At 39.3% G+C, this 72,089-nt stretch overlaps 3 protein-coding genes and 1 long non-coding RNA gene across 11 annotated transcripts; 3 read left to right on the top strand and 1 right to left on the bottom strand.

Moving 5' to 3' along the window:
* Nucleotides 1-11,456: 11,456 nt before the first annotated feature.
* LOC126625110 (uncharacterized) lies at nt 11,457-31,258 on the top strand. The gene is made up of 3 exons (XR_007624328.1): nt 11,457-11,657; nt 30,666-30,944; nt 31,031-31,258. It is a non-coding gene; the product is annotated as an uncharacterized LOC126625110 (long non-coding RNA).
* Nucleotides 31,259-50,280: 19,022 nt separating this feature from the next.
* Nucleotides 50,281-52,095, top strand: LOC126626963 (uncharacterized). 2 transcript variants are annotated; one of them, XM_050296371.1, is made up of 3 exons: nt 50,281-50,415; nt 50,700-50,775; nt 50,859-52,095. In XM_050296371.1, exons 1-3 carry the CDS (start codon nt 50,407-50,409, stop codon nt 51,446-51,448), a joined length of 675 nt encoding a protein of 224 aa, XP_050152328.1. In that variant the 5' UTR covers nt 50,281-50,406; the 3' UTR covers nt 51,449-52,095. The 2 variants fall into 2 exon arrangements, with proteins under 2 accessions (XP_050152328.1, XP_050152329.1); XM_050296372.1 differs by having other exon boundaries at nt 50,281-50,632.
* Nucleotides 52,096-53,907: 1,812 nt separating this feature from the next.
* Nucleotides 53,908-67,731, top strand: LOC126626047 (uncharacterized). 3 transcript variants are annotated; one of them, XM_050295225.1, is made up of 12 exons: nt 53,910-54,259; nt 55,248-55,366; nt 55,458-55,564; nt 55,648-55,735; nt 62,973-64,056; nt 64,208-64,262; nt 64,356-64,437; nt 64,620-64,664; nt 66,380-66,484; nt 66,569-66,618; nt 66,854-66,974; nt 67,304-67,731. In XM_050295225.1, the coding sequence occupies exons 1-12, from the start codon at nt 54,043-54,045 to the stop codon at nt 67,385-67,387; spliced, it is 2,157 nt and encodes a 718-aa protein (XP_050151182.1). In that variant the 5' UTR covers nt 53,910-54,042; the 3' UTR covers nt 67,388-67,731. The 3 variants fall into 3 exon arrangements, with proteins under 3 accessions (XP_050151183.1, XP_050151182.1, XP_050151181.1); XM_050295224.1 differs by having other exon boundaries at nt 53,912-54,259; nt 64,584-64,664; XM_050295226.1 differs by lacking the exons at nt 66,569-66,618; nt 67,304-67,731 and having other exon boundaries at nt 53,908-54,259; nt 64,584-64,664.
* Nucleotides 57,441-60,216, bottom strand: LOC126626048 (uncharacterized). 5 transcript variants are annotated; one of them, XM_050295228.1, is made up of 2 exons: nt 59,164-60,216; nt 57,441-58,945 (listed from the first exon to the last, which is right to left on the bottom strand). In XM_050295228.1, the coding sequence occupies exon 2, from the start codon at nt 58,206-58,208 to the stop codon at nt 57,534-57,536; it is 675 nt and encodes a 224-aa protein (XP_050151185.1). In that variant the 5' UTR covers nt 58,209-58,945; nt 59,164-60,216; the 3' UTR covers nt 57,441-57,533. The 5 variants fall into 5 exon arrangements, with proteins under 5 accessions (XP_050151185.1, XP_050151184.1, XP_050151186.1 ...); XM_050295227.1 differs by having other exon boundaries at nt 57,441-58,987; nt 59,206-60,216; XM_050295229.1 differs by having other exon boundaries at nt 57,441-59,205; nt 59,903-60,216.
* Nucleotides 67,732-72,089: the final 4,358 nt, after the last annotated feature.

Below are 72,089 nucleotides of genomic sequence, written 5' to 3'. Positions count from 1 at the left end.
TCTCTGTATAGGCCTATGGATTTGACACTGTAGACAACCCTTTGCGTACTCAATACAATCCTTCATAATACTCGGCTAGAAATAGCAGTGCTGCCGAAGTAGCCAACGTATTTGTAAACACGAAAGTTTCCTGAAACAAACGAGACAAGAACACGTGTACAAAATAATATTTTGTATTAATGATTTTAGGGGTTACAATCTCTCTCAAATTTGATCCTCTGATTCGATCTCCGTAAGGTGTTGATTTGTGGATTGTGATGCTGATCCAAGGGCCGTCGAGGCTTGATCTTGGATGAACGGTTAAAAGTTTTCTTCAAGGGCCGTTGGGGCTTAATCTTGAAGGTTGAGGGAAGTTTCTTCAAGGGCCTTTGGGGCTTGATCTTCAAGGCTTTTGGGTTTTATCTTGAAGAACTGTTGATGAATAGATCTTCAAAGGCTTTTGGGCTTTATCTTGAAGAATGGTTGGATATGTAGATTTGTTGATGTTGTTGATCCAAAAGGCCGTTGGGGCTTGATCTTAGGATGAACGAATGATGAACGATGAACGCTTTATTCAAGGGTCGTCGGGGCTTGATCTTGAATTGGTGGAAGTTCCGTTAAAGGGCCGTTAGGGCTTGATCTTGAAGGTTGGGTTGATGAAGAACGAAGAGCTTTCTTGATCCTTCGGGATTTGCTTGGGAGCTTTGGAGTTTCAAAGCTTCAAGGTTTTGGTGTGATCTCAATTGGTTATCAATTGGTCCATTTAAAATGAATGAAATGGCTTCTATTTATAGAATTTTCCAAAGCCTAATTTTGAATATATTATTCAGATGAAATAAATCGTTTCTGCCAGGTGTTAACATATGTCTTGTTTGATGACTTTTCTGATTTATTTTGATTTTTCATTTAGTCACACGCTACATGTAAAATTTATATAACACGTGAGCATTTAAATTGTAACTATTGGTCAACATTTATTTCACTAAAATTTCGATGTCTACAAATGCCCCCACTTCAAGGCGCGTCGTATATATGTGCTTGTTGCATGTAGGAGATGCGTTTTGAAGTCCTTTAATGTAGATGTCGATCCAAGGGCCGTTGAGGCTTGATCTTGAATTGGGCTTGAGATTTCTTCAAGGGCCGTTGAGGCTTGATCTTGAATTGGGCTGAAAATTTCTTTAAGGGTCGTCGAGGCTTGATCTTGAAGGTTGAAATTGGACCACAAGGAGCTTCATGTGGTAGATGATCTTTGGCTTTGGTAATGGATGAATTGGGTTTGATTCAAGGGTGGTAGACACTTGATCTTGAATCAGACTTGTGATTTCCTCAAGGGTCGTTGAGGCTTGATCTTGAATTTGGCTGGAAGCTTCTTCAAGGGCCGTTGAGGCTTGATTCTTGAAGGTTGACTCGAACACATAGCAAGCAGGCACGAGGTGAAGGTGACGACTTGTTGCTTTGTTCAATCTTTTTAATTCACACTTGAGTAGTTTGGTCAACGGTATGATCTTTAAGATTGATGGGCTCTTCTTCCAGTTGGTGACTTGATCTTTAACGATTTTATTCAAGGGTGGTGAATCGGCACGTGCAGCCCACAACGCCTAGCGAGTCGACCCAAGAATTTAAGGGTCAAAACGAGTGCTCCACCCAGAGTGATTGCAACCCTGATGATATGAGATACTTTTGATTTTGAAGAAGTAGCAGATGAATCTGCACGTGCTTTGTTGTGCTTGTCTCCACATGCTTCAATGTATCATTTTCCCTTGCCTTATCTATTCTTCAGGAAAATGTGGCATCTTCTCGAGTTCCTCAACTTAGACTCATTCTGCTGAGTTGACTGTGCAGGCTGCATTCTTTTCTGCTTGTTTCTTCTGCACATTGTCTCCACATGCTAAAAGGCATCATTTTCACTTGCCTTATCTGTTCTCCAGGCATATGTGGTAGCTTATTTGGAAGTACAACAACAGTGGAAGAAGAGTACTCGAAAGCAATACCATGTAAGCAACCAGGCAAAGGTTCCAGGTAGTTGATTCCTTACCCGAGTTTGAGTAGAGGTTCCGACATATTTCTTTCTTTATCCTTGTCTTTGCAGGTAAGAACAAGGACAAAGGAAATGACAGGGAGAAAACATGATATGAGATACTCTTGCTTTCAACCTTGGTGATATGAGATACTTTTGCTTTGGTGTCATTTGTTTGCAGGTACCCCAAGGAATAAGGAACATTGAGTGACTTGAGAGGCTTTGTTGGGAAGGCATTCTTGGAGATGAAGAAAGGTTCTGTATGTCTGCCTTGCTATGGAGGGTGAAGGTTGACATTTATATGGATTAATAACCGGTACTGTTCTTTCACTCTTGTTGGCAACCGTTGGATGATTGAACAGTAAACTTCACGTGCTTTCTACTTCACCAAAAATCTTCGACAAATTGCCCGTGATTTGTGCAAAACTAAGTGTGCATGTGACAGATGCTGACACGTCTGGAAAAGCAGATGCCTTTTCGAGATCTGAAATCGACGCTCAGACAAATTACCCGTGATTTACGCAAAGCTGAGTGTGCATGTGACTGATGTTGACACGTCTGAAAAAGTAGATGCCTCTCCGATTTCTGAGCTTGCCTCTTCGAGTTCTGAGCTCCGTCGAGTGTAGAGGTTGCATGTGACAAGTACGGACAAATCTGGAAAAAAGGATGGCCCGTGGTTTCTGAGCATGCCTTGCTTTTGAGAAAGCTAGCATCTTTTTTATTTTTGAATTGGCCTTTTTGAATTCTGAGCTTGCCTCTTTGATCTCTGAAATCCCGTCGAGTGCTGATTTTTATAGAGGCACGCAGTTCGTTTCAAAGCACACTTGAATTTTCGCTTGTAGAAACTCCTTTCTTGCACTTCTAAGATCTTGATTTGTCCGATTTCTTCTTTCTTTCAACATCTTTGAAAATGTCTGGCCCCTCCGACCGTTGTTTTGACTTGAACCTTGGTGAAGAGGTAGTCCCGCCTTTTCTAGATAACATATGGCGCCCATCCTTCATATCCCTTACTGGTATTCTTACCGTTGGGGATTCAGTGATGAAGAATGATATGACAGCTATGGTGGTGGCCCGGAACCTTATCACTCCCAAAGATAACAGACTGCTTTCCAAACGGTCTGATGAGTTGGCTGTTAAGGATTTTCTGGCTCTCAATGTGCAGTGTACAAGTTCTGTGTCTAATATGGCCCAACGCCTATTTGGTCGAACCCGTCAAGTTGAATCATTGGCGGCTGAAGTGATGAGTCTCAAACAGGAGATTAGAGGGCTCAAGCATGAGAATAAACAGTTGCACAGGCTCGCACATAACTATGCTACAAACATGAAGAGGAAGATTGACTAGATGCAGGAATCTGATGGTTAGATTTTACTTGATCATCAGAGGTTTGTGGGTTTGTTCCAACAGCATTTGCCTTCGTCTTCTCGGGCTGTACCGCGTAATAAAGCTCCAAATGATCAACCTCCGGCTCCTCTTCTTTCTGGAGTTCTGCCAAGTGATGAGGCGCCACCTGATCGTCCTTGAAGATCCCCTCCTGTAAATTTGATTTGACCTTTTTTTTGTTTTTCTCTAAATGCATTTGTTTTTTTTTGTTTTGTTTTTTTTTTTGCTGTATACATACATATATTATGCACACACACACACACACACATATATATATATAATTATTTTTTCACGTGCATTGATCCACCATTCCAAAACATTTTTCCCTTTTTTTTGCATAGTGCTAGCCACCAAGGATCCACCTTCTTCTTTATATTTTTTTTTCTTCTTTTCCGTCTTCTTTCGGTGCCACATGCACCCCCCTTTTTTTTCACGTGGTGCCAGCACCACTTTGCTCCACTATCCCATTTTTTATTATATTTTTTTGTATAAATTTTGATGATGGGTGAGGAATTTGCAGGGAAGGACGAAGATGGACGGAGAGCTGCAGTCGAGGCTTCATGACTGGCTAGTCGTTTGACGGCGGTTATTGAAGTTCTTCACCATTGCTGTTTGCCACAGACGGAGAGCTACAACCGAGGCTTTATGACCGGCTAGTCGTTTGACGGCGGTCATTGAAGTTCTTCGTTGTTGATGTTTACCATTGCCACTACACAACCATTGCACCGCCACCGTATTCTTGTTGCCTTGCACCGCCGCCATTGCACAACCACTGCATTTTTTGCTGCCTTGTAGAGGAAAAGACGGGCGGGGAGCTGTAGGAGGCAAGAGATGGAGGAGATATGGACAGACGGTGCCAACGCTTAGGAGCTTGGTTCTTCGCTGGGCTTAGGAGTTGCACAACGAAGAGGGTGCTCAGATGATGCACTGCAGCACCATCGCTTACACCATGAAGCTGCCGTTGCAGGTGAAGTTGGTCCAGAGGGGGAGGAAGATGAGCCTGATGAGGCAGCAGAAGCCATGGAGTAGGAGTGTTCTGTGTTTGGAGGAGTTGATAGAGGCAAGGATTCTTAACAGCCTTCATGAAGTAAAAGCTTTACCTCCGCTCCAGAATCGCAACCTTAAAGTACCATCATTCATATAATTTCTGGCTCGTTCCATTGAAATGGTACCCGCTGTGAAGAGTTTGAAGGTCTTGTTTCCAAGGGGTGAGGACGTAGATGAAGCTTGCAGCCGCTTTGTCTTGTCGAGTTGTGGAGCGGTTGTGGTGACGTTACTGCTATGATGATGGCCACCCTTTGCTCGCTGCTGTGGAGGAAGTCTGAGCGTTGCATGCTGCAAGGGATGATGGTTGCTCCCCGCTTGTTGCGACGTTGTTTGGATTTGCAACTGGGTGTGCAATGGTGTTGAGGATGGCGGAGAAGCATGATGAAGCTTGAGGTAGTTGGTGGATGCTGAGGAAGAGGGCCGAGCTCTTAGGATCGAATAACCTTTCACTGTTGTAAGTGACAACAACACCAGGAAGTCGCCGACAGTTTTCACGCTTGAGGACCGACAAGATTCGCATCTCGAGCTTGGAGTGGATAGAGATGATGTGGGTTGAGCTGGAGCGGAGGCTGCACTTCGCTCACTTTTTACTGCTTTGTTGCTGCATAGAAGCCACTGCACGCTACTGCATGAGATGAAAGGTGGAGGAGAAGATGAACTTGGAGAGGGATCCTTCAGTTGCTGGTTGCTGCATAATCTCACGAATTGATAAAATAGGTTCTTCTCAATTCCTCAACGCAGTTGAAAGATGTCATCATTCTTCCAATTCTTCACCGCCGATTCTGTACCCAATGAGATTGATTGGGTAGATTAAGCAGCGAGGGAGGCAGATCTTCCTCTTGGTTGTGAGAAAGATAGAGAAAGAAAAGAGGTTGGTGCAACAACGTCACAACCAGTCAGACGACTGGAAGCTTTGTGGCGGTGTGAATGGTGACCTACAGAAAAAGCTTGAAAATCACTTCCGGTCAGCGCTGTTTGATGTCTCGAGAATGAAAATGCTCGAGAAAAATGAACTTGGGTCATGGGTCACTCGAATGACAGGTTGGGGTCCGACTAGATCCCCCCGTTTCGTCTAACTTCGCAATGTCCACTTGTTGGGTGCTGCTCGAGGAGAGAGAAGCGGTGGAGAGAGCAACGCAGGTGGTGAGGAAGAGAGAGATGAAGATGACGGTTGGTTGGGTCCAACAACCTCTTTATGTTCAAATAATTCGCAACCAGGATAAGATCAAAAAGCGTGGCTTGGTTGACTTTGATGAATTCGGTGTGTTTGCGCGGCCCATGGCATCAACCGGTCTCTGGGCTTTGACTCTTTTTCTGTCGGTGTAGAAGAGGGGGCGGCCCAATTTTTTTTTTTTTTTTTTGTAAATACATAACATATGTATTCCATTTTTTTTCGAAGAAATTGTGATTTAATTTTGTACAAAGAAAATTGCAATTTTTTTAACAAAATAAATTTGTAATAAAATTGACCTTCTTTAATAAAACATTTATTCTTTTATTTTGATGTGACTGAACTCGAAATTGAATGCTCGAGCTGCCTACGTACCCCTCCAAAGAAGAGATCAAGTCATAATGTAGTTCAAATACATTTTTTTTTTTTGTATTTTCTTTTGGTGCCATTTGCAGTTTCAACTCGTGCAGGCAATGAGCGTTTGATGTCGTGATGCAGTTTCAACCCGTGCAGGCAAGGAGCATGTTGTGTCGCCTTTTAAACTCATGCGGACCAAGAGTGTTGGTGTTGCCTTTTATGCTCGTGCAGACCAGGAGTGTAGTGCCATGCAGTTTAGGCTCGTGTAGGCGAGGAGCCTTGGTGTCGCCTTTTATGTTCGTGCGGACAAGGAGCGTTGATGTTGCCTTTTATGCTCGTGCAGACCAGGAGCTTTGTGCCATGCAGTTTAGACTCGTGCAGGCGAGGAGAATTTGGTGGATTTGTCAAGCAATTTTGGAGAGGCGTTCCTCGTAATCTTCATAGCAAGGAGTCTTGACCGAATGATTGAATAAGTCTTTAGGGAAGAAATCGAGCATTGTGATGGGGATGCAACGTAGGTTTCATGTGCAATTTCTTCGGAGCAACATGAGTCCATCCTTCAACTTCACTTGACTTGGAGCATGCCCCTAGCGGTTGAGGTGAAAACTTTGAGTCGGAAGCCAGAAGTGATGGTGGTATAGTTTGACTTCACCACATCGTCAAGATCTAGCTCAATGATTCCTTTCTGAGCCAGCTTCATGATGAGATCTTTCAGTACAAAGCACTTTTCCGTTGGATGACTTATGAAACGGTGGAATTTATAGTACCTTAGACTGTCAGTACGATTCATCTCTTCCGGCCGTCTGCACTCAGGTAAGTCGATCACCTTTTTGTCAAGCAAGTCTTTTAACATGGCAACTACATCAGAGTCGGGGAATGGATAAGTCTTCTCCTCGAGCTCCTTTAAAGTGCGTCTACGCATCTCTTGATCACGAAAAGCTTCGGCTTGAATCGCCTTGCCTCCTGTAGAGATTTTGACAGGAGCTGTGTTGACCGTCATTGCTTCCTTGGTGGGTTTCCATGCAGCCTTCTCCACCTTTGTCCCAAGAACTTTGTCGCTCTTGTAGTTGACGATCGGTTCTTTCTTCCCATAATGGGCGATGCTCAACTCCATGTCATGGGCGCGGGTGGCTAACTCCTCAAAGGTCCGTGGTTTGATGCCTTGAAAAATGTAGTGTAATCCCCACTGCATGACTTAAACACACATCTCGATAGATGAGGCCTCCGAAAGTCTATCTTTGCAGTTGAGACTTAGAGTGCGCTATCAGTTGATGTAGTCCACGACTGGCTCATCTTTCCATTGCTTCGTACTTGTCAGCTTTAACATGCTTACAGTGCGACGGGTGTTGTAGAAGCGATTAAGGAATTATCTTTCCAATTGCTCCCAGTTGTTGATAGACTCAGGCTCTAGGTCCGTATACCACTCAAAGGCGTTTCCTTTCACCGAGCGCACAAATTGCTTGGCGAGGTAATCTCCCTCCGTCCACGCGTTGTTGCAAGTTTCGACGAAATGTGCAACGTACATACCTTCTTAGAGTATGGCTTCGAGTAGAACAAGGAGGTATGTAAGCTCTCTTCGTACTACGCCTTGATAGTGTTGGTGATCATCTCTGGCAGCTGCTGGATAGAAAGAGATCCCATGAGTGCCGCTGCTTGGTCTGGCTCCAGCTTCACATCGATTTTCTCCACCGGAGGCTCATCTTATTCGCCAGCTCCTCTATTTAGTGGATCGTCCTCTAGGTCGGGGTTCTCACCGTCCTGTGGCTCTAGTCGACTGACGAGTGCAGCGATTTGCAAGTCTTTTTCTTCCACAATCTATGTTAGCCTTGCGATCGCTTCATTCATTTGAGCTAGTTATTTTTCAGTAGAGGTAACGCCGGTGGTCATGACTTATGCAACCAATATCCGTGACTTTCCTTTAGACATCCAGGATGCTGACGAAGAACGTCGTTGGCTACTTTGGGATGTCATCTTGTGTGCCTCAGCAACATGCTTTGGTGCCCCCAGCGAGGTCAGGTTGATGATGGACTCACGCTTTTGATGCTCCCCTTTTTCCTTTAGCAGCACCAACTTTGAAGTGGCATGTTGAGAAGCGGTTGTGGCGCCAATGGATTGTCCGTTCACTGCAGAAGTGCTTAGGATCCTTCCCTTGGTAGTTATGAGAACGGCTTGTCCCTTGCTTGATGCCGTTGACTTTGAGGTGTGTTTAGATTCCTTGAACGGACAAAGAAATAAGAGGTAGAGATGGTCCCACTGGGTGTGCCAAATTTGAAAACACGAAATGTTCCTGAAACAAACGAGACAAGAACACGTGTACAAAATAATATTTTGTATTAATGGTTTTAGGGGTTACAATCTCTCTCAAATTTGATCCTCTGATTCGATCTCCGTAAGGTGTTGATTTGTGGATTATGATGCTGATCCAAGGGCCGTTGAGGCTTGATCTTGGATGAATGGTTGAAAGTTTTCTTCAAAGGCCGTTGGGGCTTAATCTTGAAGGTTGAGGGAAGTTTCTTCAAGGGCCTTTGGGGCTTGATCTTAAAGGTTGATGGATGAACGGATCTTCAAGGCTTTTGGGCTTGATCTTGAAGAACTGTTGATGAAATGATCTTCAAAGGCTTTTGGGCTTTATCTTGAAGAACGGTTGGATATGTAGATTTGTTGATGTTGTTGATCCAAAGGGCCATTGGGGCTTGATCTTAGGATGAACGAATGATGAACGATGAACGCTTTCTTCAAGGGCCGTCGGGGCTTGATCTTGAATTGGTGAAAGTTCTTTCAAAGGGCCGTTGGGGCTTGATCTTGAAGGTTGGGTTGATGAAGAACGAAGAGTTTTCTTGATCCTTCGGGATTTGCTTGGGAGCTTTGGAGTTTCAAAGCTTCAAGGTTTTGGTGTGATCTCAATTGGTTATCAATTGGTCCCTTTAAAATGTATGAAATGGCTTCTATTTATAGAATTTTCCAAAGCCTAATTTTGAATATATTATTCAGATGAAATAAATCGTTTCTGCCAGGTGTTGACACGTGTCTTGTTTGATGACTTTTCTGATTTATTTTGATTTTTCATTTAGTCACACGCTACGTGTAAAATATATATGACACGTGAGCATTGAAATTGTAACTATTGGTCAACATTTATTTCACCGAAATTTTGATGTCTACAGTATTTTTCGTCCAGATTGGTGGGCTTCACATATTCCTTCGTGCACTTCTGCCATTGCTTAAGCAGCTTCCTGCAGGCCGAGGCACAACAATAGTAATCCATCCTTACCTTTTCGATACAAGTCATTCTGGTATAATACGTAGTTTGTGGCATGAACCCTTGTCCGTCGGTCGTGTTTTTCGTTGGGGTTATCAATATATCACATAATCGTCCTTTTCCAATTGCCTGGTCATGCCTCGACAGCACACACCTTAATAGTGTCCTTCCGTTCTAACAACGAAGGCAATGACATGACCTGTGTACGGATCACGCAATCACGTTGGAGAACTTGCTAATTAATCAAGGCTGAATGTGCTTGTCATGACATAGGTATTTCTCAGCCTAATTTGCCCCCCATGAGTTGTGCTCCGGAGGCTATTTGATCTAATTCATCAGCGTCAATGTTATGAACTCGTGAAATGTATTTAAAAGTAACACTGTCGAAAGATTCGGCCAAATAGCTGGAAACCATGTGGTAAGGCGCCAGAGTACAACTCATGCAACGAAAAGTCCCGTTGAGTTGATTAATGATAAGTTTGGAGTCACCAAGAACAAGGACACGAGTTGCCCGCAAATTGTGTAGCATGCCGAGGCCAATGACAAGGGCTTTGTATTCGGCCTGATTATTCGTACAATCGAAATCGAGCTTAAGAGAAAAATACCAACGATTATGAGTGGGGGATTGAATAACAATCCCAACGCCAGCCGAGACTGAAGTACTGGAGCCATCAAAGTACATCATCCAGTAATTATCATGTGTTTCTACCATGTCGATGTCAATGTCATTACCCCTGAACTCATACGGGGAAGGGTGTTGGGCTAAAAAATCGGCCAGAGCTTAACCTTTGACAGCTTTCTAGGGCACATATTGCAAGCTGAACTCAGAAAGGGCCATCGTCCACTTGCCGATTCGGCCCTTTACTATCGGCCAAGTGAGCATGTAACGAATGACATTGGTCTGGGCGATGACCTGAGTGACTGACGGGAGCATGTAAAGTCTGAGTTTTGACACAGCGAAAAATAAGGCGAGACAAAGCTTCTTGATAGCGGAGTAATTAATCTTTGGTGGGTGGAGATGTTGGCTAAGGTAAAAAATGGCCTGTTCTCACCCAGCATCATTGTCTTGTGCAAGAAGGCATCCGATGGATTCTTCGACCGCCGAGATATATAGCTTAAGAGGTCGACCCCGTCGTGGTGGGACGAGGATGGGTGGAGTTGTTAAAGAGACCTTGATCTGCGTAAATGCCTCTTGGTGCTCTGCACACCATTCAAAGGTGTCAGAATCCTTAAGCTTCAAAAGCGTGCAGAAGGCTTTCATTTTCCCGACCGAATTAGCAATAAATCGACGGAGAAATTTGATCTTGTCGAGCAACGATTGTAATTGTTTCTTAGTCGTTGGGGGTGGAGCATTAATGATTGCGCGAGCCTTGTTGTTGTCCACCTCAACACCACGGTGATGTATGAGGAAGCCTAAAAAATTGCCAACGGATGCTCCAAAAGCACATTTGGCTGGATTCATCTTACGATTGTACCGGCGCATGCGCAGGAACACCTGACGAAGGTCATCCAAATGTGTCCGCCGGTGTGCTGATTTGATTACCACATCGTCAATATAGACTTCGACGATGGTACCAATTATATTATGGAAAATAGTGTTCATATTTGGACGAAGTTGAAACAAACAAACAAGTATGAAAAACTAGACAGATTGTAAAACAAATTTGAGAAATAAGATGATGGATGGGATAGCTAGAGGCTTTTTCTCCACACATGACATGTATGCAAATAACTTGATTTCCAGTTACTACTTCATTGAATTATGAATGACAATGCTCCAAATTAACCGTGACATCACTAGTTAACTCTCAGATTTTCCTTGTTTTATTGGATTGGATGACATCATTCGACAACCCAAAACATTCTTCAAAAGTTCCCTACATGACATCATAATAGAGATACAATCAAAGATCATTACGTTTAATGAAAATCATAAGCATTGACAAAGCACTTGCAACTATGACATCATGTCACTTATGCTAGGAATTGAACTTAACGCAATCGTTTATAAGCGACCTCCACTACTTATGAATATAAGTTTGTAACGATTATATGAAACTTTCTTATATTCTAGCAACGGATTTATGCATGCCAATTAAGTGTCGACCCTTAATTAACAAGTACAAATAAGTTATCAATCAAATAGTTAAGCCAATTGCATTCACGATTCAAGAGTTCATAACTGGAATTTATCAATTAAATTGCACACATAATCATGGCTTTGAAATCACCCCTAGCCAAGAAGGGTTTAGCCACTCATATTTACAACAAAATGAAAGGAAGTGAATTTAAACATTAGAAACAAAAAAAAGAAAACACCTAAACGCTCCAACGATCCAAGTTGGATAGCAAGCACGTCCAAGCACTTTCCTTCCCTTCCTTTGCTACGGCACAAGGTGTTGGTGAGTGTTTGAAGGTTTGTTTATATGGAGGAATGGCTGAATGTGTTTAGGTTGGATGGAGGTCATGGCAAGGAAAGGGAAATGAAGGTGCATGGAATTGTGTTTTTGTTGTGGGAATGTGTAGAATGGTTAAGAAGAAAAGACTCTGCCTTGCGGCAGAATGTGTCTTCCTCCCTTCTCCCTAAACTGTCCCCCTAAATGTGTCTTTGGATGGATATATTTATAGGCTAGGGAGAGGATGTAGTGGGTGGTGGTATTGAGTGGATGTAGTGGTATGTGAATGTGTTGGGTGGTTGAAATGAGTGGATGTGTTGGGTGAAATGAGTGGATGTAGTGGTAGGTGAATGTGTTGGGTGGTTGTAATGAGTGGATGTGTTAGGTGAAATGAGTGGATGTAGTGGTAGGTGAATGGATGTGTTGGGTGAAATGAGTGGATGTAGTGGGTGGTGAATGTGTTGGGTGGTTGTAATGAGTGGATGTGTTGGGTGAAATGAGTGTGCTAAAATGGTTATTTATAGGGAGAGGATGATGCACAAACTTCAAATTTCGTCCATTCCTTTTGCTCCAAGCATATGTTATCCATTCCATGCCCAAAAATGCTCCAAAATGCACTTCTTTGCCACATTAACCCTTTGGACCTACAAACACACGAAAATAGCTTAAAATACTAAAATAAATATGAACTAACAACATAAATGCCAAGAAACAAGCTAACTAAGTCGCATAAATATGCTCCTATCAAATTCCCCCACACTTAGCTTTTGCTAGTCCTCGAGCAAAACAAAAGAAACAAAACAAAACACAACCTAGACTTTCAAACAATTGCCTCAGGGATTTTTAATAAAACATGACGTGTTAAAAATCATCATTCCCACAGATTTTGGTCATCCTTACACTTAAGCCCATACTTAATCACAGTCACCACTTACTAGTTCACAATTAACCAATTAAAATGATGTTTTGAATGTAGTAACATGCCTTAGAGAATTTGCTCAATTCCTTACAAGATACTCTCTATTTTCACACACATTTTCTAACTACAACCCTACACTACTATATGTGAGAAGATTCATGTAAACATGAAACATTAGGACTCACATATGTTATAACAAAGAAAGCAATTTTCTGGAGTTATTAAGCATGTTTAGATATGATTTCATGAATGGAATGCTACTACTTAGATGCGAGAACCAGTGACACCATATGCTCATTGTTGGAAATGTGCCTTAAAACCAATCATATGATGATACTTTACGGACATTTCACATGTTAAACTAATGTAGTTTAATATCAAGGGCAAAGATTATTGTTTTAAGCCGTCTCATATAAATGTTATATGCTTAAACGATAAGTCCAAGGAATATGTAATTAGGAGAATGTAATTTAAACAAGTTAGATTCATGAGACCATTCTCTTTCGTATACATATCCTAAACGTTCCTTATCATTGGATTGCCAATTGGGCATTGACAATCCGTTAAGATCAGTACATGTTATGTCTTCTCTTAAAGAAAGTGACTAGTCTTGAGTCATTGGTGTGATTGACACCAAGACAAGCATGTAGGTGCTCAATAGAGAATGAGTCCACTGAACACGATCAACGAGGAGTTCTCATACTCATGTCACATGAGAACTCATGGTTGGGATAATGCAAAGTAGTCCTTTGACCTGAGGCATCATAGTTGTCTTGTGGTTAGGTCCTTGATCTTTGACTATGTCAAAGTCACTCCGTCAGAGGGTGTCCACGGCATAGTTGGGGTTAAGCCACTTAGACATAGAGGCAAGTGAATGTGCAACAAGCGATCTCTAACCTTCAAACTGTTTGGGGGAGAATACTCTATGATATGATTAAGAATCTCTGACCAGAGTATGAATAAGATTTAGGAAGTCGTTCCAAATCACATTTAAGGTAATCATATAAGTAAAAGAATCACATTGGATAGTAGACATGAATAAACTATCAAACCAAACAATGTGGTTAAGAGTATTGTATTAGAGAAAGACCGTATTGCATTGTAATCCTAAACTGAATAGGTTCTCCACCTCTTCTGATTAGCTTGGGTAACCATGACATACTGCTAGGTGTCACTCATGGTTTGTGGAAGCCCTAAAAGTGTATAATCACTAAAGGGAGAATTGAAAGTAAGTGTCAATTCACAATCGATTTGAAAGAGTTCTAATCGCCCACTGCCTCGCTAAAAGGAACCTAATGGATCGTAAACCGTGTAAGGTAGAGATTGAAGAAACAACGAAGATGAGTAAGGATAATTAAATGGTTTAATTATTTATGGCAATGATTAATTAATATGTTAATTAATCAAACGAATAAAGTTCGTTAAAGACCTCGGGTTAGTTTTGGGCCTCAAGGCCCAATGGGCTTCGAACGTCAAGCCCATTGACTTAAGTTGTATGACAACTTAATGACTAAATATTCACAAAGGCCCAAACAGCCCAATAACACCCTATGGCCGGCCATATTGATAAAGGAGTGGGTTTTGGACTTATTACAAGTTTGCCACTCCAATGAAGGTAGGTATAAATATGACTTTATAGCCTTTTCTTCATTAAGGTTTCTTTTCGAGAAAATTGGAGAGAACATGTCTCTCCCTTTCTCTCTAAGAGGCCAGCCCCCTTGGAGGAGATTAGCTAGCAATCTCTCATCCTCCAAGGTCACTCATCTCTTCTTCATGTCCTTCCTTGGTGTGGAAAATTAGAGGTTCTCAACTTTCGGAACTTGGAGAATCCTTTCTACCATCCTCCTCCAAGAAATCGATGGAACTAAGAAGCAAGGAATGAAGGCCCTCTCCTTGGGTGATAAGCCTTTGCTTATGCAAAGAGGAATCAACAAAGGTATAAAATATCTCAACTCACTATGTTCTTGAGTTGAGTCTTGGTTCACCTTTCTACTAGGCTTTGAATTTCATGGGTAATGTTTTGTTTTTGAATGCATACAAGCATGATTCCGCCTTTAAATGTTAATTGCATGCCATAGATGTTGCTCAAATGAACATGTTTTTCACAAATTTTCCTTCAAGTGGTATCAAGAGCCTAGGTCTAGTAGTTGGTGAATCCTTTTGGGTTTTGTATTTTCATAGTTTATGATTTGAATGTTGTAATTGTTACAAGCTTTATTCTTGCTTCTTTGAATGTAAATTTTGTTAGAAAATTTGCCATCTCAAATGTTGTAGATGTAGTTCATATGAGCATGAATTTTGGAGCTTAAATTTGGTGCCATGTTTTTGGGGGAATTCGGCCAAATCCAAAGGGAGGATTTTTGGGTTCTTGTTTGTCTTGTTAAAAATGTTTTAAGGTGACTTTTGGAACCCCTAAGTACCCTAGGATGTTAACCCCTTTTGAGTAGTGAAATTTTGAATTTCATTGAGTGAAAACATTCATGGAGCTCTTATGAGTTTTCATGTGTGCTCTTCAATGTTCTTGATGTTCTTACCAATAACAAAAAGTTTGGTGTTTTTTATTCAAAGTTTTTGGTTGATTTGATAAAGTCTTTGTTTTGTGTTGGTTGGTGTGACTTTTCTATCAACAAGACATTTATTTGAAAAGGTGATTGAAATGTTGATAGAGTGTTTGAATTTTTTGTACATGATTGGTATTTTTTTCTTACACACCTATACCTACTTTTTCACACCAACCCATCACCCATCCTTTTCAACTTGCATGACTTTATGACTTTGTTATTTTATCAAAAAACCACTCCCTCACACTACCAAAAACCGGCCACCCTAAAAGTAGGGTACTTTTGGGTCTTTTATGCAATTACATAAAGTTTTGATACTTTTTTGTATTTGTACTTTGACCCGAAAGTTTACGTTTTTACGTAAAGGCCCAAAATCACTAAAGGACAAATTGTATTGCTCCTTTAATGAAGTTTTTGTATTTTATGAAATTTTGGGTTCTAGTTGTAATTACATGAAGTAGTGGACTTTTGTGTTTTTACAAAGTGACCTCAAAAGTTTGTGTTTTGCAACATAGCCCAAAAAGTTGAGGTTATTGCATTTGGCCCAAATTAGTTGAGAACAAAATAGTTTTGTATCTTTAAATGAGAATTGGATTTTCATTTCATTTAGCTCTATTTAAATCAATTCTATGGAAACAAAAACCAAATGAAAATGTTGCATTCAAGTTTAATTAGTTAAAGCGTTAATTAATTAAAGAAAGGGTGATTATGAACCTAAGCCTACAATAATTGAGCTATGTGAAAGGCCGTCTCAAATTTGTTTGAACCATGGGAATGTGTAGATTAGATTTTGGTTGAATTTGATATGATCAAATATTGTAAAAGAGCATAAGTTTTTCTTTACTTTAAAGTAATTTATTTTGATCAAATGTTGTAAAAGAGCATAAGCTCTTCTTTACTTTGAAGTACTCCTTTCTTGTTTTCTTTGATATGCATGAAATTGGAGTAGTTGGGTCCAACGCCCAATAGGAAAAACACGCCTTAATATGAATAAACGCGTAACTAAAATCAATCACCATCCTTAGACCGAGATTCAACACTTGGCTCGTGTTGGATCGAATCAAGGGTTCATAGTCATCCTAAGGCCCTAAGGCAACTATATAGTCCATCAATGAATGCAAACCTTATGTTAGTAGTACTATATACTCTTGCTTTAAAAACCGTTTTACAAGCATAGTGGGAGTATTATATACAACTAAATCAATCACATGGACCAATAGTTGTAATAGGACCAAATTGTTTTAATAAGATTAAAATGCATGCTTATATGTGATGAGACCTAAAACCCTCAACCAAACCCTTATTAAGTTGATAAGCGTGAGAGTGCTTTGAACACTCTTTCGTGGCCTTCCACCGTGGTAGGCTCCGATCGTTTGTGACTCGTACACCGACTTCACCCTATCATGGGGGAGTACAAAGTGCGTGCTTACACTCAGGAGGAGTTCTATATGCATACATGATGTTGTGAAGGTAGGCAACGAGAATGACCAACATCATATCATTGTGAGGTTATTCTTGAAGCCCTACTCGAACTTGCATGGTGGGAATGACTTAACTAAGTGCAATGGAGCCAACATCATATCATTGTGAGGCTTCATTCTCTAGAGGCCAAAATAAGATGGGTACTTGCAAGAGATGCAAATGAGTAAGCGTACTCTCTCATTATTATTGATGCTAGCCAACATCATATCATTGTGAGGTGGGCTTGGTAATGATGAGTCTCCCATACCCTACTAAGAGTTTCCTCCAAAACTCTCGAATTCCGATGAGGGATATGGAATTTGCCAAAAATAGTGGGTGGTGCTATTTGATTTAAAGACCCGGATCAAATGGCTTAAAAATCAATCAATTTATATTTGTTATGTATTTATTTACCAATATATTTGCAAACGCTATCCAAAACTTGACAAAGAAAAAGCCGAAAGCTTTAGTTTCCGGACTTGGTACTACAATCCCATAGATTGTCTATAATGGCTTGTATATGTACCTAAGTAGTCTCATCCTCACAATCTTCCTATTGATAATGTACCATTGGAAGAACATGTTAGATAAGTCTATCATAAAGAGGACAACACTTTTAATGTCATAATTCTTCAATTACAAATTGTTGTATGAAGAAATAAGAGTTGCTTTGAACAACCCTTAGCTAACGCAAACATTAGTGCTTGTTTCTTTGTTACATGAACAAGGAACTTGAGAGGTAAGCACAAGGGCATGGACACTTTATGTGCCATGATTCTTCACTTACAAATTGTTGTATAAAGAAATGAGAGTTGCCTTGAACAACTCTTGAAAGTTTGTAATTATGTTTAGAACATAATGGTTGGTTGACAAAAATAGTCCATCAACATGGACTTATGATGATTTTGAATCATTGAGTGTTGAAGTGTTAAACCACTTCTAGAGATGGAAACTAGGCAAGGACTTCACCTTTGTGTCCCTATCCAAATGGTTCACTAAGTTTATTGTAAACTATATAGTGAACAATAACCACACGCTCTCCAAATCACTTGATGTGTATAACACAATTGAAATAAGTTTCAAGAGAGATAGTGGGAGTTTAGGGACCATGACAATTGTAGTCAAAGGAGAAGTCAAATGAAGAAGGGGAAATAACTCCAAGGGAACAAACTTTCTTTATGAAAGGATGGACATTAGAAGGGGTATTTGCAAGAAATGTCTTGCAAGTGTCAAGAACACACCTTTCGAAGGTGTTGTAAATTGTTCTTGAATAGTTCAAAACAGTTGCTTCTTCTACTTGAATGCTTGATTCTGTATTAGTAACTATGTTTTACAATCGTTGTAAAAGTATGGCTAATAAGAAGTAGAAGATTAATGAGAGAAGAGAAAGTACTTCACATTCGGAACGTGAATCAGATGTAGATCTCTGCAAAAGTAGGTAGTACTTACTTCCTCATATGAACTACCAAAGAAAATGGAAAAACAAATATTGTCTTTACATTCCAATTGAATAAAGAAACTTAATTCCGTATGAGAAATGGATAAATGTTTTGTTTGACAAAACATTGTTCTTTATTAATGAATGATTAGATTATTGTAATCTAATTGATTATCTCTATAGTAGAGATGATATGGTAGTGTTAACTGTTTAGAATATAACGATGCTTAAAACCCCAAAGATTGCAAGGTAGTGACTAATCCCATATGAGTTGTGATACCTCTAAAACATAAATTACGAGTTGGTCATAGATGGATGCTTTGGATCGTTAGATCCGGATCCAATGCCTTCTTGTTAAAATTGTATAGAGGCAAAATGTTTGAATCTTTATTCTTTTGGAAAGGAAGACAGAATCACAAAGTTGTTGACGATAATTCACTTAGATGTTAGTGGCACTTGTCCACAACATAATACTACTCATGTTGTATGACATTCACCGAAGATCGCTCTCGGTTGGACTATCATTTATTTTGAATAAACACAAGTCCGAATACTTTGCAAAAGGTTTCAAAGAATTCAAGAAATGTAAGTTGATGAGTGAGATATCTAAAGTATTTACCTCCTTAGATTTGATCCAAGGAAAGGTAACACTTTAGAACAGTTTCCTTGAAAGATATCAAGGAAATAAGCATCATATGATAATGGATTTCTCCATTAAGAGAAGAACGAACTCGAATAAGATTTAGTTCGTTGGATGTTATCAATTACCCATATATAAGATATACACTTCTAAGACAATATGATTGTCAATTAGAAGATCTTCCAAAATTTTCATGACTCCAAAAGATGTAGTTGGAAAGAAAGACAAATCTTAATCATGTTAAGATTTAGGGTTGTGTGCTAATAAGCAATATTTGTTTAAAGAATTATCTTGTGGGTATCCTTAAATTAACATTTGGATATCACTTCTATAAACCAACTAACAAATGTTGTTTGTTGGGTAGTTCATTGTAATCCTACGCTAGGATTTGCCTAAGATAGAGCAAATGAACAAGGGATAGAACTCAAAGAATGGGTTTTTTGAGAGACAAGATAGTGATCAACAAATATAACAACCTAGTTCCTATACCACAAGCTCCAAGGTAGTCGAGAAAGATTTGTAAATTGTCTCAGTTGAATGGTTTGAACTTTATGATTATGTCATAGAGTTACACCTCTTAATTCGAAAGAAATAAGAATGAAAATCCTTATGACTACATTGAGTGTATATACGACATATACTCGAGGAAATGGTAAAGTACCATTTGACCCGAAATAATGAAACCTTTATACCTAATTGGTAGCTTAAAGTGACTACAATCAAAGAGAATGGTTGACTTGGAAGAAACCATCTTTGACATAGTCTTGGTTTCAATTAATTCAAAGATTGCTAGCTACAACTAAATGATGATTCAATGTTTGGACATAATATGGGTTTCCGAAACCATTATTAAGATAGTCTTGATAATATATGTCTGAAACTATGAATCAGAAGACATGTAAGTTGTAGAGATCCATCCATCATGAATCTTAGCAAGCTAGTGGGAGCTATAAGCGTCTTATGAGAGAAAGATCAAATCGTTTGATTTCTCATAAAGATGTAAATGAATCTTTTGTTTACTAGGTTTACAAAAGATTAGTGGGAGTTAATCATGTTCCTAAAATTTAACACATATACGATATATTAATTTTGGAAACGAAAAGAATACTTCTTCGTTAAAGTTATGACTTTAAACATTCTATAACGATAGAATGTATATGGGAGACATAGTCTATAAACATGGGATGGAAATCTATAATGATAGGTTTCAGGATATAATTGGATTATATCAAGCCCTAATGATAGACAAAAGATGCTAGGAAGTTTCTCATATGATGATAAACTTCAATCAGAAGAACAACTCTAGTGAGACTAGGAGGTAGCTCTTCTCAAAGGGAACGTACCCTTTGACTCCCAAAGAAATAATGCGTAAATAGAATCCTTTATGCATACGCAGAAAGGTGACTTACGTATTTCATATTGTATGAAAAACGTTGATATGAGTTGTACCAAGATCGGTACAAGACGATGTCAATGCAAGCCCAGGATCAGAACCATGGCAACTGTCAAGTGAATCCTTAAGTATTTGAGAAATAATAAAGGATAGATTCCTCAAGAATGAGGAAGAATTAGAGTAACGTAATGGAATCGTAAATGAATTAGATTATGAATCTAATCCATCATTGGATGTTTCTTCATTATGAATGAAGAGATAATCAGATATCTCTTTATTATGACTAAAGAGATATTTAGATAGAAACATTAAAAGTAATGACTTTAGTGTGTTCCATTATGAATGCAAAATATATTGCCATATAGAAGCTTACAACAATGTTGTTTGGATGAGAAAGTTCATTCATGAACTCTCTATTCGGTTCCAACCAGAAAGTGTCTCTAATGTACCGACACTACGACACTAATGGGGCAATAGCTCAAGCCAGGGAATCAAGGTCTCATCATGATCCGAACTCAAATGAGAGACTAAACCACATGATTAAGAATCATGTATAATGGTGACGTCGTTATTCTCAAGGTTGCTTCTATGGATAACATATCGATATCCATTGTCTAGGCCTACTACTCAACCATTTTTGAAATGACTACAGAAGAGGTATCATCACTGATGACCAAGCTGATTGGCTCTAGTGCAAGTGGGAGATTGTTGGAAATGTGCCCTAAAACCAATCATATGATGATACTTTACGGACATTTCACATTTTAAACTAATGTAGTTTAATATCAAGGGCAAAGATTATTGTTTTAAGTCGTCTCATATAAATGTTATATGCTTAAACGATAAGTCCAAGGAATATGTAATTAGGAGAATGTAATTTAAACCAATTAGATTCATGAGACCATTCGCTTTCGTATACATATCCTAAACGTTCCTGATCATTGGATTGCCAATTGGGCATTGACAGTCTATTAAGATCAGTACACGCTATGTCTTCTCTTAGGGAAAGTGACTAGTCTTGAGTCATTGGTGTGATTGATACCAAGACAAGCATGTAGGTGCTCAATAGAAAATGAGTCCACTGAACATGATCAACGAGGAGTTCTCATACTCATGTCACATGAGAACTCATGGTTGGGATAATGCAAAGTAGTCCTTTGACCTGAGGCATCATAGTTGTCTTGTGGTTAGGTCCTTGATCTTTGACTATGTCAAAGTCACTCCGTCAGAGGGTGTCCACGGCATAGTTGGGGTTAAGCCACTTAGCCATGGAGGCAAGTGAATGCGCAACAAGGGATCTCTAACCTTCAAATTGTTTGAGGGAGAATACTCTATGATATGATTAAGAATCTCTGGCCAGAGTATGAATAAGATTTAGGAAGTCGGTCCAAATCACATTCAAGGTAATCATATAAGTAAAAGAATCACATTGGATAGTAGACATGAATAAACTATCAAACCAAACAATGTGGTTAAAAGTATTGTTTTAGAGAAAGACCGTATTGCATTGTAATCCTAAACTGAATAGGTTCTCCACCTCTTCTGATTAGCTTGGGTAGCCATGACATACTGCTAAGTGTCACTCATGGTTTGTGGAAGCCCTAAATGTGTATAATCACTAAAGGGAGAATTGAAAGTAAGTTTCAATTCACAATCGATTTGAAAGAGTTCTAATCGCCCACTGCCTCGCTAAAAGGAACCTAATGGATCGTACACCGTGTAAGGTAGAGATTGAAGAAACAACGGAGATGAGTAAGGATAATTAAATGGTTTAATTATTTATGGCAATGATTAATTAATATGTTAATTAATCAAACGAATAAAGTTCGTTAAAGACCTCGGGTTAGTTTTGGGCCTCAAGGCCCAATGGGCTTCGAACGTCAAGCCCATTGACTTAAGTTGTATGACAACTTAATGACTAAATATTCACAAAGGTCCAAACAGCCCAATAACACCTTATGGCCAGCCATATTGATAAAGGAGTGGGTTTTGGACTTATTACAAGTTTGCCACTCCAATGAAGGTAGGTATAAATATGACTTTATAGCCTTTTCTTCATTAGGGTTTCTTTTGGAGAAAATTGGAGAGAACATGTCTCTTCCTTTCTCTCTAAGAGGCCGGCCCCCTTGGAGGAGATTAGCTAGCAATCTCTCATCCTCCAAGGTCACTCATCTCTTCTTCATGTCCCTCCTTGGTGTGGAAAATTAGAGGTTCTCAACTTTCGGAACTTGGAGAATCCTTTCTACCATCCTCCTCCAAGAAATCGATGGAACTAAGAAGCAAGGAATGAAGGCCCACTCCTTGGGTGATTAGCCTTTGCTTATGCAAAGAGGAATCAACAAAGGTATAAAATATCTCAACTCACTATGTTCTTGAGTTGAGTCTTGGTTCACCTTTCTACTAGGCTTTGAATTTCATGGGTAATGTTTTGTTTTTGAGTGCATACAAGCATGATTCTGCCTTTAAATGTTAATTGCATGCAATAGATGTTACTCAAATGAACATGTTTTTCACAAATTTTCCTTCACTCATACCAATTTCGAACTCCACAAATTGAAACACACAACACTCAAGATTGAAGTCAAGGGTTGTAACAAGGCTTGGGGGTAATGGCTAACAAAGAAAGGATAGGGATAACAAACGTTCTTAAAGCGATAACAAGCAAAACAATGAAATAGACACTTGGAAATCACTTTAGAATGCAGAATCAACTTTTAATTACAAAGGGAAGATTTATGCAACACTTAGGGCCGAATTCAATGTTTTAAACCCTTTCTTTAACAAACAACACTTTAAAGCTCTTTTTCATACTTTTTTTTTTCAATTCTTTTTTTTTTCTTTTCTACCCATGCCTTATTAAGGACTTTGGCACACACACACACACAAGAATCACTTCCCCCACACTTGCTTTCTGCAATACATTGATCAAAAAGGAGTTCATTTTAGGTCATGCTTTACTATGCTTCAAGAACAAGGGTATGGATGGTCCTAACACTAGGCTAGGTAAGGATAGTGTGGGTTAACAAAGAACATAGGCTTAACAAGGCTCAACGGGGTTAAACTTAAACACATAATGAAATAGGGGCACGGCAATTTGGCTTTGGTGGTCACTACACAACTTCATCTTGAATATGTGTTATGCAAATCAATAGCATGCTTTGAATGAAATAGGCATGAGTTCTAGCATTTGGAACTAAATGATGAAACGCCTTCTAAGTAGCAACCAAGCAAAGAATAATGAGATCATGCAACGACTTTAGAAAACAATGATGCACAGATTATTAACTCTCCAAATAAACGTTTAGGCTCAAGTCTCACAAGGTTGTAGCGTTCATTTGAGTTCCTTCTTTCAAGCATGTTACAAAAACTGATTTTTCCTTTATGATTGCATGTGAATTCATAAATTATAACCACAACCAAGCATACACCAAAGAGTAAATCAAATTTTCATCCATGTTTATAACTCTCTTTAACAGTCATGTAATTAAAAACCAAATCCTCATCATTGTGTTGGAAGGTACCCTAAGACACAAACAAACACACAAAAACAACTCTTTTTGGGTTTTTCAAAACAATTTTTCAAATTTTTATGAGATTTTTATGTCAAAACACAGTTACCCCCCCCCCCCACACTTAAATCGAACATTGTCCTCAATGTTTCAAGCATAAACTCACACAAACACAAGCAAACAATCAAACAAACAACGAATAAACATGACAAGTATGGCAAAGTAAAAACCAGACAGAGTAGAGTTTAAGAACACAAATCTGGTTTTGGAGATAGATGATCTTGTTGTCTTTCCACAACTTTGATCTCGAACTGGTTCAGAATTCTAAGCGAGAGTTCCTTGGTTTCAAATCAGACTCCTTCTGCTGGGTTGATTTGATTGTGCAGTCTGCATTCTTCTCTGCTTGTTTCTTCTGCACGGCAGGCAGGCACGAGGTGAAGGATTATTTTGTGAAAACATGTTCATTTGAATAACATCTATAGCATGCAATTAACAATTAAAAGGCGGAATCATGCTTGTATGCACTCAAAAACAAAACATTACCCATGAAATTCAAAGCCTAGTAGATTGGTGAACCTTGACTCAACTTAAAACAACATTTGTTAGTTGAGAAATTATACCTTTGTAGATTCCTCTTTGCATAAGCAAAGGCTAATCACCCAAAGAGAGGGCCTTCATTCCTTGCATCTTAGATCTATGGATTTGGATGGATGAAATGGTTCTCCAAGTCCCCAAAATTGAGAACCTCTAAGTCTCTTCACCAAGGTTAGATTGGAGAAGAAATGAGTGACCTTGGAGTAGTAGGATTGCTAGCTAAACCCTCCAAGGAGGCCGGCCACTTTAGAGAGAAAGGAGAGCTTATGTTCTCATCCTTTCCCCAAAAGAAAACCCTAAATGAATTTTGGCTATAAAGTCATATTTATACCTTTATTCATTGGAGTGGCAAACTTGTAATTAAGTCCAAAACCCACTCCTTTAACAAAATGGACGGCCATAGGGTTTAATTGGGCTTTTAAGGCCTTTGTGAATTATTTGTCATTAAGTTGTCATACAACTTAAGTCAATGGGCTTGACGTTCGAAGCCCATTGGGCCTTGAGGCCCAAAACTAACCCGTGGTCTTTTAACGAACTTTATTCGTTTGATTAATTAACATATTAATTAATCCTTGCCATAAATAATTAAACCATTTAATTATTCTTACTCATCTCCGTTGTTTCTTCAATCTCTACCGTACACGGTGTACGATCCATTAGGTTCCTTTTAGCGAGGCAGTGGGCGATTAAAACTTTTCCAAATCGATTGTGAATTGAAACTTACTTTCAATTATCCCTTTAGTGTTTATACACGTTTAGGGCTTCCACAAACCATGAGTGATACCTAGCAGCATATCATGGTTACCCAAGCTAATCAGAAGAGGTGGAGAACCTATTCAGTTTAGGATTACAATGCAATACGGTCTTTCTCTAGTACAATACTATTGACCACATTGTTTGGTTTGATAGTTTATTCATGTCTACTATCCAATGTGATTCATTTACTTATATGATTATCTTGAATGTGATTTGGAACGACTTCCTAAATCTCATTCATACTCTGGCCAGAGATTCTTAATCATATCATAGAGTATTCTCCCTCAAACGGTTTGAAGGTTAGAGATCCCTTGTTGCGCATTCACTTGCCTTCATGGCTAAGTGGCTTAACCCCAACTATGTCGTGGACACCCACGAATGGAGTGACTTTGACATAATCAAAGATCAAGGACCTAACCACAAGACAACTATGATGACTCAGGTCAAAGGACTACTTTGCATTATCCCAACCATGAGTTCTCATGTGACATGAGTATGAGAACTCTTCGTTGATCGTGTTCAGTGAACTCATTCGTTATTGAGCACCTACATGCTTGTCTTGGTGTCAATCACACCAATGACTCGAGACTAGTCACTCTCCCTAAGAGAAGACATAGCATGTACTGATCTTAACGGATTGTCAATGCCCAATTGGCAATCCTGTGATCATGAACGTTTAGGATATGTATACGAAAGAGAATGGTCTCATAAATCTAACTTGTTTAAATTACATTCTCCTAATTACATATTCCTTGGACTTATCGTTTAAGCATATAACATTTATATGAGACGGCTTAAAACAATAATCTTTGCCCTTGATATTAAACTAGATTAGTTTAACATGTGAAATGTCCGTAAGGTATCATCACATGATTAGTTTTAGGGCACATTTCCAACATGAGGTAGAGGTGATGGTCTGTTTCTTTCTTCAATCTTTCCAAGTGCCCACCATTTTCTTTCTTTCTCCTTGTCCCTAGCTGAGGATGAATTACATTGTCTCCACATGCTTCGAGGTATCATTTTCACTACCCTTATCTGTTCCCCAGGCAGATGTGGTAGACGAAGAGGAAGCATAAGATGTTGAAGATAAGTACTCGAGAGCAAGGCTAGGTAAGCAATCAGGAAGGGGTTCCAGGCAGTCGATTCCAGATCAGAAGATTGATACCAAGTGCTAGCTGATTGCTCGCTTTCTCCTTATCCCGCAGATGAAAACAACAACAAGGAGAAGGACAGGGATAAAGCATGATATGAGATACTCTTGCTTTCAACCTTCATGATATGAAATACTTTTGCTTTGGATGAGTTGTTTGCAGAAGTACCCCAAGGAATAAGGAACACTGAGTGACTCGAGAGGCTTCGTTGGGAAGGCATTCTCGGAGATGAAGAAATGTTACGTATGTCTGCCTTGCAATGAAGGGTGAAGGTTGACATTTATAGGAATTAATAACCGGTACTATTCTTTCACTCTTGTCGGTAACCGTTGGATGATTTAATAGTAAACTTCACGTGCCTTCTACTTCACAAGAAATCTTCGACAGATTGCCCGTAATTTATGCAAGGCTGAGTATGCATGTGACAGGCGCTGACACATCTAGAAAAGCAAGTGCCTCTTCGATATCTGGAATCGGCGCATCGACAAACTGCCCGTGATTTCCGCAAAGCTGAGTGTGTATGTGACAGGCGCTGACACGTTTGGAAAAGCAAGTGCCTCTTCGATATCTAGAATCGGCGCTTCAACAAACTGCCCATGATTTCTGCAAAGCTGAGTGTGCATGTGACAAATACTGACACGTCTGGAAAAGCAGATGCCTCTCCAATTTCTGAGCTCGCCTCTTCGAGTTCTGAGCTCCGTCGAGTGCAGAGGTTGCATGTGACAAGTGTGGACAAATCTGGAAAAGAAGATTGGCCCGTGGTTTCTGAGCAAGCCCAGCTTTTGAGAAAGTTAGCGCTTCTTCCATTTTTGAATTGGCCTTTTTTATTTCTGAGCTCGCCTCTTCGATCTCTGAAATCCTGTCAGGTGCTGGTTTTTATAGAGGCACGCAGTACGTTTCAAAGCACACTTGAATTTTTGCTTGTAGAAACTCCCTTCTTGCACTTCTACGATCTTGACTTGTCCAACCTCTTCTTTCTTCAACACCTTTGAAAATGTCTGGCCCTTCTGACCGTCGTTTTGACTTAAACCTTGGTGAAGAGGCATCCATGCCTTCTCCAGACAACATATGGCATCCATCCTTCATATCCCTTACTGGTCCTCTTACTGTTGGGGATTCGGTAATGAAGAATGATATGACAACTGCGGTGGTGGCCCGGAACCTTGTCACTCTCAAAGATAACAGCTACTTTCCAAATGATCTGATGAGTTGGCTGTTAAGGATTCTCTGGCTCTCGGTGTGCAGTGTATAGGTTCTGTGTCCAATATGGCCCAACGCCTATTTGCCCGAACCCGTCAAGTTGAATCATTGACGGCTGAAGTGATGAGTCTTAAACAGGAGATTAGAGGGCTCAAGCATGAGAATAAATAGTTGCACAGGCTCGCACATAACTATGCTACAAACATGAAGAGGAAGATTGACCAGATGCAGGAATCTGATGGTCAGATTTTACTTAATCATCAGAGGTTTGTGGGTTTGTCCCAACAGCATTTGCCTCCGTCTTCTGGGGCTGTACCGCGTAATGAAGCTCCAAATGATCAACCTCTGATGCCTCCTCCTTCTAGGGCTCCGCCAACTGCTGAGGCTTCTCCTAAGCAGCCTTTGTGAAGGCTCTCTCTTGTATTTTTTTGCTTAATGTTCCCTTTTTTTTTATGAAAATGAATGTAAAATACCTTGCATATTTGTCAATGTTTCAAAAATAAACCCACACAAAAAACAATTAAACAAGCAACAAATAAAAATGACAATCATGGCAAAATAAAACTGCAGAAAAGGGAAGGTTTTTAGGAACACAAAACCAATCATGGAGCAATTCAAAAATCTTCCTTATTTGAATACATGGGTTGCCTCCCAAGAAGCGCTTGCTTTAATGTCTTCTAGCCGGACGAAACTTCCTTCTAAGCTTGGATAGGGCCCATAGCATGGAATTGATCCTTGAATGGAAGGTGATACTTGACATGATCCGGCAATGGTTTAAATTCTAGTGTAGGTGCCTGAATCATCAAAATCAGCAAGTTAGTATAAAATAAAATCGAAGTTGGAGAAGATGGCTTACTTGCTTGCTCATACACAAACTCAATTACGAACACCACATCTTTGAAGGTTGCAAGGATCCAACTTCTTTGGGATTTTTCATCTCAAGTGTATCTTCTTTGATGAATTCTAGACATTCCCCATCCACTTCTTGCTCTTGATTCTTTGGAAAGGTTTCGAAGATGCCTTTCTCACCTTCTTCTTCCTTGGATTGCTTGATCCTGCAATGAATCAAGACATTTGGTGAAACGGGGTCAAGACGAATTGAATTTAGGCTTACCTTGGTTGTAGTGGACAACATAGAGGGCATATGGGGTTGCGGCAAGGGTGGTTCTTCCCTTGCCATGGACTTGTTATTCTCCTATTCTTCGAGCAGCAGCTGTTCATCCATGTTTTGGCTTGGTTTGGATGTCTTGGGTTCACCTCCAACCTCCATAGCACTTCCCAAAGTGATAGCATCATGGATTTCAAAATCTTCCTTCAAATTTTCAATAGTTGAGTTAGAAAGTTCACTTTGCTCTTGAATTTGTGCCGTGAACTCCATAATCTCTCCAAGTTGATTTTTGAATTCGCTCACATCCTTAGCTTGATTGAGCATTGTTTCATTTTGATTTTGCTGCCCCTGCACCAAAGAGGTTAGTAATTGAAAATTTTGATCACTATCCATGGACATACTTGAATTTGATTGGAATTGTTGTAGGGGAAGCTGTGGTGGCTGCATAGGTGTTAAATAAAACTCCTCAGATTGCTGCCAATATCCATCTTGTTGAGCCTCATTGGCTTGATTTTGTGAGCCATGCACCAAAGAATTTATTTCATCAAAAATTCGATCATAATCTGTTGACGAACCTGAGTTTGATTTAGCATATTGTATATGAGGTTGTGATGGCTGCATAGGTCTTGAATGGAACTCCTCTTCTTGCTGCCAATATCCATCTTGTTGGAATTGTTGAGGTTCTACGTAATATGAATAATCTCTCCAATCCGAATCGTAAGCATTGGAAAACATATTGTCCTATGATTGGCTATGGCCTTGATAACCCCAAGCATGTTCATTCGTAGCGAATTGAGAATATTGCTAAGTTGGATATCCTTGCCCATAGGACACACCACATGTAGGGACACTTTGCATTGTGTTCCTTTCGGCATATTGTGACAACTGAGAAGTAAGTTCCGCCAATTAAGCTTGAATGGTAGAAAAATCCATGTCTTACTTCTCTAGTACCTAAAATCAAGGAAACAAAACTAAATCAAATATCAAAAGTAAAACAAAAAAACACAAAAAAACACAAACAGAAACAAAGTCAGTAACTAAAAACAAAAGACACGAAAATAAACAAAAAGAAATAACAAGGGATTAGCAAAGTTGCTAATCCCCAGCAACGACGCCAAAAACTTGATGCGAAAATTATCTTAACACACAAATTTAACCCTCTTTTGACAATTGTAGTACAAGTATAAGTAGGGATCGTTCTGGACCGGGGATTAAGAGGGCTTGCTAATAACCTCTAAACTGATTCAAAAACATAAAACTAAACTTAAAAACACTTAACAATACTCACAAGACTCAAAGCAAACTTATAATACTCAAAACAGCTTAAAACAACCAAATAAACTTAAACTAGACACTAGGAATGACTTTGGACGAAAATTGACTATTACTTGAATCAAAACACTTAAAAACACAAATTAAAACAGATTCTAACTAATTAGACACACTAAAGTAAAGGGGGATTGAGTTTTGGACGAAGTTGAAACAAACAAACAAGTATGAAAAACTAGACAAATTGTAAAACAAATTTGAGAAATAAGATGATGGATGGGATAGCTAGAGGGTTTTTCTCCACACATGACATGTATGCAAATAACTTGATTTCCAGTTACTACTTCATTGAATTATAAATGACAATGCTCTAAATTAACCGTGACATCACTAGTTAACTCTCAGATTTTCCTTGTTTTATTGGATTGGATGACATCATTCGACAACTCAAAACATTCTTCAAAAGTTCCCTACATGACATCATAATAGAGATACAATCAAAGATCATTACGTTTAATGAAAATCATAAGCATTGACAAAGCACTTGCAACTATGACATCATGTCACTTATGCTAGGAATTGAACTTAACGCGATCGTTTATAAGCGACCTCCACTACTTATGAATATAAGTTTGTAACGATTATATGAAACTTTCTTATATATTCTAGCAATGGATTTATGCATGCCAATTAAGTGTCGACCCTTAATTAACAAATACAAATAAGTTATCAATCAAATAGTTAAGCCAATTGCATTCCCGATTCAAGAGTTCATAACTGGAATTTTTCAAATTATATTGCACACATAATCATGGCTTTGAAATCACCCCTAGCCAAGAGGGGTTTAGCCACTCATATTTACAACAAAATGAAAGGAAATGAATTTAAACATTAGAAACAAAAGAAAGAAAACACCTAAACACTCCAACGATCCAAGTTAGACAGCAAGCACATCCAAGCACTTTCCTTCCCTCCCTTTGCTACGGCACAAGGTGTTGGTGAGTGTTTGAAGGTTTATTTATATGGAGGAATGGCTGAATATGTTTAGGTTGGATGGAGGTCACGGCAAGGAAAGGGAAATGAAGGTGCATGGAATTGTGTTTTTGTTGTGGGAATGTGTAGAATGGTTAATAAGAAAAGACTTTACCTTGCGGCAGAATGTGTCTACCTCCCTTCTCCCTAAATTGTCCCCCTGAATGTGTCTTTGGATGGATATATTTATAGGCTAGGGAGAGGATGTAGTGGGTGGTGGTAATGAGTGGATGTAGTGGTAGGTGAATGTGTTGGGTGGTTGAAATGAGTGGATGTGTTGGGTGAAATGAGTGGATGTAGTGGTAGGTGAATGTGTTGGGTGGTTGTAATGAGTGGATGTGTTGGGTGAAATGAGTGGATGTGTTGGGTGAAAAGAGTGGATGTAGTGGTAGGTGAATGGATGTGTTGGGTGAAATGAGTGGATGTAGTGGTAGGTGAATGTGTTGGGTGGTTGTAATGAGTGGATGTGTTGGGTGAAATGAGTGTGCTAAAATGGTTATTTATAGGGAGAGGATGATGCACAAACTTCAAATTTCGTCCATTCCTTTTGCTCCAAGCATATGTTATCCATTCCATGCCAAAAAATGCTCCAAAATGCACTTCTTTGCCACATTAAGCCTTTGGACCTACAAACACACGAAAATAGCTTAAAATACTAAAATAACTATGAACTAACAACATAAATGCCAAGAAACAAGCTAACTAAGTCGCATAAATATGCTCCTATCAGAAAGCCTAATCAAACAATAGGTTAATTGACATTTAATTGCATTGAAAACAATAAAATGTAAAATTTATTATTAATCATAAGTCAAACCTAACCCATGCTACACTCTATGATGGTATTTTAGGAACACCAAAATTATAAAAACTGACATACCAAGCTTGTTAAGGAAATTTGCTTAGTTGGACTATAGTAAATGGGGTTTAAGTTTGAAAAAATTAAGAGGATGGGTTTTAAGTGAGAGAAAATAAGTTTTAAGGGGGAAACTCTCATTTTCAATACTTTTAATTACTTTGAAGTTTGTTTTAACTTTTTTGTCATTGCCATGCATCTAATCTTCTCAACAAACACAACAGTTCCTCAAATTCAAGCCATACAATATGAAGGGGAAACTGCAAAATAAATTATTATTAGTATATGGAAGATTCATAAACAAGTAGAAACTTCACCAAATTATTCAACTTGTCCACATAAGTCAAACTCCATAAAACTTTCATAATTTCCATAAACAAGTAAGAAACTTCACCAAATCATTCAATTTGAGATTTTATTTTCTAAATGGGTGTCAAGATAAATTTACATTTTGAATTGGCTTTATGAGGTTAGTTTAGATAGTAAATTTGGGTTTAAATAGATATTAAGTAGTTAATTAAAAATAATATGGGTGTAGAGAGTAAGTTGGGTGTAGAAAAAAGTTATAATTTCTCTATATGTATATATCCACTAATTAATCAAATCTGGCAAGCTAAGTTTCTTTCCTAATGATGTATGAAGACTACATCTACGAGATAAGCCAGATTCCTTGTCTATTTCTACATAAATCTACTCTTACGAAACGATAGCGGTTTTATTAGCATCAAGAAAAAGAATAAGCTTCAAAGAGGGCATCATAGATTAATGACTCAAAAACAAAGAAAAAGACAACTTGGCCAATATAATATCCACCACTCTAGGCCTTATTATTAGTACTATATTTCCCACAAAACACGAAAGCCACACGAGCAACAGGCACGCGCAACACGTATGCTGAAGGGCAAAATGGCCAATTCACTACATAATCCCACCAAAATCAGAAAACATCGAAGAAAATGAGGGGCAAATCCGTCCGCACATTATAGATCAATAGTAACCCAAAACTGGGTTTTAGTATATATAATATGTGAGATTATTTAATGAGCAAATATAACATACAAATTTGATGATCTCAACTTTACCAAATGATTCATTGTACATTTTTTGTTAGGAAGACACCATTTGTTTGGAGAGTAATTTAAATGAAACAGATTCAACGCCACGTGGCGTTCCAATACAATTATATATTGTCATGTGAAGAAAAAACTTGAACATGACAATGTATTATTGAAAAAGAAACATCACGTGTCTGTGAACCTATTTCACGTAAATCCTTATCTCTAGTCTATGGGTACTCTTAAATAGTATTGTAAAAGCCTGGGGTTAATTAATCTAGCACCTTGTTCCAAGGTATAATTTTGTTGAACTAAAATGTCGCTCACTTAAATATCCGTGATCAGATATAAATGTCGATACATCGACAATAACAACAAAACATGAGTATAAACTTTGTGAGAGAATTAAATTGTTTTTTTTTTATCAATGTCGTGGATGGGAATACAATATTTAAGAGAGGGTTGTACGAGATTTTATTTATTTATTTATTAAAAAAAAAAAAAGGAAATTTCATTAATAAACAAAGACGAAAATTCAAAATTTGAATTGAATACAACAGATGAGGATCCCTCTCCTGATCCTACTCCGAATACAACACCCCTTAACATGAAACAAACTATATGTTTTGATTAAGAAATTTAAGATTATTAAGGAATTTTAAAATGACAGAAATTGAAATGACGGGATTTTATTTTCTAGAATTTGTGAATTTTCTTGTTTACTTAACCTAAAAGAACAATAGAATTGAGAATAAAATTTGTTAATTTTAAACTCTTAATCATAGAAATTGGGAAATAACACTTATTTACATGGAATTTAAACTTGGGAATTGGAGGCCCCAAATTCTAAGTTTTTTTTTTTATGCGGAAATTCTAAATTTCTATGTTTATAAATCCAAACAAGGGAATTGGTGTATGTCAATTTATAAATTCTGACTTTTATCCAAATTCTAAGTTTATTTTCTTCATCCAAACATAGCACAGGTTACCATAAACATTAATTATTAGTGCCAAAAGAGACCAAGATACCATAAATGAAAATGCTTGCTGATTTTGGCTATCAAGGGGCATATTCAATTTGGAATTGATGTGCTCTTTTTTTTAATAAATTGTTTCTGTTGTGCTTTAAGAATAATTAATAATAAAATAAAGCAGTTGAGTGTTTGATAAATTATATTTTTAAAAGTGTTGTGAGTATGAAAAGTAGTGTAAAAAAGTGTCCAGAATGATAAATAATGTCATGGTTTAATATTAGGGAGTTTTAACGAAAAACTCACGGTACTGTTCACTTCAACGAAAAACCACATTTTTACACTAAAAAGTCAATTATGGCACTATTCACTTTACTATCACAGACCATCCCGAGATTCTATATATCGAGGTTGTGAAATGACAAAATTACCCTTGACGGTTACTAAGGTATGTGTGTGACATGTTATTGATTATGCATATTTCCTAAGTTTTGGAAAATTTAATTGGATTAAAGGTTATATGTATTTTTGTGGTTAGGGAGTTAAGAAAAATGGATGGTGATGGTTTTGGGATGGACCACACACACATACATACGGGTCAAACCTCTCTCTCTCTCCTTCCCCGTGCTCTCTCTCTCTTCTCTTCTCAGTTCACTCTCTCCCTCTCGAAAACGTACGGACGAGACCAAATTCCCTCTAAACATCGCGGATCGATGCCAAAAAGGTAAGGTTCTTCATCCTTTCGACCTCCTGAGTCGTTTGGTACTAGTTTTAGAATAAGAAACCTTAGAAATCACGTTGAAAACCCGAGGTCCGATTTGAGTACTGTTCATGCATTCGTGATGTGTTGATTTTCAGGGAATTCTAAGCTTATAGTGAGCTTAGTGAGGTCCTAAGGAAGCTCGGAGTGCTTAGTTTGAAGGTTTTGAACGTCGGGATCGTTGAGTTCGAAGTTGGCCGGTTTTCTTGGAATTTCTCCGGTGAGATTTCATAGTTTTTAGAGCCTTAAAGTAGTGTAACATGAATCTACATGCTTAGGGCTTCATTTTGATATAAAATGCGTGAAAAATGGTTGAGAAATGACAGAGAACAAGGAGATTGAAAAATCTCCAGTTTTCCGGCGACCGGCGAACCAGTCCGGCGACTGGAGGTTAGGGGTGATGCGCGTGGGGGCGCGTGGACCCTTGCCCATCCCGGCGCGTGGGGGAGCGTGCGGCCTCAGAAATTTTTTCTAAAAATATGTCGACGTCCGTGACGTCGAGTAGGTCACTGTGGTATATTCATATACCCAAATTGAGCACCGTATGAGAAGTTATTACGAATTGTCGGTTATGTGCTTTAAATAACGTTATTTTAGTTGTTTTGCATATAGGTGATACCTATCCCGAGGACGAGCGCATCTAGGGACGTCACGGGGGTTACGACCCTTCGACTTATCAATGAGTGGGCAGTTATTTTCTGTTATTACCTATATACTATTGATTTTCCCAGAAATTGAATTTAAATGAAAGTATGTTTTCAAATGCCATGCATGCATATTATGAATTATATGAATTAGTAATTGATGCATATATATATATATATATGAATTGGTGCTGTGGACACACAGGTGAGTATCAGATGAGTTTTATGTTATTTATGTGAATCATTGATGATGTGAATTATGTTGAGAGCTCATAACCTGCACCCCTGGTTTAGTGCTTATAGTATTCACCGCACCACATGCTCATCTTGGATCCAAGTAAGTGCATGTCGTACAGACCATGAGAGGGTTCCGACATGCTAGTCGTACAGATCACTAGAGGTGGTTCCGACTGGTAGGTGACCTTAGATTATGTGCACAGATGATTGATGAGAGAAGCACTAGAGCGTATTATTACACTATTCTTGTTTTACAGACTACTTCAGGTAGTTCCGACTTATGTGCAGAGTAGTGCCGTACAGGTCACCGTGGTGACTCCGGTTGGTTTGGATATTGAGCTATGGAATTAACCGTACAGGATCAACTGCAGGGTCTCCGGTTGATTCATTATGTCACCTGCATGGAAGAAAATGCCGATAATATCAGCGAAATATCGCCGATATTTTTTTGAACGGTGCAATCGGACTCCGAGCTGAACGTCGGAGAAGAACGTCGGAGATGGTGTGCCTATTCCCGAGCTGAATTCGTCCCAAAAACCTTGCAAAAACACGATTTTTAACTTCAATTTCACATATAAACTTCAAATTTCACGCATGCAAGAGGTAATAAACGATTCAACATATGTGATATCGGTTTAGGGTTTAGGGTTTCAATGGAATCTCACCTGAAAACTTGTTTTCTTCGAGTCGAAGACGAACTAGATGACTGAGCCAACTCCTTGCTCAGCGGCGCACCGCCACAGACGACTGAGCCAACTCCGACTTCGCCAGAGCCACGATCAACGGCGGCGACACCCAGAAAGCTGGTTTCTAAAAAGGAAGAGGGATTCGAGATTGTCGGACTGAGGAGCAGAAGGTCGTGGTGTGTGTGTAGGGGAAGGGAGAAGAGAGATCGAGAGATCTGTGTGTGTGTGTGTGTGTGTGTGCGCGTGGGAGAAGGGAGAAGAGAGATCGGAGAAGGGAGAAGAGAGATCAAGAGATCTGTGTGTGTGTGTGTGTGTGTGTGGGAGAAGGGAGAAGAGAGATCGAGAGATCTCTGTGTGTGTGTGTGTGTGTGTGTGTGTGTGTGTGGGAGAAGGGAGAAGAGAGATCGGAGAAGGGAGAAGAGAGATCGGAGATTTCTGTGTGTGTGTGTGTGTGGGAGAAGGGAGAAGAGAGATCAAGAAGGATCGAGAGAGAGAGAGACTGAGGTCGTGTCTGCGTGTGTGATGTTTGTGTGCGTGCGTTGTGTGCGTGTGTGGTTGCGTGCATTGTGTGTGTGTGTGTGGGTTCCTCCTGTCAGGAGGACACATGACTCACTCAGTATTCCCGACAAGTTTTACAATTATTTTGACAATTTCAAACCACTTTTACAGTTATAATTTGTATTCTTTTCAGACCATGGATGGTGGTTTCATTCAAAACCGTGTACCGATATTGTTTTAAAAGGTGGAGTATCAGAGCCATTCAGAGCCTTTTCGATTATTTTATTTCCCTTACCCCTTTCAAAGTCATTCCAGATCCATTCCAGAGCTTGAACACAAAGGGTTCCATATTTAAAGTAAGTTTACAAACTTATATTTATATTCTTATAATTTATACAACAACAAAAAAATTTGTGTGGACTCGTATGTTAATTTTTTTAAGTAATTAATACTTGCATGTTAGTTTTTGTAAGTAATTAAGTAATGTTAACAATTACATGTTAATTTTTTTAAGTAATTAATACTTGCGTGTTAGTTTTTGTAAGTAATTAAGTAATGTTAACAATTACATGTTAATTTTTTTTAAGTAATTAAGTAATGTTGTATAATTATTCCCTAGGATACTTTTAATATGTTTAATGTTATTTATTATTTTATTTCCCTTACCATTTTCAAAGCCATTCCAGATCCATTCCAAAGCTTGAACACAAAGGGTTCCATATTTAAGGTAAGTTTACAAACTTATATTTATATTATTGTAATTTATACAACAACAAATAAATTTGTGTGGACTCGTATGTTAATTTTTTTAAGTAATTAATACTTGCATGTTAATTTTTGTAAGTAATTAAGTAATGTTAACAATTACATGTTAATTTTTTTAAGTAATTAAATAATGTTGTATAATTATTCCCTAGGATAATTTTAATATGTTTAATGTTATTTATTATTTTATTTCCCTTACCATTTTCAAAGCCATTCCAGATCCATTCCAAAGCTTAAACACAAAAGGTTCCATATTTCAGGTAAGTTTACAAACTTATATTTATATTATTGTAATTTATACAACAACAAATAAATTTGTGTGGACTCGTATGTTAATTTTTTTAAGTAATTAATACTTGCATGTTAATTTTTGTAAGTAGTTAAGTAATGTTAACAATTACATGTTAATTTTTTTAAGTAATTAAGTAATGTTGTATAATTATTCCCTAGGATAATTTTAATATGTTTAATGTTATTTATTATTTTATTAATATTAGGTTTTATTATCAAATAGGATTATTATTCATTAATATTAGGTTTTTTTATTATCAAATTGGATTATTATTCATTAAATTAGATTATTATCAAATTGGATTATTATTCATTAAATTGGATTATTCATTAAATTGGCTTATTATCAAATTGGACTATTCATTAAATTGGATTATTATTAAATTGGATTATTATCAAATTGGATTATTATTCATCACTATGTTTTATATTAGGATTATTTTTAAGATAATTGGATTATTATTCATTAAATTGGATTATTCATTAAATTGGCTTATTATCAAATTGGACTATTCATTAAATTGGATTATTATTAAATTGGATTATTATCAAATTGGATTATTATTCATCACTATGTTTTATATTAGGATTATTTTTTTATCAAATAGGATTATTATTCATTAATATTAGGTTTTTTTTATTATCAAATTGGATTATTCATTAAATTGGATTATTATTAAAGTGGATTATTATTAAATTGGATTATTATCAAAAAGGAATATTATTCATCACTATGTTTTATATTAGGATTATTTTCATGAAAAATAATTATCATCATTTATATTAGGATTATTTATATTAGGATTATTATCAAAAAGGAATATTATTCATCATTTATATTAGGATTATTTTTTTATCAAATTGGATTATTATTCATTAATATTAGGTTTTATTATTTCATATTATTTTTTTAATTACTTAATTTTTTACAATCATTTTCTTTACTTCATATTTAATTCTTCTGTAAAATAACTTTATTATTTAGGTTCTCTTATATAACCGTCATCACTACTACTATATTTTTTGGCCAAAAAATATTTGTCTAATTTTCATGAAAAATAAATGTAGGTACATTTACGATGTCTAGTGGAGCTACTAAACGTGATCCAGCTTGGGAACATGGATACCCAATAGACGGAAACAAACATGGCACAATTTGCAAATATTGTGGTCGGGTAATGAAGAGTGGCGGAGTGACACGACTTAAGTACCATCTTAGTGGATTAGATCCAGCAAAAAATGTCCAACGATGCGATAATGTCCCCCCAGAAGTGAAGGCATTCATCACCACATTATTAAAAAATAAAAAACAGCAGAAGGAAAAGATAACACAGGGAATGGAAAATATTCGAGCTGGGCTACGGGGAGAAGTCTATGGCCAAGCGATTGACAGTGATGATGATGACGATGAGGACGAATGTGATGATGACATGGGACCTGAAGAATGACGCAGTTTGAAACAAGCATTACGTGCCTCCAAACAGTCAGCATGGGAAAGAGAACACCTTCATAAAATTCCTAATAGAGCACAAGGTTCCGGGACAAGTGGTGGTGCACAAATGAGACGGGGAGGCAGTCTTAGAGAATCACAACCAACACCACCAATAGCCCCAAGTTTATATAAGTCATCCAAAGCACGTCAAAAGAGTGTTTGAAGTTATTTCACTGGAGGTAATGTGAAAAAGGGAATGGGGCGTCTAATTAGCAAGTTCTTTATCTATGAAAATGTCCCTGCTGCGAAGGCATCATCACACCATTTCAAAAATATGGTAGTGGGATGTCAACAGGCCGGTGTTGGAGTACAACCTCCCACTCCCTATGAGATAAGAAACAAATATTTGGATATGGAGTATAAAGACATTGGCGAGTATGTTAACAAGTTGAGGTCAAAGTGGGAAACTAATGGTTGCACAATCATGTGTGACGGATGGACCGGCCCGACCAGATTGTCTATCATAAACTTCATGGTATACTCCAAGAGAAAGACAATTTTTTTGAAGTCTGTTGATGCTTCAGACCATATAAAGAATTACAAGTATATTTACAAATTATTGAGGGATGTAATTGTAGACATCGAAATTTCGGTAAATAAATGTTGACCGATAAATCAAAGTGTCAACGCTCATGTATTACATAAATTTTACACGTAGCGTGTGACTCAACGAAAATTGAAATGAGTTGGAAAAGTCATCAAATAGGACACGTGTCAACACCTGGCAGAAACGACTTATTTCATTTGGAATATTATATTCAAAATTAGGCCTTGGGAAATTCTATAAATACAAGCCCAATTTCATTCATTTGGAGACGAATTCATATTACACCTTGAAGCTCTGAAGCTCTGAAACTCCGAAGCTCTCAAGCATCCAGGTTCCCGAAGAACCAAGAAAGCTCTCTTCGTTCTTCGTTCTTCGTCCATCGCTCTTTCAAGATCAAGCCCCGACGGCCCTTGAAGAAAGCACCATCGTTCATCATCCGTTCATCCAAGATCAAGCCCCAACGGCCCTTTGAATCAACAATCATCCACCTTCAAGATCAAGCCCCGACGGCCCTTGAAGAAAGTGTTCTTCGTTCATCGTTCTTCCAAGATCAACCCCCAACGGCCCTTTGGATCAACAAACGTCGATAAATCCACACATCCAACCGTCCTTCAAGATCAAGCCCAAAAGCCCTTGAAGATCCGTTCATCACTGTTCTTCAAGATCAAGCCCAAAAGCCCTTGAAGATCCGCTCAAATCCACCTTCAAAGATCAAGCCCACGACCATTTGAAGAAACTTCCAACTGTTCATCCAAGATCAAGCCTCGACGCCCCTTGGATCAACGAAACATCCACGAATCAACACCTTACGGAGATTGAATCAGAGGATCAAAATAGAGAGAGATTCTAACCCAAAATCATCAAATACAAATATTTGTTTGTGCACGTTCGTTCTTGTCTCCTTCGTTTCAGGAATTTTCCGTGTTCACAAATTGGCACGCCCAGTGGGACAATCTCTACCTCTCATCTCTTTCTCCGTTCAAGAAATTCGAGCACACTTCCAAAATTAATGGCTTCAAGGAAGGCTCAAACTGTTCCCGCAACTGGCGCAAATAACAAGAGCGCCCTCGTCGCAAGAGGTGTCACTTTAGGCATCACGACTCGAAGCATGGCAAGAGCTACTTCTGCCGCCTCTTCCACCTCTGCATCAACTCTGTCAAGGGAACAAAAGCACCCAAGGCACAAGCCTTTGATCACCTTAACCTCACTAAGGGCACCAAGGGGGGAAAGCCCAAGGAAATACTCTGAATCCATGCTCTCCGATGCCGATTCAAGCGACAGTTCAGCCATGCAAGTCATGACCATTGGAGCAACTTCAATCGATGAGCAGCTGGCTCAAATGAATGAAGCAATCGCAAGGCTAACCCGAACTGTGGAAGAAAAAGACTTGCAAATTGCAGCACTAGTCAACCGACTGGAGGAGCAGGACGGCGATAAACCCGACCCAGATGATGATCCACTAAAGGGAGGAGCTGGCGGAGACGAAGAACCCCCGGTGAAGAAAATCGATGGGAAGCCGGAGCCAGACCAAGCAGCGGCACTCATGGGATCTCTTTCTATCCAGCAGCTGCAGGAGATGATCACCAACACCATCAAGGCACAGTATGAAGGGAGCTCACATACCTCCTTGTTCTACTCGAAGCCCTATTCCAAGAAGATTGATGCCCTAAGGATGCCAAAGGGTTATCAACCACCAAAGTTCATGCAGTTTGATGGAAAAGGAAACCCAAAGCAGCACGTTGCACATTTCGTCGAAACTTGCAACAACGCGGGGACGGATGGAGACTACCTTGCCAAGCAGTTTGTGCGCTCGCTGAAAGGAAATGCCTTTGAGTGGTACACGGACCTAGAGCCTGAGTCCATCAACAGCTGGGAGCAATTAGAGCGGGAATTCCTCAACCGTTTCTACAGCACCCGCCGCACTGTGAGCATACTAGAGCTAACGAGCACAAAGCAGTGGAAGGATGAGCTAGTCATTGACTACATCAACAGGTGGCGCACTCTAAGCCTCGACTGTAAAGACAGGCTCTCGGAAACCTCATCAATCGAGATGTGCATCCAAGGCATGCAATGGGGTTTGCAATACATCCTTCAAGGCATTAAACCACGGACCTTTGAGGAATTGGCCACTCGCGCCCATGATATGGAGTTGAGCATCGCCCATCATGGGAAGAAGGAACCGATCGCCAACTACAAAAACGACAAAGCTCTTGAGACAAAGGTGGAAAAGGCTGCATGGAAACCCACCAAGGAAGCGATGATTGTCAACACATCTCCCGTCAAAATATCCACACGAGGCAAGGCGATTCAAACCGAAGCTTTTCGTGATCAAGAGATGCGTAGACGCACTTTGAAGGAGCTTGAAGAGAAAACTTATCCATTCCCCGACTCTGATGTGGTTGCCATGTTAGAAGACTTGTTGGACAAGAAGGTGATCAGTTTGCCTGAGTGCAGACGGCCGGAAGAGATGAATCGTACCGACAGTCCAAGATACTGTAAATTCCACCGCTTCATCAGTCATCCGACAGAAAAATGTTTCGTGCTGAAAGATCTCATCATGAAGCTGGCTCAGAAAGGAATCATCGAGCTAGATCTTGACGAAATGGCGAAGTCAAACTATACCACCTTCACTTCTGGCTCTTCCGACTCAAAGTTTTCACCTCAACCGCTGGGGGCATCGTCCAAGACAAGCAAAATTGAAGGATGGACTCAAGTCACTCCTAAGAAATTGCACAAGAAGCATACGTCTCCTCCACAAGTCCGCCAATCGGAAAGGGGGCAAAGCAGCTATTGTCAACCTTCAAAGCAACGTGAACGTGTTGAAGATGATGAAATTTCGACATATAGATCGTCCATCCCCATCACGATGCGTGATTTCTTACCCGAAGACTTCTTCAATCACTCGGTCAAGGCTCCTTGCTATGAAGATTGTGAGGAACGCCTCTCCAAAATTGCTTGACAAATTCAACAAAGCTCCTTGTCCGCACGAGCCTAAACTGTAGGACACAAAGCTCCTGGTCTGCAAGAGCCTAAACTGCAAGACACAAGGCTCCTCGCCTGCACGAGCCTAAACTGCATGGCACAATGCTCCTGATCTGCACGAGCATAAAAGGCAACACCAAAGCTCCTTGCCTGCACGAGCCTAAACTGCATGGCACAATGCTCCTTGTCTGCACGAGCTTAAACTGCACGAACCAAAGCTCCTTGCCTGCACGATCTGAAACTGCAACACGGCACCAAATGCTCATTGCCTGCACGAGCTGAAACTGCAACACGGCACCAAATGCTCCTTGCCTGCATGAGTTAAAACTGCAAACGGCACAAAAAAAGAAAATACCAAAAAAAAAAATATGTATGTATTTGAACTACGTTACGACTTGATCTCTTTCTTAGGAAGGGTACGTAGGCAGCTTGAGCATTCAATTTCAAGTTCAGTCACATCAAAATAAAAATAAAAATAAATATATATATATATATAAATGCTTTATTAAGAAGGAAAATTTTATTACCAAAAAAAAAAAAAAAAAAAGAGAAAAGGAATACACACGTTATTCTTTGTTTACAATAAATAAATAAATAAGTAAATACATATGTTATTATGTATTCACAAAAAAAAAAAAATAAATAAAAAAAAAAAAAAGAAAAAAAAAAAAGAGGAAATAATTATATATATATATGTCCTCTATCCAGCCAGCCCATCAGAAGGAGGTCGTCCAAACCCAATGGCAGTGACCAGGCCCAAGCCTATTGTCCAAATCAGGCCCCGGCCCATCTTCCGAAAGTCCTAAATCCCTCATCCTTCCACTTCATTCCTTGACCTGCATCTCAACTTCATCCCCTTCGTCTCTGCCGCTGACGTTGACAAGCTTTTCCGGTGCGGCGAATCGCCGAAAACTAGCAGCTACAAATCCGCTAGCAGCATCCGCGAGCTCAATCTCATCTCCACCGATGCGGTCTTCGACCCCTGGCGATTCCAAATCCACCTGCTTGTGACTCGAGAGCTTCACTCGCTCCCTTTCTCACTCTCTCTCTCTCCTGCAGCCCTTGCCGTCATTATACACCGCTCTCACCGAGGAGATTCTGGGCGAGAGCTGCAAGAGCCCGATCGTGCTGGGCTTGATCTCGCTTCTGAAGTCAACGGCTATCGCCATCGGCGTCTCTTCGGCTCCGGCCTGTTTGGGGATTTCGCCGTTTAAATCCGGTTCGGTCATGCTTTTTTTTTTTTTTTTTACAGGTCTCAAAGTGGTTGCCCTGCAACGAGTCCGTCCCGGTGTCGATAATGAAGGAAGTGGATAAAGGTGGAGCGTTGTGTGTCGATGACATTGCAGAAGCCTCGCAGCTCTCCAAGAAAGACATTGGGAGGACCGGTTTTTTGTCGCGGTTGTTGAATTATTGCTCGGAAGACACTAAGGCTGTGTTCACTGCTGTTACAGTCAGTGTATTGTTTAAGTCTTTCTTGGCTAAGCCCCGATCAATTCCCTCCACTTCAATGTACCCTACTCTCGATGTCGGCGATCGGAGATTGGCGAGATCGCTTCGCGAATTGCGCAGCTCTACTTGGGGCAGTACATGAGGACCAGCGAGGCAAGCTACCTCTTCGAGGCGTACATATTCTACGAGGCGATTCTCAGCAGAGAGTACTTCAAGGAGGGCATGTTTCAGGACCTGAGCTTGGCCAACAAGCAGCTCCGGTTTGTTTCGAGGTTTTTTTTTTAATGGTGTGCTTGCTCTTGAATCGGCGAGAGATGGTGCAGCAGCTGCTCAATCAGCTCAGAGTCTTGGTTGATGAAGTGCAAGAGGACCTTCCAGGAAACTGATTTTAAAGAATGGAAGCTGGTGATTCAGGAAATAGTTAGATTTTTGAAAGCTGACACAACTTTTATGAATATCAGGCCTTTGAGATACAGTATTGTTCTAGACTGTCATCCTGTTCCTCTCGTCAGTCAAGCGGAAGCCTATTCACTATTTTCCTCACAGCTCCAGTGCAGGCTTTCTGTTTACTGCTTGGTATTTCACGCTCTTTGACATTGACAACGGTTCGTGGAGCATTTTCCGGGTCGATTTCCATTTTCCCAAGGATCTGGAATCCTCTTCTGGGTTCCCAATCACTCCCACTCGAGTCACTCCATCGGGGCTCCACTACTTTCCTCCTTCCTCCTCAGTCGGACAACCGTGCCTTCGACTTGCAGCTCACCACACGCCACGGGACGACCCAATGCCATCATCGATTCCACTCCCGTAGCAGCGCTTCGCCAAACTCCTGCCCACCTTCTTCTTCTCCGCCGTGAGAACAACAGCCGCAGCAGCTCAACGCCCTGCGGCAACTTTCTTCCGCCTCTGCAATTGCACCGACGACCCATGTCGAGATGCTCGAGAGCCTGCCCTCATCCTTATCCTCCTCATCTCAGATCCGAGACCAATGCTCGCAACCTGTTCAATCAAATGCCTCACAAGGATTTGGTCACTTGGACTGCCTTGATTTCTGGCTATTCTCAACACGATCGACCTCAGGATGCCCTTGTTTTGTTTCCTGAGATGCTCCGCCAGGGGCTGGAACCCAACCAGTTCACCTTGTCTAGCTTGTTGAAAGCTTCTGGCGCTGTCTCTGATAACAACCATGGCAGGCAGCTTCACACTTATTGCTTTAAGTACGGTCTTGATTCCAAATGTCTATGTGGGCACTGCTCTTGTGGACATGTATGCTAGGCGTGGTCATATGGATGAATCCCAGTTGGTCTTTGACGCCTTGGACATCAAGAATGAGGTGTCCTGGAATGCTTTGATTGCTGGGCATGCTAGGAAAGCTCAAGGAGAGCATGCACTCAAGTTGTTCTGGAAGAAGCAGGGAGCGGCGCCGTACCAGATCTTTAATTTGGGGAACACATCACACCGTCTGAATCTCCACTTCTCTTCCTCAGCTGCCCAGCAATGGAAGCAGCAACCCAGCTTCTTCTCCCTAGCTGATCATCCTCCCCCAACAGCACCGTGTCGAGAGTAGCAGCAGGCGGAGCGAGAGAGACGCCAACGGCAAGGATCTCGACCTCGAGAGAGACGGCTCTCGTGGCATCAGCGACGAAGAGGATGGCAAGACGTGCAGGAAGAAGCTCAGGCTCTCCAAGGATCAATCTCCGCTGTCTCTGCGACATCCAGCCCAACCCCTCTTCACCATTAGAGCTCCACATTCGAGATGCTGGAAGGTGGTGCCAACTCTGTCGCCGCGTCGTCTGAATCTCCACCAAACCCCACCTGCTGCACATGGTGCGCACACCCGGAGCAAGTTGGGCTGCGCTCTCGGCATCGACTCCTTCCACCGCAGCGCCTGGACTCCCTCGAACTTCAAAACGACCGCCGTCAAACGACTAGCCGGTCGTAAAGCTCGAAGCACCATCTTCTCCGTCCGCCTTTGTCCTTGCTCCGCTCCCTGCAAATTCCCCAGCCCATCATCGAAATTTATACAAAAAAAATAATAATAGAAAATGGGATAGTGGATAAAAGATGGGGAACAGCCCCATGGCAGATCAAAAGTTTCTGGTAATGCATGGGCACCATGTGCAAAAAGAAAAAAAAAAAAAAGAAAAAAAAAATGATGATGGAACTTGGTGCATCCAGCACCAAAAGAAAAAGATAATTAAAGGCAAAATATATATAAAAAAAAAGGGATCTTTGGTGCGTCTGGCCAAAAGAAAAAGAGAAAAAAAAAAAAAAAAAAAAAACAAAAGAGTATATGTACATAATATATATATATATATAAAAAAATAAAATAAAATAAAAAAAAAATTGCATTGAGAGAAATAAAGTTCATTTTATTTATTTTTCTGGGAATTTTTACATAAAATTGCATTCTACATACCAAAAAAAAAAAAAAAAAAAAAAAAAAAAAAAAATATTTGTGCAAACAAACGGAAGGGAGTCTTTATTGCTCAGGTGGTGTCTCAGTACTCGGCGGAACTCCAGGAAGAAGAGGAGCCAAAGGTTGATCATTCGGAGCTTCACTACGCGGTACAGCCCCAGAAGACGAAGGCAAATGTTGTTGGAACAAACCCACAAACCTCCGATGATCAAGTAAAATCTGACCATCAGATTCCTGCATCTGGTCAATTTTCCTCTTCATGTTTATGGCATAGTTGTGTGCGAGCTTGTGCAACTGTTTATTCTCATGCTTGAGCCCTCTGATCTCCTGTTTGAGACTCATCACTTCAGCCGCCAACGATTCAACTTGACGGGTTCTAGCAAATAGGCGTTGGGCCATGTTGGACACAGAACCCGCACACTGCACACTAAGAGCCAGGGACTCCTTAACAGCCAACTCATCAGACCGCCTGGAAAGTAGTCTGTTATCTTTGGGAGTGACAAGGTTCCGGGCCACCACCGCAGCGGTCATATCATTCTTCATCACCGAATCCCCAACAGTAAGAGGACCAGTAGGGGATATGAAGGATGGGCGCCATATGTTATCTGGAGAAGACGGGACTACCTCTTCACCAAGGTTCAAATCAAAACGACGGTCGGATGGTCCAGACATTTTCAAAGTGTTGAAGGAAGAAGAGATCGGACAAATCAAGATCTTAGAAGTACAAGAGGGGGAGTTTTCACAAGCGAAAATTCAAGTGTGCTTTGAAACGAACTGCATGCCTCTATAAAAAATCAGCACTCGACGGGATTTCAGAGATCGAAGAGGCGAGCTCAGAATTCGAAGAGGCTATTCAAAAATCGAAGAGGCAAGCTCAGAAATCGGAGAAGCATCTTGCTTTTCCAGACGCGTCGGCACCCGTCACACGCAAACTCAGCTTTGCAGAAATCACGGGTAATTTGTCGAAGCGCCAATCCCAGATATCGAAGAGGCGCCAGTCTTTTTCAGCCGCGTCATCACCTGTCATATGCACACTCAACTTTGCGCAAATCACGGGCAATTTGTCGAAGATTTTCGGTGAAGGAGAAAGCACGTGAAGTTTACTGTTCAATCACGCGTTAGTTGCCGACACGAGTGAAAGAATAGTACCTCTACAGGTATTAAGGGACCTCCTATAACTGTCCACCTTCGCCTTCCATAGCAAGGCAGACATACAGAGCCTTTCTTCATCTCCAAAAATGCCTTCCCAACGAAGCCTCTCGAGTCACTCGGTGTTTCTTATTCCTTGGGGTACCTCTGTAAGCCAATGACTCCAAAGCAAAAGTATCTCATATCACCAGGGTAGAAAGCAAGAGTATCTCATATCATGCGTTCTCCCTGTCATTTCCTTTGTCCTTGCTCCTACCTACAAAGACAAGGATAAAGAAAACAATATGCTGGAACTTCCACTCAAACTCGGGTGAGGAACCGACTGCTTGGAACCCTTCCCTGATTGCCTACCTAGCACTGCTCTCGAGTACTCGTCTCCCACTGCTGCTGTACTTCCAAAGAAGCTGCCACATCTGCCTGGAGAACAGATAAGGCAAGTGAAAATGATACCTTGTAGCATGTGGAGACAAGGTGCAGAAGGAACAAGCAGAGGAGAATGCGGTCGGCACGGTCAACTCAGCAGAAGGAGTCCGAACTGAGGAACTCGAGAAGCTGCCACATCTGCCTGAAGAAACAAGCAGAGAAGAATGCAGCATGCACAGTCAACTCAGCAGAAAGAGTCTGAGATGAAGAACTCGAGAAGATGTCGCATCTGCCTGAGGACGGTGAACTTGTTTTGACCCTCAAATTCTTGGGTCGACTTACTAGGCGTTGCGGGCTGCACGTGCCGATTCACCACCCTTGAATCAAATCCTTAAAGATTAAGTCACCAACTGGAAGAAGAGCCCATCAATCTTGAAGATCATACCGTTGACCAAACTGCTCAGGTGTGAATTAGAAAGATTGAACAGAGCAACAAGTTGTCACCTTCACCTCGTGCCTGCTTGTCATGTGTTCGAGTCAACCTTCAAGAATCAAGCCTCGACGGCCCTGGAAGAAATCACAAGTCTGATTCAAGATCAAGTGTCTACCACCCTTGAATCAAAACCTAGTTCAAGAATAAGCTGTGGAAAATCAACAATTGGAGGAATCCAAAAAATCCTCCAACCCAGTTCAAGATCAAAGCTGTGGAAAGTCAACAAGCGCAACAAAATACATGCCGATTCATCCACTACCAAAGCCAAAAATCATCTACCACATGAAGCTCATTGTGGCCCAATTTCAACCTTCAAGATCAAGTCTCGACGGCCTTTGAAGAAATTTCAAACAAAAGTTCAAGAACAAGCCTCAACGGCCCTTGAAGAAATCTCAAGTCCAATTCAAGATCAAGCCTCGACGGCCCTTGAAGAAATCTCCAGCCCAATTCAAGATCAAGCCTCAACGGCCCTTGGATCGACATCTACAGTAAGGGACTTCAAAACGCATCTCCTACACGTGACAATCACATGTATACGACGCGCCTTGAAGTTGGGGCATTTGTAGACATCCAAATTTCGGTAAATAAATGTTGACCGATAAATCAAAGTGTCAACGCTCATGTATTACATAAATTTTACACGTAGCGTGTGACTCAACGAAAATTGAAATGAGTTGGAAAAGTCATCAAATAGGACACGTGTCAACACCTGGCAGAAACGACTTATTTCATTTGGAATATTATATTCAAAATTAGGCCTTGGGAAATTCTATAAATACAAGCCCAATTTCATTCATTTGGAGATGAATTCATATTACACCTTGAAGCTCTGAAGCTCTGAAACTCCGAAGCTCTCAAGCATCCAGGTTCCCGAAGAACCAAGAAAGCTCTCTTCGTTCTTCGTTCTTCGTCCATCGCTCTTTCAAGATCAGGCCCCGACGGCCCTTGAAGAAAGCACCATCGTTCATCATCCGTTCATCCAAGATCAAGCCCCAACGGCCCTTTGAATCAACAATCATCCACCTTCAAGATCAAGCCCCGACGGCCCTTGAAGAAAGTGTTCTTCGTTCATCGTTCTTCCAAGATCAACCCCCAACGGCCCTTTGGATCAACAAACGTCGATAAATCCACACATCCAACCGTCCTTCAAGATCAAGCCCAAAAGCCCTTGAAGATCCGTTCATCACTGTTCTTCAAGATCAAGCCCAAAAGCCCTTGAAGATCCGCTCAAATCCACCTTCAAAGATCAAGCCCACGACCATTTGAAGAAACTTCCAACTGTTCATCCAAGATCAAGCCTCGACGCCCCTTGGATCAACGAAACATCCACGAATCAACACCTTACGGAGATTGAATCAGAGGATCAAAATAGAGAGAGATTCTAACCCAAAATCATCAAATACAAATATTTGTTTGTGCACGTTCGTTCTTGTCTCCTTCGTTTCAGGAATTTTCCGTGTTCACAGTAATCATGGAGGTGGGAGAGCATAATGTTGTCCAAGTCGTGACCGACAACGGTTCTGCATTTGTCAAAGCTGGAAAAAAGTTAATGAAGCATCATAATGTGTGTTTGGACATCATGTGCAGCACATTGTATTGATCTCATGTTTGAGGTAATGGGGAAGAGAGAGAATGTTGCTACTGTGGTCAAAAGAGCTAGAACGATCACAAATTATATTTACAATCACGGTTGGTTGTTGGCAAAGATGCGTGAAATTTGCAAAGGAGAAATTATTCGTCCAGCTACCACTCGATTCGCCACCAACTATATTGCATTAGACAGCCTACTCAAGAAGAAAGCAGGGTTGAAGCAACTATTCACTAGTGACGATTGGGCCAACCACAATTTGAGCCGCTCAAATACAGGTCGTATGGTGGAAAGTATAGTGCTTGATCATGCTTTTTGGACTCAATCAGAACATGTGTGTGTCAAGTGTTTGAACCTCTTTACAAAGTTTTACGAATTGTTGACACATAAGTGTATCCTACTATGGGGGCAGTATATGAGTTGATGCGTGTAGTGAAGGATGAATTGGAAAGAAAACATGGTGCAAGGTGGGTCATAAAGATAATTGAAGACCGATGGTATAAAACATTATACCACGATTTGCATGCAGCAGGTATAAATTATGTCATAATTTGCAATTCATTTCTTTAGTTGCATAAGTATTATTTCTCTTATTAGAGTATGTGTTTCTTTGAACAGCATATTATTTGAATCCCCGATACCAATACAGACTCGGTGTTGGAGATGATGGTAACCTTATACGTGCTGTACATAATGTATACTCTAAATTAGACCCTGCATCACCAGCAGTTGGCCAATTTGGAAATGAGGTACACAATTACTTAAATTATAATAATTACTTTGTTGGATTAAACTAACACAATTTATTGAATTCAGCTAACATGGTTTAAAGATGCAAGAAGAACTTTTGGAGAACCAACATCAGTTGCTGCTCGAACAAATATGTCTCCTAGTGAGTATAAACATATTTCACTATAAGTTTATAATAGAATTTGTTGGAGTTATTAGGCTTATCAACATTATTTTTCATTGTAGCTGAATGGTGGATCATGTATGGGACCGATGCACCAACTGTGAGAAAGTTAGCAATCAAAGTATTATCACAAACAGCTTCCTCATCTGCTTGTGAAAGAAATTGGAGCACATTTGCACTCATACACACAAAGCAAAGAAATAAGTTGGCTCATAGTAGCTTGGAAAAATTAGTTTATTGCTACTACAACATGAAGCTTCAAATTCGAGATAAGGAAGCAGAAATAGATCATGTCGACCGTGGTGACCCACTAGATGTGTTTGATATTGTTGGTGAAGATGATGATACAGAGGGTAACCAACTTTTTCAATGGATTAGACCTCTTCATTTAGATGATGATGAAGGCAACCCATCTCCCAAAGTTGCTGAAGAAGCACGTAATGAAGGGATAAATGTAGAAAGAGTATTAGAGGAGGAGGTGGGATCTAGCAGCGCTGACTCTTTGGAAGAACTTTTGCACCCAAGACCAAGAAACACTGGAATTCCACCTTCTTCCAATCCTACACAACCACAACATCGTGCTGATACTAATGATAGCTCTAGTACAAGATCAGGAGACTCACCTACCACCGGAGGTGGGAATGATGAATGACATAGTGGAGCTGGAGGTAGTGGTGGTGGATATGGAAACTATTATGGACCACTTCCCGGATTTATGAGCCCCTTCACTGGTGAGGCAAACTTCACGCATGCAACACGGGATGATGACCATGGTAGTAGGCGGGCAAGACCAGGAATTGGTGCCATAGGGAAGGACTATACTCGCAGAGAAAGAGGCAAGGGGATTTTGTCAAGTCAAGAAGATGACTCGTTATCTAGAACTTCGGACTCTGTTGGAGTGGGAAGTAGTAACTATGGTAATACTCATAACCAACCATTTCCCTACCCTTCATATCCCATTCCTTTTGGGATGGAATCGAGCGACTCATGGAAACAATCCGAGACTCAATCTTCAAATGATTTTGCTTATGGACAAGGTCAACCAATCTCAGATCCATATGGGTGGCATGTTAACAATTACATGCAAAATTATTTTGGGGATTTATCATTTGATAACTACTCTTCACAATACACTCACTCTACACATAGAGATGATGAAGATAGTCAAAATTTTGAACCTCATAGGAACTCTATGTGGTACTAAGTCACTCATGTATCTTACCATGCAATGTATCAAGTGTAAAATATTGTACTAATTCATTATATATAAATGATTATGGTGTGTTTAGACTTCTTTCATTAATTACTACATATTTTCTACACTCACAATGTTTGTCAGCTCGCTATATAATCAACTTGATAATGTTAAATCCATCATGCAATGTATTTCCTTCCAATTTTTTGTGATAAACTAATAGATAATTGACTAAATAAACATCCTGCAAAGTTTCAATAAAAATTTCCAAGTTTTCTTACAATTTCCGTGGTTTCCATGTAATTTTTATCGATATCGATATTATCCCAATATTTCCATCGATATTTCCGTGTTTTCGGACTACCGATATTTCCAATATTACCGATATTTTCTTCCTTGGTCACCTGTTATATTGATGCATTCATAATCTCTGTTATTGACATTTATGGCATGGCATATTTTCTGGAATTGATAAAGATTCGTGATTTGAGTTATATGAAGAGTTATATGCATATTATGTTAATTTCTGGGAAAGTATACAGGTTTTACAGCGAAGGGTTAGAATTGTTTTTGATGAAATGTTTTCGAAAAGCTTTGGTTTTATTGACCCACTCAATTTTGTTTTGCGCCCCTCCAGGTTCTAGTTAGCAGCGTTGATGGCCCACGAGGATCCCCACGGCGTACTGACAGAATACATAAATGTAGGACCCACTTGCGGGTGTTGTAATTTATTTATAGTCCTACTTGATGCACCTAGTTATTATGCTCTGAAATTGTGTATTTCGCACTTAAACTTACTCTAGCACGTTACTTGGTTATTATTGCTAGTATTTGGTTTTTGTTTATTCTTATTTCTCTTATCTTTTACTTACGCGTCGCACTTTTGGTTACGTCGCACTCACGTGACGGCCAACACGCCTTGATTCTAGGATCGGGGTGTGTCATTTACCCTTTATTTTGTCCTTATCATTAAAACTCAAAGTTTTTAAGTCATTTTCATTAGTTTTCCTTTAATATTAATGATTATATTACAGGAATTAAAAATATTCTAAAGACTCAACTCCATTTTTTATTAAAACGACTCTAAAGAGCAACCTACATGCTGCTTTCAAAAGCTACTATCTGGATGCCATTACTTTTAAAATAAGCAGTATATTTTATTTTTATCAAACTTTTTTTTACTGCTTAAGTTTAAACTGAAGCAGCTTTTGGTAAAAAAAAAAAGCAACACCAAATAGGGCATTAGTCTCAAAAAGACCATATTGGAACATATTCAACCCGTCTAGCATCCACTTGGACTTTTCCTCCTTAACGAGTCACATTTGACCCAACAGGATCCTCTTTGTGAGGATCCGGTGATCTGTGAATCGTGTTCGTTTATCTTATATCGTGCGATCAGTTTTTGTCAGATACTGTTTGTGTTTAATTATAAATAAAAAAAATTAAAAACATTTATGACCATACGATGTACGATGAATGGACACGATTCATAGATTCCTGGATCCTCACAAAGAGGATCCGGAGAGAATCAGATTCACATTTGACAACCCTCCACACCCACATCAACAATTACATAGAGAGAGTTAGATGAGATTGGTGAGTTAGTGAGTTTGTAAGGGGCTTCATCAAGGCAGTCCACCTTTTTGCAAGGCCAAGAAGACTCCCATATGCATTTCAGCCTCTCTTGGCCCACCCTTTTATGATTTACCAACACTAGAAATTGAACTTATGACGTGCCATGTGAAATATGGGTCTAAAATTCGTCTGCCTGGATTGTTTTGTGGTGGTTTAACACAATTGGAAACTTTCATTTTCTTTCTTGGACAAGAAATAAGAAAATTCATCTTCCATTAAATATAAAATTTCCAACAAAAATATTATTGAGGGAAAAAAGAAAAAAGAAAAAGAAAGGCAGAACTTGCTCTGGCGTTTCCGTCAAACCAAAAAAATGTAAATGCTCCACGAATCACAATCCCCCTCTCTCCTCTCTCTCTCTCTAAACGAACAGAAAAGAAAACGAAAAACGTGGTGATAAAAAATCAATTAGAGCCATGGCGTCGTCGTCGTCGACTGAAGAACCGAATCAGGAGCATCTGCAGCGGCAGCAGCCACCACAACCGCCGCCGCAGCAACAGCAACAACAGCAGCAGCAGCAACCACAATCAGTGAAAGAGTGCGTGCACAAGACCAAGCTCATCCAATTCTTGGGACGCTCCGCGCCTATCGTCCTCCAGAACGACAATGGTCCCTGCCCGCTCCTCGCAATCTGTAATTCATCTCTCTCTGTCCCATTCGCTTAGGGTTTCTCTTTCTGATTTTTCTTGCTTTTGGATTTGGATTGATTGGTTGCCATTAGAAAGTAGAGGAAAATGATTAGGGGATCGGAATTTTGACTCGTAATCTGAAGTTCTTTCGTGGTTTTCTGTCAAGTGTGAGTTGCAGGTGTGTTAGTGTAGTCAGAAACGGAGATTCGAAAATTCTGTTATTTTTCATACGCTTTTTTCTGGCAAACAAACAAAAATGGAGGAAAATACCGACTTGATCACTCAATACTCTGTATTCTCCATTTATTTGGTCTTCTTTTGATTCTGAATCAAGATTTGATCCTGGCAAACATCGATTAATCATTTTTGTAATATATTCAAAGTCGGAGGATCCTGTGATCAGTTTCCAGTTCATTTCTAGGGTTTTCGGATCGTCAATCCTGTTGATTATGAAAAAAGTTTTTTTGCAATGTGGGATTTAATACTCTCAACACGCCCCTTGTGTGTGGCGAATTTTTAATGCTATCATGTGGACAACACAAGTTGGGTGATGTGGAGCACGTGCAGCCTTGAGTTTTACACGCGGAACAACCTGCTCTGGTACCATAAAAAAGTTGATTTTTGGATTGAATGACTACTCTATTTGGTTGTCAAGCCGGGAACGAACAATCTGTGGAAATTAATGGGTAACTTTATGAATCTTAAGTGCCATTGCTATTTGATTTTAATTAAATGAACAGTTCAACTTAGCTAAAAAAAATTCTTGTATGAGGTCAGGCCTATGACAAATTACTGGGTTCTGGATGGGTTCCTTATGTAGGAACAAAAATTTCACGCACACTTGTATGTATGGTTTCTTATGCAAGTGAATTTGAACATGAATAATCCTGTGATGTACACCTACGGAAACATATGCATACCAAGATTATTATTTGATTGGGGGAAAAGGACTCATGCCTTCTTTTGTTGGTTTGAATTTGGGTTTCCTACAGGTAACGTTCTCTCGCTGAGGAACAGCTTGAATTTGAGTCCAGACACGTCAGAAGTCTCACAGGAGAAACTACTTTCACTCATTGCTGAACGACTAATTGATTCTAACAGTAATATTGATGTAATTAATAACAATTTTTTTCATGACCACTTCCCAGTTTCTCTCTTTCTTTTTGTAAATTGATGCAAATTATGTTGTTATTGTGATATAGAATAAAGATGCAGGATATGTAGAAAACCAACAGCAAAACATTGCTGATGCTATTGATCATCTCCCTCAACTTGCAACGGGGATTGATGTTAATATAAAATTCAGAAGGTTGCCATTGTTTATTTCCACCAGTAGTTTATTGTGATGTTCTTCATTGTGAGTTTTAACTGAAATTTAACTAATGATTGCAGGATAGATGATTTTGAGTTTACACCTGAGTGTGCCATATTTGACCTGTTAGACATTCCACTATATCATGGTTGGATCGTTGATCCGCAGGTTTGCTTCTTAGTTTTCCAGCCTTAGGTAGCATGAGTAAAGTAGAGTAATTGAAGCACAAATTTTGCTTATTGCAAGTCTGATGGTTGTTGTAGATTGGTGCATTTGGGCCTGGTGAAGTAGGCTCCCTTAATGCTTGTTTGCCTCACATAATATTAGTAATTGAAAAATTGGGGAGAGAATTATATGCACTATTCATAAGCCCAAAAGGGTTTAAATATAGTATAACTCTAATCACAGATTCACAATAAGATGCTAAATCACAACCATACTATGCAAAGTAGAAACTACATCAAACTGTAAACAAATTAGGAAAGAAAACCTTATTTCCGAAGATCATCATTCTCCAACCTGTTACATAATTTGAATATTTAATGAATAACTTAGAAACGTAAAAGAAACTGACATAATTAAGTGAAAAGCATTGAAAAAAAATATATTTGTGCTTATGCTTCCTTGAATGATTGTTTCATGCTTATAAACTAGATGGCATCATATACCTCTACAACATAAAGACATCACGTTTCTGCACAAAACAACTGTATTAGATTTCACGCACCTAACTACTTAAAACAACTTTACAGTGTGTGCCTCCACAATATAAAGATACCTTGTGTCTTCATAAAATGACTAAAATCTCACAAAAAAGTTGGTCCAAAACTTTATGGCCAAAAAAAGAACATAAATTGTATATTGAATTTATGGGTAGGAATAATCAATTCGGTCTCATGTTAGGCAAGCATAAGAGAGCCACACATCAAAATTGCTCTTGCATAACATGTACAGGTCCTGCGCATTTGTATGCATATGTGTACATGTGTGTATTGCTAAGATGGTATCTGGTGGATTTTGTGTACCTGACTACCTGACGCCCTCCCCCTCCTCCTTTATCATGGAGTGTAAATGGAGGCCAAAACGAGTTAGGGGTGAGGATCAGAGATCAAGAAATACCAAAGAGCGACCGTTTTCGTTACCTAGGATCTATCTTGCAAAAGAACGGAGAATTAGATGGAGATCTCAACCATAGAATACAAGCTGGATGGATGAAGTGGAAGAGTGCATCCGGCGTGTTGTGTGACCGCCGTATGCCACTGAAGCTCAAGGGAAAATTTTATAGGACGGCAATAAGGCCGGCGATGCTGTATGGCACAGAATGTTGGGCGGTGAAACATCAACACGTACACAAAATGGGTGTAGCGGAGATGAGGATGCTTCGTTGGATGTGTGGGCACACGAGAAAGGATAAGATTAGGAATGAGGATATCCGGGGTAAAGTAGGAGTAGCCGAAATTGATGGAAAGATGAGAGAAAATCGGTTACGGTGGTTTGGACATGTGCAAAGAAGGCCTACTGACGCTCCGATTAGAAGATGCGACTATGGGACAGAGGTTCAGGGCCGAAGGGATAGAGGAAGACCTAGGAAAACTTTGGAAGAGACTCTAAGAAAAGACTTAGAGTACTTGGATCTAACGAAGGACATGACACAGGATCGAGCACAATGGCGTTCTAAGATTCATATAGCCGATCCCACTCAGTGACTGGGATTTTCCAAGTCTCCAACCGAGAAGTTTTCCTCACTCGGGAAATTAAGGGAACACTACCCCAACCTACATGCTCCACTCAGAAAGCTTCAATATACAAGCTTCAACAAAAGAAAATTCAAAGAACTTAGCGAAGAAGGCTTTGGTGTATTTAACACAATACGTTGAAATGAAGGAAAGCTTATTTATTGATATCCCCGATAAGCTACAAATATGTACATATACATGAGTCAAAATAAACACACAAGAGGGAGCCTTCACAAAGGTTGCTTAGGAGAAGTCTCAGCAGTCGGTAGAGCCCCAGAAAGAGAAGGCACCGGAGGGGGATCATTTGGAGCCTCAGTACTGGACAGAACCCTAGAAGGAGGAGGCATCAGAGGTTGATCATTCGGAGCTTCATTACGCGGTACAGCCCCAGAAGACGAAGGCAATAAATGCCTTTGGAACAAACCCACAAATCTCTGATGATCAAGTAAAACCTGACCATCAGTTTCCTTCATTTGGTCAAGCTTCCTCTTCATGTTTGTAGCATAGTCATGTGCGAGCCGGTGCAACTGTTTATTCTCATGCTTGAGCCCTCTAATCTCCTGTTTGAGACTCATCACTTCAGCCGCCAATGATTCAACTTGGCGGGTTCGAGCAAATAGGCGTTGGGCCATATTAGACACAGAACCTGCACACTGAACACTGAGAGCTAGCGAATCCTTAACAGCTAACTCATCAGATCGTTTGGAAAGTAGTCTGTTATCTTTGGGAGTGAGAAGGTTCCTGGCCACCACCGCAGCGGTCATATCATTCTTCATCACGGAATCCCCAACGGTAAGAGGACCAGTAGGGGAGACGAAGGATGGGCGCCATATGTTGTCTGGAGAAGGCGGGGCTGCCTCTTCAACAAGGTTCAAGTCAAAACGACGGTCGGAGGGGCCAGACATTTTCAAAGGTGTTGAAGAGAGAAGAGGTCGGACAAATCAAGATCTTAGAAGTGCAAGAATGAAGCTTCTACTGGTGGAGATTCAAGTGTGCTTTGGAACTTAATGCCAGCCCCTATAAAAATCTGCACTCGACGGAGCTTCAGAAATCGAAGAGGCGCCTGCTCAGAAATCGAAGAGGCGTTTGCTTTCTCAAAAGCTGGGCTGCTTAGAGATCACGAGGGTTGATCTCAGAAATCGAAGAGGCGTTTGCTTTCTCAAAAGTTGGGCTGCTTAAAGACCACGAAGGCCGATCTCAGAAATCGAAGAGGCGCTCGCTTTCTCAAAAGCTGGGCTCCCCAGAGACCACGAGGGCCGATCTCAGAAATCGAAGAGGCACCTACTTTTCCAGCCTGTCACACGCACACTCAGCTTTGCGGAAATTATGGGCATTCTGTCAAAGACTTCTGGGGAAGTAGAAAACACATGAATCTTACTGTTCAATCACCCACTTCCCACACGCAACAATAGCTCATGGGTACCACAGATAATTTTGCCAAAGTTCTCTGCCAAAGTTGAGCACGTGAAGCTTGCAGCTCCCACTACATCGCTCTGACCAAGAAAGGTAAAAGAATAGCAAAGAAACAGCACTAACAAAGTTTAGACCCATAAATTTTGAAGGTCTAGCTACCATATTATTACCCACAAGGGTAAAGGAACAGTACCACTGCTGGATAATTGGAAAGTCCCTGTGTGTCAACCTCTGTGCTTCGTGGCAAGGTAGACTAGCAAACATGCCCAACCTTTACTCACATTCGAGAAAACACTCCCAATAAGATTGCTTGCTCCAAAATCGAAGAGGCACCGTCCTCCGAATCTCGAGAGCCAGACTCCCAACATGACTACTTTCTTAAAAATCGAAGAGAGGGTAAAGGAACAGTACCATTGCTGGATAATTGGAAAGTCCCTGTGTGTCAACCTCTGTTCTTCGTGGCAAGGTAGACTAGCAAACATGCCCAACCTTTACTCACATTCGAGAAAACACTCCTAACAAGATTGCTTGCTCCAAAATCGAAGAGGCACCGCTCTCCGAATCTCGAGAGCCAGACTCCCAACATGATTACTTTCTCAAAAATCGAAGAGACACTACTCCCCGAATCTTCGAGAGCCAGACCCCCAGCATGATTGCTTTCTCAAAAATCGATGAGGCATCGTTCTCCGAATCAATCGAAGAGGCGCTCGCTTTCTCAAAAGCTGGGCTGCTCAGAGACCACGAGAGCCGATCTCAGAAATCGAAGAGCCACCTACTTTTCTAGCCTTGTCAGCACCTGTCACACGCACACTCAGCTTTGCAGAAATTATGGGCATTCTGTCGAAGACTTCTGGTGAAGTAGAAAGCACATGAATCTTACTGTTCAATCACCCACTTCCCACACGCAACAATAGCTCATGGGTACCACAGATAACTTTGCCAAAGTTCTCTGCCAAAGTTGAGCACGTGAAGCTTGCAGCTCCCACTACATCGCTCTGACCAAGAAAGGTAAAAGAATAGCAAAGAAACAGCACTAACAAAGTTTAGACACATAAATTTTGAAGGTCTAGCTACCATATTATTACCCACAAGGGTAAAGGAACAGTACCACTGCTGGATAATTGGAAAGTCCCTGTGTGTCAACCTCTGTGCTTCGTGGCAAGGTAGACTAGCAAACATGCCCAACCTTTACTCACATTCGAGAAAACACTCCCAACAAGATTGCTTGCTCCAAAATCGAAGAGGCACCGTCCTCCGAATCTCGAGAGCCAGACTCCCAACATGACTACTTTCTCAAAAGCGAAGAGAGGGTAAAGGAACAGTACCATTGCTGGATAATTGGAAAGTCCCTGTGTGTCAACCTTTGTGCTTCGTGGCAAGGTAGACTAGCAAACATGCCCAACCTTTACTCACATTCGAGACAACACTCCCAACAGGATTGCTTGCTCCAAAATCGAAGAGGCACCGCCCTCCGAATCTCGAGAGCCAGACTCCCAACATGATTACTTCCTAAAAAATCGAAGAGACACTGCTCTTCGAATCTCGAGAGCCAGACCCCCAGCATGATTGCTTTCTCAAAAATCGAAGAGGCATCGTTCTCCGAATCTCGAGAGCCAGATACCACAGACCACTTTTTCAAAGTGCTCTGACAGAGTTAAAACATGTGAAACTGGCAGCTCCCACTACCGTGCTATGACCAAGCAGGGTAAAGGAATAGCATTACTACTTGTTGTTAGGGAGACTCCTATATATGTCGACCTCCATCCCCAACGGACAGGCGGACCTACAAAAATGCTCAACCCTTCATCATATCTGAGAGGGCACTCCCAACGAAGCCTTTCGAAATATTCAGCTTTCTTTCCCCCCGATAATACCTCTGCAAACAAGCTATACTAGAGCAAGAATATCTCATATCATCAGGGTTAAAAGCAAGAGTATCCCATATCATGCTTTTTCCCTGTCTTTTCCTTTGGCCTTGTTTTTACCTGCAAGACAAGGAGAAAGAGAGCAATCAGTCAGCACTTGGAATCAAGCTTCCAGCCAGGAACTGACTGCCTGGAACCCCTTACCTGATTACTTACCTGGCATTGCTCTCGAGTACTCATCTTCAACATCTTATGTTTCCAGGGAAGATTCCGCATCTGCTTGAGGAACAGATAGGGCAAGTGCGAAGGATACAAGGAAGCATGTGGAGACAAGCGTAACAGCACACGTGCCGATACATCCATTACTCTGTCAAAAGCAAAAGTATCCCATATCAGCAGGGTGGAACGTACTCTAGATTTGATGGACTTGTTTTGACCTTCAAATTCTTCAGTCGGCCTTATACTCTAGAGGAAACCAGAAAACCCTCCAGCTCAGTTCAAGAATAAGCCTGTGGAAAGTTACTTCTTCAAAAGCAAAAGTATCTCATATCATCTCTTCTCATTTTTCTTCTCTTTATCCTTCATGCTGCTGCAAGATGGGGAGAAGGTGAACAATCAGTCGGAGCTCTGATTGCTTACCTTGTCTGTCACCTCTTTCAGCAGACCCCCTAGCTCGGCGACTTGGGGGACTCCTACTACATGGTTTGTATCGCGCTTGACCAAGCCTGAAACTACAAGTAAGCTTCAAGTGAAATTGATACATTACCTTGTGCATCTCCACCAGTTGAAGATACCACCCCTGGATGGAGGAAGAGTACTTCCAGAGAAGATGCCATATCTACCTATGAGACAGATAAGGCAAGTCAAGACGACACCACACTCCGATACTTAGAAGTTTCGTGATTACGAGATCATTCTCCCACAATATTTCCTAATGTCATTTGTACTAAATCATCACTTGTACTCACTAAAGGAGAGCTTGAACCTATGTACTTGTGTAAACCCTTCACAATTAATGAGAACTCTTCTATTCCGTGGACGTAGCCAATCTGGGTGAACCACGTACATCTTGTGTTTGCTTTCCTATCTCTATCCATTTATATACTTATCCACACTAATGACCGGAGCAATCTAGCGAAGATCACAAAAAGCGACCGTTTTCGCTACCTAGGATCTATCTTGCAAGAGAACGGAGAATTAGATGGAGATCTCAACCATGGAATACGAGCTGGATGGATGAAGTGTAAGAGTGCATCCGGCGTGTTGTGTGACCGTCATAGGCCACTGAAGCTCAAGGGAAAATTTTATAGGACGACAATAAGGCCAGCAATGTTGTATGGCACAGAATGTTGGGCGGTGAAGCATCAACACGTACACAAAATGGGTGTAGCGGAGATGAGGATGCTTCGTGGGATGTGTGAGCACACGAGAAAGGATAAGATTGGGAATGAGGATATCCGAGGTAAAGTAGGAATAGCCGAAATTGTAGGAAAGATGAGAGAAAATCGGCTCCGGTGATTTGGACATGTGCAAAGAAGGCCGACTGACGCTCCGGTTCGAAGATGTGACTACGGGACAGAGGTTCAGGGCCGAAGGGGTAGAGGAAGACCTAGGAAAACTTTGGAAGAGACTCTAAGAAAAGACTTAGAGTACTTGGATCTAACGGAGGACATGACACAAAACCGAGCGCAATGGCGTTCTAGGATTCATATAGCCGACCCCACTTAGTGGGAAAAGGCTTTGTTGTTGTTGTTGTTGTTGTAATCCCTCTGTGCCACAAAAGTGGGCAATTACTGGGCTAAAATTCATGTGGTGGCCACCAAAGGGGTTGTGATGGGATTTGGACTCAGGATTTGAGGTCTGCGTACATACATCTACTTTAAACCAGGCCTCAATATATATGGAAATTTCTAGTAATGCATGTATCACATCGTAACTGGAAACAAATTCAGAAAGTCTGTTGCTTAGGTATTGGATTGGCCATCACATGAGTGGAATTTGGACATGCATTTGATCTCTTCAAATTTCTGGAGTGGAAAACAGCATATAGTTTGAAAATTCAAATGATTCTCCTGTGTTGGTGTATCTCATTATCATGTCATTAATATAATGATCAAAGTCTTTTGGGGAAACTTGTTACTGATACAATATGCTTTGTTTCTACTTTTTCATTTTATTTTTAAAATTTTTATATTAGGAAAATTCATGATATTCTCAGTAGGCTACTAGGCTACAATGCACACGTACTTTATTCCCTGGTTTGTAACATTGTATTGTTTCTTTCATAATTCATTCATTAAAATGTTCTGATTTTTGTTGAAGAATATGCCATCTGATATTTACTGTATGGCCTTTGTTTTCGTAATCAATTTTCTAGTGTATGTTGACCAGGATGATAACACTGCCAATGCAATTGGGTCAAAGTCTTATAATGCTCTCATGGGGGAGCTTGTTGCATTGGAAACCCAGAATATGGAGAGTGAGTGTAAGAATACTCCAGAAGAAGATTGCGTTGATTTTGCTGCTGCAACAACTGCAACCCTGGGAGTCCCTTCACCATGCCTTTCTACAACTAGATCTTTCAACAAGTCTCCACATTCAGCTTCTGATGAACCAAGGGCAAGAAAAGGTGACCGTGAAGAAGAAGAGGAGTTAATGAGGGCTTTACAAATGTCTGAGGCCGAATTGACAACCTTAGTTGGTGATCCATGTGCAGTTGTCAGTACTAACAGGGCCCCTCTGTTGATTAGTTCAGATGCAAGTACACTTCCTGAGAAGGTTGTGCCAATAGATTCTCAAGATGAATCAGAGAATCATGCTGCTGTATACAATAATGTCCATCAGTCAGAACTGTCTGTACCAGAAGATTACAATACCTCCAGGAATGAGAGTAGTAATGTGATATCTTTAAGTACTACTCCAGAGCAAACAGCATGTTCCTCGTTGTCAGAGACTGTTAAGGCAGAAAATACTGATCAGCCAACTGATATGAAATCAGATGAGCGTCTTTCCTCTGTTCTGGAAGTGAAAAGCACTACAAATGAATCAGTCAAGATTGAAAGTGGAATTTCTTTTTCTCCGGGGAAAGATACTGAGTCATTGGAGGAGAACTGTACAGATGTGTCAATAGGGGATGAAAAGTTTGAGAGTCAGGCCAAGCTTACACCTGATGCTCATGGACATATAGATAAGCAAAATGAGAGCAACGCGACAGAGGGATGTTGCTCATCTGGTCCAAATGTGGGTTTGAATTCATCTGCTGGCAGAATGCAGCAAAATGAGGCATCAGAAACTTTAGCATCAAGTGGTGAAGGCAGTGAGCCCATATATGAAGGAGAAGAGCGCATTCAGGATTCAGGAACTCCAGTTGTTGAAGACAGAGAGCCTGTATATGAAGGTGAGGTGGTACTCGCAAAACAAGTTGACAAAAGCCCCTTAGATGCAAGGCCCAAGGGTGAAATCACTCCACAACAAGGTGAGTGCTATATACCATGTTAGAGCGGAAAAATGATTATTTGTGGATCTTGTTATTTCATTTGTAAATTTGGTGACTATTTTGCATTCATTTAATGTTTTTAATGTTCTGATGTATACTGTCTCCCATTGCAATTGCCAATTGGGTTCAGGTGAACTGATCAGGACTTTTTTGAAGAACAATGCTAGTCAGTTGACTTTTTATGGGTATGCTGGCTTACTTTTTGATCTTTGTAGGCCTTATTCCTTTTGGATAAAAGTTATGTTCTCCATTAACTTATTGTTATTGTGGTTGTGCAGCCTTTTCTGCTTACAAGAGGGTCTTAAAGAGCGTGAGCTATGTGTTTTCTTCCGAAATAATCACTTCAGCACCTTGTTTAAGGTTAGTAGTATGTATTGGAAGTTTAATGACTGATGTTGCTTCTCTTGAATTGCCAGGATCATGTATTTTGGGTGGGGAAAAAAATCAAAATCCATATTTTTATTTCTTTTACATAAAGTATTTACCAGATCTCTTTCCGTTTGCAGTTCAATAGTGAACTTTATCTTTTGGCTACTGATCAGGGTTACATAAATCAGCCTGATTTGGTGTGGGAAAAGCTAAATGAGGTACGATATTTAATTCCTATGTTTCTAAGTAAAAGAGATTGTTATCCATCAAGGTTTTTAAAGCATGGTCATTGGTATTGATGATTTGATCCCAGTTAAAAGGTAGATATATGCTGATGTTTTATGTTAATATACTTATGGTGGAACCTAACCATGTTAAGGGAAATATTTAAAATGAGGAACCCTATTGACCCAACCTGGTTAGTTTAAATTTTTATAGTTAGATGAAATTAGACTTGGCAATCCCTTACACGACCTGTTAACTTGACCTGAAACCACGAAAATAACAGGTTTTGGGTCAAAATGTTGACTAACCGAATCACACGTTAAAAACCCGTTAATAACGGGTTCTTAACAGATTTACCCGTGGTTAACCACGTTTCAACCCAATAAGAAAAAGTTAGTTTGATAATTTTAAATTACTAAAAAACCTTACTACAATAACCATATTATTAAATCTAACAAAAGTGATTAAAAAATTCCAAAGCACATTAAAAATTCATAGTAATTAATTTACAAGTGAAAAATGTGAAAACATATGGAAACACTCATGATCACATGCTCTATGCTTTGACGATGGTACATCATCGTTTCGATTTTTAAAACCCTACAAACCCTCGTGAACAGTGTTTTAGGAGGAGTTTAAAATAAATATAATAATTAATTTTAAAGTGTGAAAATGTGAAAAGAATATACAAACGCTCTTGATTACATCCTCTATGCTTAAACGACAGTTGCATCATCATTTAGATTTTTAAAACCCTCCAAACCCTCATGAATAGTGTTTACTGTTTGATTGCAAACTTTGAAATCCGACACCATAATCCATAAACCCAAGATTTATATTTAATCATCAGTTGTCGTTTGCGCTCTACTCTTCTCATTTGATTTCATTTTTCAGAAAAGAAAATCTGAACAAACAAAATTCGGTGAGAAGAATGGAGCATAAATGTAAACGATAATCAACACTTAAAAGTTTAAATTTATGGTTTAGGGGATTATGGTGGCGAATCTTGGAGTTGACCTCTTCACAAAAGTTGTAGAGCTTGTCATTATGAGCATTTTTTGTGTGTATTTTTCACACCTCTATATTAATTAATAAAACTATTAAAAAAACTTTACAACAATAGCCATAGGATTTTTTTATTCTCAACTAATTGTTGGATTCTCTGATCTACATACGTTTTTAGTATTACGTTTTTCATTTGATTATTTATTGATTTAAAATATATTTTCTTTAACGGATAGGGTCATATTACCTATTCATTTTAGGGAGTTTTAACAACACTCCCGATACTGTTCACTTTTAACGAAAAACCACATTTTTACCTTTAACTGGCACCATTCACTATACCTTTAAAAAGAGCTTTTCGTTAAATGAGAAGTCTTTTTGGACTTTTCATTAGTTTTCCTTTCATTTTAATGGATGTTACACGACACAACCCGTTAAGATATCGGGTATGTCACGAACACGAGAAACACGACATGAATGCAAGGTCTAGCTGAAATGTTAGATTAAGTTCATTAGCAATCCCAATATTTTCTGTCATCGAAATATAAAAGTTCCATATGTAGAGAGAATCAGAGATGTTCAAAATAGTATGGTGCCTTTATGCACAAACTTTTAAAGTTGGATTCTTATATTGACATTGTTATGCTCTTTCTCTCTCGCCCTACTATTATGTATCCTAATGATGTTTCCCTATGCATTTCAGGTCAATGGGAATACATTGTTTATGACAGGCAACTTCAAAGAATTTAAGGTAGAAAGTCATACAAATGACACATGGGATGAAAACAATGCTGTCACCAGCACTGCGGTACGCAGGACCTTTCGTACTTTAATATTTAGTCTCTGCACAGTTTTCTGAGATGCCAATATGAATTTAATTTTTCACTTTCAGGACTATCTTGCTAGCATCGATAGTGCAGCACAAGCAGGATTCGATTTGAAGTAATTATTTTACTTTGCTTCTACTTGCAGATTAGTAGTTGATTTACATTCTGTAGTTAGTTGATTTACAATCTGTAGTTTAAAACCAGATGAGAAACGAAATTTTAGGGATATTGCCACTAAAATATGGTTTTACCTTTTTCTGCAGTGCGACAAGTTACAGCTTGGTTATTAAAATATGGTTTGGCCTATGGAGTTCAAAATGTACTAATGATGTCTAATTGTGTTTTGGCAGTTCTGATATGCAGTTGGCAATTGCTCTGCAGCAGCAGGAGTTTGAACAACCACCGCAGCAGCGTCAAAACTCGCAGCAACCATCTAATAGTGGCAATTCAAGGATGGTTGTAGGTCCCCAGGTATAGTTTCTTGTTCAATATATGTTTTAATTATTTCTTTCTTTTTCTCCCCTTCAAAGTTTTGAGGCAAAAAACTGTTGAAAATGATTGTATTACTCCATATGGCATTCGAACTTGATATAAGCAGTCAGATACTAATTTTGTATAAGCATATCCTATATCACATATGTTTCAGGGTGACCGACGTACTAATTTTGTATAAACACAGTTGTCCGTGTTTTAGATTACATAGGTTTGGTGCAGTCAGTCATAGCATGGTGAAGTATTTTAGATTTTTCATTTCGGAGGATATCATATGAATCTGAGAGCAAACAATTGAAATTTTGCAGGGGCCAAGAAACAATGCCAGAACTTCATCGGCATCCGCATCTGCAAGACCTGAAGCAAAAAAGGAGAAGTGTACTTTGATGTGAATTCCGGCAGCCAGCAGTCTTACAAGTTTGTATTGTAAATGGTGTTCGTCTTGGCCCCGAGTTATTTTACGACATTAATCAACCCCGTCCAACTTTTTACGTGATTTTTAGATGAAAGTTTTTTACTGTATATAGTAAGTAGATAAACAAATCGCTTGCCGGCCCTCCCCCAAGCCTGGCAGTTACCCTAACCGGATGAATGAGGTCGGTGTTCTAACTCATTGGAGAGGTTCAGAGAAAGGTCGGATAACAGTGAAACTGGGCTCTTGTTCGCTAACATTCTGAGCTGATGTAGCACGTTTTCCTATCAATCTTAATGAAGTTCCTGCATTTCCTGCCAAAAATTCATATTTCCTCAGCAATGAATTGAGTGCCATTCAAGATCACCAGTTCACCACAATGGTAACACCAAACCATTTGGAAATATTGACGGAATTGATCATTTTTCAAATCTTTGTTGTTGAACGGATCAAAATTGATAATAACGACATATTAGTCAAATGTCTCGAAGTTAATAATTTGAATAATTGAACTTTTTAATTCATCATTTCAGTCCATTTTTCTAATTTTCTTTTGTGAAAGATTGAGAACAATTACAAAACTGAGTGCAGTGACGTTCTAGAATTCCTGTAATCGACCTCATTTAGTAAAATAAGATTTTGTTGTTGTAAAAGATTGGGAACAATCTCATATGCTGGGTGTGGGATTATAATTTTCAAATTTGGATCCAACACTGAGGTGATGGTATTTTATGGATTGGTAAAGGACTTGACGGAAAATTGACTAAACTGATGTTTCTTAAAATCTTGACTGTCAAAATAATCAGTTTTTTTTTTACTATGTTGTTGATATCTAATCGTTGTGTCGTCTTAACTAATTTTGATTAGTCAACAATAGAATTTGATTTCCGTTCATTTTGGCTAATCTCACTTAATTATTCGATGAATTACAAGATACGGTTTATGACACACCCCGACCTGAAAAGTTCACTTGGACTCCGAAATCGAGTTATGCTGGCCAGCACATGGAGGGTGATGAAACTATAAAGTGTAGTGTAGTGGAAAAAGAATGTGAATAAATTTAAACCTAAAAGTGCCTAAACAAAAGAGTGCACGGGTGACCGGGACTGCACCCATTTCACCCGTGATGGTAGAGCATAAGAACGGTACAGTAATTAGGTTGAGGGTTATAACCCATCCTGGGAAGTTCTCGTGTGAGTTTCCAAAAACAAAACCATGAGAGCGTGACCGAAGTCCAAAACGGATAATATCGTGTTACGATGGAGCCGGAACTGAGATGTGACAGTATATATTATTGAATGGTTAAAAATATATATGTCCCCAAAAACGTGTCAAATGCCTTGTCTTCTTTACACCCACTCGACCAGCCAGACTAGACTAAGACCACAATATAATTGTGGAAGGTTTGACAATATTTTAGTGAGGGACATCAGTTGGAGAAATTTACTTGAATTATATTTTGTAAATCACATAATGTGGCAATTTGCGGTTTGATTTTTTATTTAAATCATTAAAGAAGGTATTCAACTGTTAACTATCGTATCATGTTATCTAAAAAACAGTCTTCTTAGCATTTTCCCTTTAAAGAGAGAGGCCTCAAAATAACCAATAATCAAAGCTAATTTGTTCTTCGTAGGATCCACATCAACACACCAACCAACCAAATTGAACCAATGGCAGCCCTCAAGATTCTTAATCACCTTGACCTTGCTCCTCAGTCCTTACCCTCAGTCATCATCATCCACACCAAGTTTACCCTACTGAACCATCTTTGTTGACATTAATCAAGACGATCGAGTTGTGTTTAGGTCAGTCGCATGTGCACGCATGAGCCAATAATTCTCGCTTGGAGCGGAGCTAAGGTATTAGCTAGATGTACTGTAATGACACGAAGTTCCTTTCTAAAGTATCATATTATAGCATAAATTTTCTCCTTGATGATCGATGCATGTATCAAAATAAACTATGTTAAGATTGATCAATAAGCGTATTTAAGTAATTTTGACCGTTAATACATGTGAAAGTATCTACTATCACAGTTGTTGCCCAATGTCCCATAACATTAATCCCCTAAAATGCTAGAGAGACTCAATTTGTAGACTAAATTTTGTAAATTAAATAACATGGAAGTTAATTATTAGATTATTACTTAAACAATGATAAACATGCTCATTTCTTATTGGTGACACATCATTTAGTTTGTAATTTTAATCTATAAATTTAATCTCTCTAGCACTACTCATTAGGCCTGGCAATTCCTGACATGACCCGATAACCCGACACGAAATTAACAGGTGTTCGGGTCGACACGATAACGAAACGGGTCGTTATCGGGTAACCCGATAAGCACCTGTTAAGATAACGGGTTTGTTCGGGTATACACGTGGGTAACACGATACACGATAAGCAGAATATTAATTTAATAATTTATAACCCTAAAAAAATACTATAATAATTATATATATACTAATTTAACAATTTTATACCCCTAAAAACTATAATAATTATATATATATATATATATTAAATTAACTATAATAATTATAATAATTATATATACTATAATAATTATACCCAAAATTTTAACTATAATAATTATATATATATATATATATATTAAATTTTATACCCCTAAAAACTATAATAATTATACATACAAAATAAATAGATTTAAATCTACTTAATAAATAAATATATATATATATACACACACACACCATTGAACTTCATGGGATACGAATTATACGAAACTAATTTCAACGATCCAACCATCAAACATGTTTGTATATACTTCGAGATCGCATACGCCAAAAATTGAAAAAAACAAACATTCAGAGAGCAAGTAACGGGACAAAACTTTTCGACGGTTATAAACGAAAAATCACGATTTTACGGTCATTTTAACTCCGATTTTGATGATTTTTTACAACCACACTCCTTGACCCTATATGAATACAATGATTGAATTCGATCTTCAATTTAAAATATTTACACTAGTGGATACCACAAAATCTTATGTTATACTTAATAAAAGTATGAATAAACTCTTAAGTATTAGTGAATCTATTGTTTTGATGGGATACTCATTCTACAAAACTAGTTTCAATAATCCAACCGTCAAACATGTTTGTATATACTTCGAGATCGCATACGCCAAAAATTGCAAAAAACAAACATTCAGAGATCAAGTAATGGGACAAAAGTTTTCGACGGTTATAAACAAAAAATCACGATTTAACGGTTATTTTAACTCCGATTTTGATGATTTTTTACAACTACACTCCTTGACCCTATATGAATACAAGTAATGAATTCGATCTTCAATTTAAAATATGTACACTAGTGGATACCACAAAATCTTATGTTATACTTAATAAAAGTATGAATAAACTATTAAGTATTAGTGAATCTATTGTTTTGATGGGATACTCATTCTACGAAACTAGTTTCAAAGATCCAACCGTCAAACATGTTTGTATATACTTCGAGATCGCATACGTCAAAAATTACAAAAAACAAACATTCAGAGATCAATTAACGGGACAAACTTTTCGACGGTTATAAAAAGAAAAATCACGATTTAACGGTCATTTTAACTCTGATTTTGATAATTTTTTGCAGCTACACTCCTTGACCTTATATGAATACAATGATTGAATTCGATCTTCAATTTAAAATATTTACACTAGTGGATACCACAAAATCTTATGTTATACTTAATAAAAGTATGAATAAACTCTTAAGTATTAGTGAATCTATTGTTTTAATGGGATACTCATTCTACGAAATTAGTTTCAATGATCCAACCGTCAAACATGTTTGTATATATTTCGAGATCGCATACGCCAAAAATTGCAAAAAAAAAACATTCAAAGAGCAAGTAACGGGACAAAACTTTTCGACGGTTAGAAACGAAAAATCATGATTTAACGGTTAATTTAACTCCGATTTTGATGATTTTTTACAACTACACTCCTTGACCTTATATGAATACAATGATTGAATTCGATCTTCAATTTAAAATATTTACACTAGTGGATACCACAAAATCTTATGTTATACTTAATAAAAGTATGAATAAACTATTAAGTATTAGTGAATCTATTGTTTTGATGGGATACTCATTCTACCAAACTAATTTCAAAGATCCAACCGTCAAACATGTTTGTATATACTTCGAGATCGCATACGTCAAAAATTACAAAAAAAAAACATTCAGAGATCAATTAACGGGACAAAACTTTTCGACGGTTATAAAAAGAAAAATCACGATTTAACGGTCATTTTAACTCTGATTTTGATGATTTTTTGCAGCTACACTCCTTGACCTTATATGAATACAATGATTGAATTCGATCTTCAATTTAAAATATTTACACTAGTGGAAACCACAAAATCTTATATTATACTTAATAAAAGTATGAATAAACTATTACGTATTAGTGAATCTATTGTTTTGATGGGATACTCATTCTACGAAACTAGTTTCAAAGATCCAACCGTCAAACATGTTTGTATATACTTCAAGATCGCATACGTCAAAATTTACAAAAAACAAACATTCAGAGATCAATTAACGGACAAAACGTTTCGACGGTTATAAACGAAAAATCACGATTTAACGGTCATTTTAACTCCGATTTTGATGTTTTTTTACAACCACACTCCTTGACCTTATATGA

The sequence above is a fragment of the Malus sylvestris genome, chromosome 6 (assembly GCF_916048215.2).
Source record: "Malus sylvestris chromosome 6, drMalSylv7.2, whole genome shotgun sequence".
Lineage (NCBI taxonomy): Eukaryota > Viridiplantae > Streptophyta > Magnoliopsida > Rosales > Rosaceae > Malus > Malus sylvestris.
This window is presented reverse-complemented; position numbering and strand designations above follow the sequence as displayed.

Bases quoted from the DNA above. Each gene is read 5' to 3' on its own strand.
- LOC126626048 (XM_050295228.1), bottom strand. From the start codon at position 58,208: ATGTCTGGCCCCTCCGACCGTCGTTTTGACTTGAACCTTGTTGAAGAG.
- LOC126626963 (XM_050296371.1), top strand. The intron at 50,776-50,858 runs GTGAGTATAAAC...TTTTCATTGTAG, and splicing joins TCGAACAAATATGTCTCCTA to CTGAATGGTGGATCATGTAT.
- LOC126626047 (XM_050295224.1), top strand. From the start codon at position 54,043: ATGGCGTCGTCGTCGTCGACTGAAGAACCGAATCAGGAGCATCTGCAG. The intron at 55,565-55,647 runs GTTGCCATTGTT...TAATGATTGCAG, and splicing joins GTTAATATAAAATTCAGAAG to GATAGATGATTTTGAGTTTA. The intron at 66,485-66,568 runs GTACGCAGGACC...TTTCACTTTCAG, and splicing joins ATGCTGTCACCAGCACTGCG to GACTATCTTGCTAGCATCGA.